This window comes from Cervus canadensis, chromosome 25, assembly GCF_019320065.1.
Source record: "Cervus canadensis isolate Bull #8, Minnesota chromosome 25, ASM1932006v1, whole genome shotgun sequence".
Classification (NCBI taxonomy): Eukaryota; Metazoa; Chordata; class Mammalia; order Artiodactyla; family Cervidae; genus Cervus; species Cervus canadensis.
In genome coordinates, this window is record NC_057410.1 from 119745 (window position 1) to 191833 (window position 72089).

At 37.5% G+C, this 72089-nt stretch overlaps 4 protein-coding genes and 2 pseudogenes across 4 annotated transcripts in view; 5 read left to right on the forward strand and 1 right to left on the reverse strand.

The window, feature by feature from the left end:
• Positions 1-91, forward strand: part of LOC122427490 (olfactory receptor 6C68-like) — a 962-nt gene extending 871 nt beyond the window's left edge. Inside the window, 1 exon segment of the mRNA XM_043447017.1 lies at positions 1-91. This exon segment is cut by the window's left edge and continues 581 nt beyond it. Coding sequence (XP_043302952.1) covers positions 1-91 — 91 coding nt within the window.
• Positions 92-10230: 10139 nt separating this feature from the next.
• On the reverse strand, positions 10231-11211 carry LOC122427789 (annotated as a pseudogene).
• Positions 11212-25123: 13912 nt separating this feature from the next.
• Positions 25124-26370, forward strand: LOC122427790 (olfactory receptor 6C2-like). Its single transcript, XM_043447496.1, has 2 exons — positions 25124-25177; positions 25627-26370. Exons 1-2 carry the CDS (start codon positions 25124-25126, stop codon positions 26368-26370), a joined length of 798 nt encoding a protein of 265 aa, XP_043303431.1.
• A 2826-nt stretch (positions 26371-29196) lies between these two features.
• On the forward strand, positions 29197-53161 carry LOC122427791 (annotated as a pseudogene).
• A 1235-nt stretch (positions 53162-54396) lies between these two features.
• Positions 54397-55335, forward strand: LOC122427510 (olfactory receptor 6C2-like). The gene has a single exon (XM_043447051.1). It carries the CDS (start codon positions 54397-54399, stop codon positions 55333-55335), a length of 939 nt encoding a protein of 312 aa, XP_043302986.1.
• Positions 55336-62064: 6729 nt separating this feature from the next.
• LOC122427488 (olfactory receptor 6C2-like) lies at positions 62065-63000 on the forward strand. Its single transcript, XM_043447016.1, has one exon. The coding sequence runs from the start codon at positions 62065-62067 to the stop codon at positions 62998-63000; it is 936 nt and encodes a 311-aa protein (XP_043302951.1).
• Positions 63001-72089: the final 9089 nt, after the last annotated feature.

The window sequence follows — 72089 nt, forward strand, 5'->3', positions numbered from 1 at the left end:
GAATCCTTTTATATATACTTTGAGGAATAAGCAAGTTAAACAAGCCTTTAATGACTCACTGAAAAAAACTGCATTTCTCTTAAGAAAGTAAAATAAACATGTTGATAAACCAACTGAAAGGATACACATTTACATAAAACCAAGAAACTATGTTGCAACTTCTTACCTTCTAACCAAGCAGACTGACTTCAGAACGATTTAGTCTTTAATTTTCCTTCCATTCATATACTAAACAACTAATTACTGAACATTGCTTTATGAGGAACAAAATATATCACTTTTAATTCTTTAAAGAGAACCTGCCAAGATCAAGTCATTCCTTTTACTTCTTTAAATGATTTTCCCAGATATTTCATACTATTGGTATAGGAAGCCATTTTTATTGAATTATAATTGATATACAATATTTATTACTTTCAAGTGTACAACAGGATGATTTGATATTTTTATACATAGTAAAATCATCACCACAATATGTCTAGCTATGACCCATCTGTTGATTCTCCAGATATCAACATATTAATAAGGGAAGATGATGAGGAATGTTAAACCAATATAGTCAACAACTTAGATGAAATAGAATAGTTAGTTGAAAGATAAAAATTGAGAACCTGACCCAAAACTAAACAGAAAATATGGGTACTTTTCAGTTTTAGAAATTGAATTAATATCTAAAAATCTTTTCCCACAGAAAAGGCCAAAATTATATTACCTCAAAATGATGTTGATGAATACTATCAAAGGGATAAATAATGCACTTTATGAATATTGTTTCAGAACACATGAAGAAATTATACATTTTTAGTCTTTAATGAAGTCAATATAAACCTGATACAAATACTAGGCAAAGAAATTATAAGAATAAAATTGTGGACCAACACCCCTCATGATCACACATGCAAACATCCTTAACAATTTACTATCAAAGCGCAAAGAAATAAAAATTTTCAAGAAAACTTAGCAAACACTTCCAAAGGAATTGCATGAATAGCAAATTAGCACATGGAAAGAAGCTCAATATCATTAACAGTAGAATACTCAAGTTGAAACATGTCAAACACTCACTAGAATGGTCACAATTAGAATGTAGGCTGACAATATAAGTCACAACAAGGACAGAGAGCAACTGGAACTATCATGCAGTACTGTTGGGCATACATGAAATGATACAACTACTCGGAAAAATATTTTGGCAGCTTCACATAAAGTTAAACACAGTTATCATAGGTCTTAGCAACTTGTGGTGTGGTGATTATTTAAATAGATGTATTTTTCAAAATTTCTCAAACTTTATATTTAGAATGGTTGCAATTTATTGTGTATAAATTATATTCTAATAACATTGATTTTAAAAGCAAAGAAAATATCTTCAGCAGGTACTCACATAAAGAAATATCTTGTGATTTTCCTGCTTGTCCAGTGGTTAAGACTGTACACTCCACTGTAGGAAGCACAGGTCCATTCTTGGTCAGGGAACTAAGATCTTTAACGCCACTGTGTTGTTCAGTCACTCAGTTGCGGCCGACTCTGTGATCCCATGGACTGCAGCACGCCAGGTTTCCCTGTCCTTCCTGGAGCTTGCTCAAATTCATATCCATTGAGTCAGTGATGCAATCCAACCATCTCATCCTCTGTCCTCCCCTTCTCCTCCTGCCTTCAATCCTTCCCTGCAACAGGGTCTTTTTTAATGAGTCAGTTCTTTGCATCAGGTGGCCAAAGTATTGGAGCTTCAGCATCATTCCTTCCAGTGAATATACAGAGTGGATTTCCTTTAGGATTGACTGGTTTTATCTCCTTGCAGTCCAAGGGACTCTAAAGAGTCTTCTCTAGCACCACAGTTAAAAGCAACAGTTCTTTAGCACTCAGCTTTCTTTATGGTCCAAACTTCACATCCATACATGACTACTGAAAAAACCATGACTTTGACTATCTGGACTTTTGTTACCAAAGTAACATCTCTGCTTTTTAATATGCTATCCAGTTTCATCATAGCTTTTCTTCCAAGGAGCGAGAGTCTTTTAATTTCATGGCTGCAGTCACCATCTGCAGTGATTTTGGAACCCAAGAAAATAAAGTCTGTCATGCAGAGCATGAAGCAAAAAAAAAAAAAAAAACTAAATGGCAATTAAGCATATGAAAATGAGATATGACTACAGACACACAGAGAGGCACCCATACAGATTCTTAATGAGATGTGAATTCTCCATGGGGATTCTCCAGACAAGATTATTGGAGTGGGTTGCCATGCCCTCCTCCAACAGATCTTCCCACCCAGGAATTGAACCCAGGTCTTCAGCATTGCAGGCAGGTTCTTTACCATCTGATCCACCAGGGAAGCCCCCAGGGAGATGTGGAGAAATGGGAATCTTTACACACTCCTCACAGGAGTGTAATTGGTACTCACACTTTGTAAAATATCCTGCATGACTAACAGTTGAATCTTAGGTATATTACCACCACAAATGTACACAATTGTATACAAGAATTATATACAAGATATTCTTATCAGATTATTGGAATTAACCAAGAGCTGGCATCTTCAGTGTACATTAGCCGCAGTGCCAATCAATTTGGGCATAATTGTACACTGAGATGTTACACAGCACTGAGAAAGAACTACTGCAATGTGCCTCAGTGTTTTTTTTTAATTGGAGGATAATAACTTTATATACTATTCATGGGGTTCTCCCAGCAATGATACTGGAGTCATTATCTCCTCCAGTGGACCACATTTGTCAGAACTCTTCACCGTGATCCATCCATCTTGGGTGGCCCTGAACAGCATGGCTCATAGCTTCATTGAGTTATGCAAACCCCTTTACCATGATGAGATGACTCTACACATGGACATCATCAGATAATCAACACGGAAATCAAATTGATTATATTATTTGCAGCCAAAGATAGAGAAACTCTACACAGTCAGCAAAAACAAGACCTGGAGCTGACTGTGACTCAGATCATGAGTTCCTTATTGCAAAATTCAGGCTTGAATGGAAGAAAGTAGGGAAAACCACTAGACCACGCAGGTATGAACTAAATCAAATCCCTTATGATTATACAGTGGAGGTGATGAACAGATTCAAGGGATTAGATCTGATAACTAGAGTGCCTGAAGAACTATGAATTGAGGTCTGTAACATTGTACAGGAAGCAGTGAACAAAATCATCCCCAAGAAAAAATGCAGGAAGGCAAAGTGGTTGTCTGAGGAGGCTTTACAATGAGCTGAGGGCTGCAAGGAGATCAAATTAGTCAATCCTAAAGGAAATCTGTCCTGAATACTCACTGGAAAGACTGGTGCTGAAGCTCCAATGCTTTGGCCACCTGATGCAAAGAACTGACTCATTGGAAAAGACACTGATGCTGGGAAACATTGAAGGCAGGAGGAGAAGGGGAGGACAGAGGATGAGATAGTTGGATGACATCACTGACTCGATGGACATGAGTTGAGCAAACTCCAGGAGTTGGTGATGGACAGGGAAGCCTGGTGTGGTGCAGTCCATGGGGTCACAAAGAATCGGACATGACCGAGCAACTGAACTGAACTGAGGAAAGAAGAGGATCAAAATGCAAGGGAGAAAGGAAAAGATATACTCAATGAATGCAGAGGTCCAAAAAAAAAAAAAAAAGGAGAGATTAAAAAGTTCTTCTTAGATGAACAATGCAAAGAAATGGATTAAAACAGTAGAATGGAAAAGACTAGAGATCTCTTCAAGAAAATTGGAGATATCAGGGGAATGCTTCCTGCAAGGATGGGCACAATTAAGGACAGAAATGGTAAGAACATAAGAGGCGCAGAAGAGATTAAGAGGGGGCAAGAATACACAGAACTATGCAAAAAGGGTCTTAATGATCTGGATAACCCTGATGGTGTCACTCATCCACAGTCAGACATCCTGGAGTGTGAAGTCAAGTGGGCACTAGGAAGCATTACTATGAACAAAGCTAGTGGAAGTGATTGAATTCCAGCTAAGCTATTTCAAATCCTAAAAGATTATGCTGTTAAAGTGCTGCACTCAATATGCCAGCAAATTTGGAAAATTCATCAGTGGCTAACAGCTGGTAAAAGTCAGTTTTCATTCCAATCCCAAACAAGGGCAATGCTAAAGAACATTCAAACTTCCATACAATTCCACGCATTTCACATGCCAGTAAGGTTATGCTCAAAATCCTTCAAACTAGGCTTCAGCAGTAAGTGAACTGAGAACTTCCAGATGTACAAGCTGGATTTAGAAAAGGCAGAGAAACCAGAAATCAAATGGCCCAATGGATCACAGAAAATGCAAGGAAATTCCAGAATAACATCTACTTCTGCTTCATTGACTTCAATAAAGACTTGGACTATGTGGATCATGAAAAATTCTGAAAAATTCTTAAAGAGAATTTTAAAAAACCAGACCACATTACTTGCCTCCTGAGAAACCTGTTTGTGGATCAAGAAGCAACAGTGTGTTCAAAAAAACCAGAGACATTACTCTGCCGACAAAGGTCCAAATAGTCAATACTATGGCCTTCCCAGTGGTCATATACAGTTCTAAGAACTGGACTATAAACAAAGCAGAATGCCAAAGAATTGATGCCTTCAAAATGTGGTGTTGGAGAAGACTCCTAAGAGTCCCGTGGACAGCAAGGAGATCAAACCTGTCAATCCTAAGGGAGAACAACCCTGAATACTCACTGAAAGGACTGATGCTGAGGCTGAAGCTCCAGTATTTCGGTCATCTGATGTGCACAGACAACTCATTGGAAAAGTCCCTGATGCTGGGAAATATCAAGGACAGAAGGAGAAGAGGGTGTCAGAGGATGAGATGCCTGGACAGCATCACCAATGCAATGAACATGAACTTGGGCAGACTCCGGGAGATGGTGAGGGACAGGGAGGCCTGGCGTGCTGCAGTCCATGGGGTCGCAAAGAGTCAGACACGACTGGGTGACTGAACAACAAGCACAACTCTTAATAAATCACTAAACATTAAAAGAAGAAGAAGCTAAGTGACTCTGTTTAATATTTTTGAACATGTTTTGAAAACTAAGGGATATAATGACTTTGGGTAGTTATTCTTAAAGCCACTAAAAAAAGTAGTAAAGGAAAGGATGAGTTAGGGTATTCAAATTCCCAGCTCAGATACTGAATTTATTATTTAAAGGTTCCATTTTGCTCTGAAGAAAATCCTCATCTCCTGTAGCTTCAGGGCAGAAACTGCTGAATGTTAACTGCAGAATACAGTCCAGCAAAAGTTGTCTCTTCACCCCCAGTGGCAGCAGCGTCTCTAGCCCCCAAGATAGTGGCCTCTCTACTCACTTCCATCGAAGGTCATATAACAAGTCTCAACAAATTTAATACATTGACATCATATAACGTATTTACTCTGACTACAACTAGATGAACCTAGATATTAACAATAAAATATGTGAATATTTTAAACAACACAAAATAAACAACCAATAAGCCACAGAAGAAATCACAAAGGAAATTAGAAAATACTTAGAGATGACTGTAAACCAAAGCATAACTTTCCAAACTGGCCCAAGTGACAAGAAAGGAAATTTAGGTATGTAAATACCCATCAATAAAGAAGAGAGATCTTAAATCAAGAGCATAATCTTACAATTTGAGGAACTAGGCAAAGGAAAAACTAAAGCTAAAACATGGAAAAGTAAGATAATATAGAAGTATCAGTTCAATTCAGTTCAGCCGCTCAGTCATGTCCAACTCTTTGCGACCCCATGAATCACAGCATGCCAGGCCTCCCTGTCCATCACCAACTCCCAGAGTTTACTCAAACTCATGTCCATCGAGTATAGGAAAATAATAAATATTAAAACAGAGAGAAGTGAAATAGAGAATAAAGTGTAAAGAAATGGCTTTATTTAATCTGTGCTTTGGTCCAAGTGGAGCGGAAAATGAAATAAACAAACAATAACAAAAACTTAAGAACCAGTTAAAAGACTATATGGCAAGTTAGCACAAACAGATACCACAAAGTTCTGCAATCATTAGAATCAGTCAGCCACAGCTGATATTTTAACTTATTCCCTCTCTAAGTATAGAATTTATAGGCGGTGCTTGGGGAAAACATAACCTTGAAATGCATGTACCTATTTCTTCAATCAATTTTTAATTCATTTCAGTTTGACACAAAACTTAAAGAGTGTCACTGAGCAAGATCTTATGAGACCTCCTAAAAAACACCAACCATGTGCTCTAACTTTTGTCTGTAGAAAAAAATAAGTCAAAGAACAAATTGAATCAGAGCAGTGAATAAATGTGGAGAAGGCACTGGCACCCCACTCCAGTACTCTTGCCTGGAAAATCCCTTGGACGGAGGAGCCTGGTATGCTGCAGTCCATGGGGTCGCTAAGAGTCCCACACAGCTGAGCGACTTCACTTTCACTTTTCCCTTTCATGTATTTGAGAAGGAAATGGGAACCCACTCCAGTGTTCTTGCCTGGAGAATCCCAGGGACGGGGGAGCCTGGTGGGCTGCTGTCTCTGGGGTCGCACAGAGTCGGACACCACTGAAGAGACTTAGCAGCAGCAGCAGCGGCAGCAATGAATAAATGCAGAATGAAAGTATAACAGCCAAGCAAGACAAAATAATGATACTTTACCCATTAAACAAAGTCAAAGACCTTTAGTTCTTCCTGAAGGACTATAGATAATAATCTTGAACCATGTCCTTTAACCTGTTGTTCAGATACTGAAAACCCCACCGTATGGAAGAATTTAACTGTGTGCTGCTTACAAGCACATTGACCTCACATGACCCCTTGGACCCAGAAGGCAGACAATGCTAACTCCCCATTACCACAAAACCGTCCAATCAGAAGAAGTTGACCATGCCTTGTTCTTTGAACCTTTACTATAAAACTCCTTACTACCCTCTTCAGGTGGGGACGCACACTTTTGAGGACATTAGTTCCCTTTATTTGAAAAACCAATGAGCTCTTTCTTTCTACTTCATCCAAAACTCTGTCTCTAAGATTTAACATGGCATCAGTGTACAGAGGCTGAGCTTTGAAGTCAAGAGAGTGGTGATACACAACTGCTTTCACTCTCTCCCCTCTCAATTTGAATTGCTTTCTTTCTATTATGAAGCATTCTTTCGTGTTTTAAAATTTCATAGCTCCAAAAGTTCGGAATGTATATTTTCCCACTGCAATTACTTATTGCTAAATAATACATTTGTGAGTGTGTGCATGTGTGCTCTGAGTCATGTCCGACTCTGTGACCCCATGGCCTATAGCCTGCCAGGCTCCTCTGTCCGTGGAATTTTCCAGGAAAGAATATTGGAGCAGGCTGCCATTTCCTACTCCAGGAGATCTCCCAGATCTACCAGATCCAGATTGAACCTGCATTTCTTACATCTCCTGCATTGGCAGGCAGATACTTTACCACTGTGCTACCTGGGAAGCCCAAATAATACATTTTACACTTTCCAATTAAAGCATCCTACTATATTTTTATAGTTATGTTGTCATTGTTAAAAATGATTTATCATTATTACTGAAGACTATTTTATGCATTAGTGTCTTAACTGATATTTTTAAAAAGTAATACACATAAACTTTTAAAGAGTTTCCTTGAAGTTACACTATTATATGGTAGAGGCTGTGCCATATACTGGAATGGACATATACCTTGGAGATGAATGCTCCTGGGTGCAAATAATATTTTCCAGCAATTACTAGCAATAGATGGCTATGCTAGATCTATTCAAACATGTTTTGCATAAAAACAAATGCAAATAAAAAATAAACTTTAAAAACAATAAAGAAGGTTGCCAGTGGAAGAATGAGAATGAGAAATGGAGATACAAGAGAAAATTTTTTAAAAATAAGGAAATGGGAATATCTAAAGATGATTATAATACAAAAAGGACCAAGAGACATGACTTTCAACTGTCTACACAGAAGAAGGAAATGGGTATCATTAAACTTCAATTTTGCCATTCCTCAAAAATTTACCCAGGAGACTTGTTTTGAGAATTAGCAAATTTACTAATTTATTTAATTATAAATTAGAAAAGTTTATTACTCTCATTGTATGATTAGCACTGCTATAAGTGAAAAAATGTGAAAAAAAAATTTTTTAAATTAAAAGATATGTGGAGCACTTTGTTATGAATAAATTTTCTTTCCATTTCACAAAAATTGCACTCATCTTATTTTCTCTATATGATTTTTAGTCAAAGTTAGAATTTTTAAAGATGTTCCCTCTCTCAAAGATTAGTCTTTCATGTTGTATATGGAATTGATTCAACTAACATTTCTTGAAAAAGCAATATTGATCATCTTTGTCTTCACAGGGATTCATATGCACACTAAACACATAATAGTAATACTTGAGACAAAATAGATGGCAAATTCATGACATTTAGGGGAAGCATAGTTTCTGTGGAAATTAGATAGCAAAGATGGCTTGCTCTCTCTGTATCCACACCCTCTGCAATGTGTGTCCCAGCTTCTTTCATGCACAAGTGATTCTGTTTTTCTCCCTTGAATGTTGGTTGGTCCTGTGACTTGCTTGCCTAGTAGAACTGTGTTCAGTTCAATTCAGCCACTCAGTCATGTCCAACTCTTTGCGACCCCATGAACTGCAGCAAGCCAGGCTTCCCTGTCCATCACCAACTCCCGGAGCCTACTCAAGCTCATGTCCATTGAGTCAGTGATGCCATCCAACCATCTCATCCTCTGTCATCCCCTTCTCCTCCTGCCTTCAACCTTTCCCAGCATCACAGTCTTTTCAAATGAGTCAGTTTTTCTCATCAGGTGGCCAAATTATTGGAGTTGGGGATATTGTGTATAGGTCTTCAGAGGCCTTGCCTGCTTCCATTCTCTCCCCTGGAGCCTCATGGTCTTACCATGTGAACAACTGTTAGCTGGAAGATAAAACACCATCTGGAAGAGGGTTCATTTCTCTTAGAGAGGAGTCACTCAATCTCTAAAGCTGTGAGTGAGGCCTGACCTGACAATAAGACATAGCTATCCTTAGTGACAGTCCTATAAACAAACCCAGCCAAGATCAGCTGGTATCTGCTCAAAGACAGAAACACTCCACTGACTCAGAAACTCAAGTTTGAAACCACTGATTTGAGGATAATTTGTTATTGCATAATAACAAACTGCAGAAAGTGACAGCTGCCCATACACAGGGTTCCACACAGAGCCCTAGGGAGGGATACAGGGAAGGAAATCTTTGTAAGAGGTGATGCCTTGAATGCCACCCTAGAAATGAAAGTCAAAAACATTCCAGTCTGGACCATTGCAATTTATGGTGAGAAATGTGAAAGGAATAAAATAACCAGATGTAGGACATCACTCCTTGAGAAATACTAGTAAAGGCCATACCTTGTTTTATCAATGTTAAAGATAATCTCTGCCTTTATATTGAATGCCTTGTCTGTATCACAAGGCTTCCTTGTATTTTGCTTGTTTAATTTTCTTGATATTTAAGGACATTAATTTGCTGCGATTTGCTGGCTCATGTTGACTCAAATTAGTGATATTTAGGACTTCCATTGTACTATGTGTTTCAGTACTAGTCTTGATTTATCATCCCAACGATGGTTTTATTTTCTCAGCATATTTTTATAAAATCACTGTCACCTCAGTGATGAATTAATGTACAGGATTCTTTGCTTGAATGAGAATCCCGTGAATCTAAATATTTGGGCTTTAAACTTTCTTTTACAAGGTACATGTGTATCTTCAGGTGTCTAAACTCTTATTTTCCTCTCTAGCAAAATAATCCTTTCCTTTTGCTCAAACTAAACCATTATTATCTTCTATTATTCCTGCTTGAAAAGAACAATTCTAATCATATGTGTGTGTGTGTGTGTGTGTGTGTATATATATATACTTTTTTTGACATTTACATGCAAAACAAGACAATAGATGCTGTCACTCCATTATTTTACTATCAGTTCAAGAATTCAATTTTTTTCCACATAAGATTTACTAGTTATTTTATTGGTCACAGTGAGATTAGAGTTTAGGTAAGGCCCTTTTCCTAGAAATTCACTTTCATATTCTTTTGATATGAGTTGTCATCTTGTAGAAAGTTTATTTTCAACAAGAGTTGAAATGAAACAACTTGTCTATTTCAACAGGCATTGAAAAGGTGGCTTTGGATCCAAGATTAAATAATAACAGTGGTATAAGAATGTTAGTATAAACAACAGTACACCAGGGCACATTAGTTAAGTGATGAAGCCTGTGACTTCAAGGTCAAATGCTCTTTTTAAATTTATATTTTATGCTGAGTTTCAGCATTCCTTTACTTCCTTGAAACCATGAAATTCTTTTGATTAAGTCTGTAAAAGCTTCTTTCACTTGCTTGTTCCTCGGGCTTTAAATTTATGGGTTTAAAATGGGGGCAACTGAATTAGTAAGCACCAACACTCTTATTAATTGTCACTTCATCTTTTGCTGAAGGTTTGACATAGATGAAGATACAATTACCATAGATGATAGAAACCACAATCATGTGAGAAAAACAGGTAGAAAAGGCCTTCATCTTTTGCTGGGCAGAAGGAAATTTTATGATGGTCTTAATGATGTATATATACGACAGAACTACACACAGAAATGTCCCGAAGTTAGTCAACACAGCAAGGGCAACAACCAACTGTTCTATGAACCTTGTGTCTGAACAAGAGATCTTCAGCATAGGAGAAGCATCACAGAGAAAATGGTCAATGACTATAGTCACAGAACTCCATGTTTAAGCCCAGGCAGAGTGATGGAAATATGACCAGCCAACCTGCTATCCAACAGCAAATAACAAGTCTTCCACAGACTCTGCTGTTCATGATGGTTGCATAAAGTAAAGGTTTGCAGATGGCCACATAATGGTCATAGGACATGATGGCCAGGAGAAAAAAAATCTGTTCTCCAAAAAGAATAACAAAAAATAGTTGGGCAGCACAGCATTGTAGGAAATAGTCTTGTCCCCAGTTGATAAGCTGTATAAGAATCTGGGAATGCACAGCGTGGTGAATAAGGTTTCTAAAAAGGAGAAGTGTTTCAGGAAAAAGTACGTGGCAGTTTTAAGGTGAGAGTCTACTAAAGTGAGTATAATGATGGTCAGATTCCCAGTTACACTCAATAAGTAGGAGACAAGCAGAAATATAAAAATCAGAACCTGCATTGGAGGGTCATCTGTCAGTCCAGGAGTATGAATGTAGGTAATGATGTATTGTTTCTCATTGCTGACTTGTACTTCTTTTCAAGCTCCTCACAAAGCCAAGTGAAACTGAACTGAGAAAACTTGTATGAAATTACAAGGCCATGGCCATTGGGTAAAAAATAAATCTAATCAATGCAATGAATAGTCATTTTCTTCTTTGACTTGACAATGACCGATCATAACTCTGGAATTCTCAGCTCCTTTAATGTGCATCATATTAATAAGTTGCTTCCCTTGTAGCTCAGTCGGTAAAGAATCTACCTGTGATGCAGGAGACTCAGGTTCGATTCCTGGGTAGGGAAGATCCCCTGGAGAAGGAAATGGCAACCCACTCCAATACTCTTGCCTGGAGAATCCCTTGGACAGAGGAGCCTGGTGGGCTACAGTCCGTGGGGTCGCAGAGTTGGACACGACTAAGTGACTGACATGTGTGCACACACAGACAGGTAGTGCTGGAAACCCAAAACACATCACGACGTGGGGCAGAGGCTTTTGCCAAATGACTGAGAGGAGTTTGAAAACTGTCAGAAACACACTATAAAAGAGGACAGTATATAAGATGTATCTAATACATCTTGTTCCAAATCCACAGATCAGGGGAAAGATAGATGGGAGAGAGTCAGGAGATTGTGCAAATATAAATAATTGGGAAAAAATGTTCAAATCTTAGAAATGAAGCAGGAGAGGGCCTGTCTTTACAATCTAATTGTAAATGTGTTTATCTAAAAATTTGAGTGGCGAGCAATTGTGAATAGCTCCAGAAAAAAATGAAGCAGTGGGACCAAACTGTAAACAATGCTTAGTTGTGGATATGTCTGGCAGTGAAAGTAAAGTCCAGCACTGCAAAGAACAGTATTGCATATGAACCTGGAGTGTTAGGTCCATGAATCAAGGTAAGTTGCACAAGGTCAAGCAGGAGATGGCAAATGTGAACATTAACATCTTAGGAATCAGTAAACTAAAATAGATGGGAACGGTAGGATTTAGTTTAGATGACCATTATATCTACTACTGTGGATAAGAATCCCTTAGAAGAAATGGAGTAGCCCTCATAGTCAACAAAAGAGTCTGAAATGCAGTGAAGTGAAGTTGCTCAGTCGTGTCGGACTCTGCAACCCTATGGGCTATCGCTCACCAGGCTTCTCCGTCCATGGGATTTTTCAGGCAAGAGTACTGGAGTGGGTTGCCATTTCATTCTCCAGGGATCTTCCCAATCCAGGGATTGAACCTGGGTCTCCTGCATTGCAGGCAGATGCTTTACCCTCTGACCCACCAGGGAAGCCAGTAGTAGGGTGCAATTTCAAAAATGACAGAATGATATCAGTTCGTTTCCAAGGCAAACCATTCAGTATAACAGTAATCCAAGTCTATGCCCCAACCACTAATGCCAAAGAAGCTGAAGTTGAACAGTTCTATGAAGACTTGCAAGACCTTCTAGAACTAAAACCAAAAAAGGAGGTCCTTTTAATCATATGGGATTGGAATGCAATCCAAGAGGTACCTGCAATAACATACAAATTTGCCTTGGAGTACAAAACGAAGCAGGGCAAAGGCTAATAGAGTTTTGCCAAGAGAATGCACAGTTAATAGCAAACACCTTATTCCAACAGCCTAAGAGATGACTCTACACATGTACATCACTTTAACGGTCAACACTGATTAATTATATTCTTTGCAGCCAAAGATGGAGAAGCTCTATAAAGTCATCAAAAACAAGACCTGGACCTGACTGTGGCTCAGATCATGAGCTCCTTACTGAAAAACTCAGGCTTAAATGGAATAAGGTCAGGAAAACCACTAAGCAATTCAGGTATGATCTAAATCAAATCCTTTATGATTATACAGTGTGGGTGGTGAATAGATTCAAGGGATTAGATCTGGTAGAAGAGTGCCTGTAAGACTATGGATGACGATTTGTAACATTGTTCAGGAGGCAGTGATCCAAACCATCCCAAAGGGAAAAAACTGCAGGAAAAAAAGTGGTTATCTGAGGAGGATTTACAAAGCTGAGGAAAGAAGAGAAATGAAAGGCAAAGGAGAAAGGAAAAGATATACCCAACTAAATGCAGGATTTCAGAGAATAGCAAGGAGAGATAAGAATGCCTTCTTAAGTGAAAAACACAAAGAAATAGAGGATGAACATAGAATGGGAAAGACTAGAAAACTCTTCAAGAAAACTGGAGATATCAAGGGAATGTTTCATGCAAAGATGAGCACAATAAAAGACCGAAACGGTAAGGATGTATCAGAAGTAAAAGAGATTAAAAAGAGGTGGAAAGAATACACAGAAGAACTATACAAAATGGTATTAATGACCCAGATAACTACAATAGTGTGGTCACTCACCTAGAGCCAGACATCCTGGAGTGTGAAGTCGAGTGGGCCTTAGGAAGTGTTCTTACAAACAAAGCTAATGGAGGTGATGAAATTCCAGCTAAGCTATTTCAAATCCTAAAAGATGATTCTATGAAAGTGCTGCATTCAATATATCAGCGAATTTGAAAAACCTCAGCAGTGGCCACAGAACTGAAAATGTCAGTTTTCTTTCCAGTCCCAAAGAAGGGCAATGGCAAAGAATGCTTCATACTACCCTACAACTGTGCTGATTTTACATGCTAGCGATGTCAAGCTCAAAGATTTTTCAAGCTAAGCTTCAATGTACGAGAACCAAGAACTTCCGGATGTACAAGCTGGGTTTAGGAAAAGCAGAAGAACCAGAGCTCCAATTGCTACCACCGTAGAAAAAGCAAGAGAATTCCAGAAAAGCATTTACCTCTTATTCATTGACTATGCTAAAGTCTTTGACTGTGTGGATCACAATAAACTGTGGGAAATTCTTCAAGAGTTGGGAGTACCAGCCCACCACACCTGCATCCTGAGGAACCTGTATGCATGTCAAGAAGCAATAGTTAGAAGCGGACATGGAACAATGGACTGGTTTAAAATTGGGAAAGGAATGCAACAGGCTGTATACTGTCATTCTGTTTATTTAACTTCTATGAATAGTACATCATGCTAAATGCTGGGCTTGATGAATCAAGCTGGAATCAAGATTGCTGGGAGAAATAATAACAACCTTAGATATGAAGGTGATACCACTCTAATGGCAGAAAGTGAAGAGTAACAAAAGAGCTTCTTGATGTGGGTGAAAGAGAAAGCTTAAAGCTCAGCTTTCAAAAAACTAAGATCTTAGCATCTGGTCCCATCTCTTCATGGCAAATAGATGGGGGGAAAGGGAAGCAAAGACAAGTTTTATTTTCTTGGTCTCCAAGAAAACTGTGGATGGTGACTGCAGCCATGAAATTAAAAGACACTTGCTACTGCCAAGGCAAGCTATGAAAAACCTAGACAGCGTATTAAAAAGCAGATATATCACTTTGCCAACAAAGGTCCATATAGTCAAAGCTATGGTTTTTCCAATAATCATGTACAGTTGTGAGAGTTGGACCATGAAGAAGGCTGAGCACCAAAGAACTGATGCTTTCCGATTGTGATGCTGGAGAAGACTCTTCAGAGTCCCCTAGCTTGCAAGAAGATCAAACCAGTCAATCCCAAAGGAAATCAACCTTGAATATTCTTTGGAAGGACTAATGCTGAAGCTGAAGCTCCAACATTTTGGCCACCTGATGCAAAGAACCAACTTATTGGAAAAGACCCTGATGCTGGAAAAGATTGAGGGCAGGAGAAAACGCGAAGACAGATGAGATGGTTGGCTAGCATCACTGAATCAATGGACGTGAATTTGAGCAAACTGTGGGAGATAGTGAAGGAAAGAGGAGCCTGGCATGCTGCAGTTCATGGGGTCAAAAACAGTAGGACATGACTTAGCAACTGAACAACAACAACAAAAGCTTTACAATGTTGTGTTTGTTTCTACCAAATACCATATGAATCAGCCATAAGTATACACGTACCCCTTCTCTCTTGAACCACCTTCTCACCCCTCTATGCCCTCGTAGAGCACAGGGCTTTGTTATGCAGCACCTTCCCGTTAGGTATCCATTTCACCCGTGGTGGTGTATATACGTCAATGTTGCTCTCTCAGTTGATCCCGACCTCTCCTTCCCCAGCTTTGCCCACAAGTCCTTTCTCTACATCTGTGTGGCTATCCTGCCCTGCAAATAGTTTCATCAGTACCATTTTTCTAGATTCCGTGTATATGGATTAAAATATGATTTTTCCTCTCTCTAACTTACTTCACTATTTATATTAGGCTCTTTGCTCATCCACCTCAGTTCAACTGACTCAAAGTTGGTCTTTTTCACGGCTGAGTATTCTACTATATATACGTATAGCAACTTCTTTATCCACTCATCTCTCGGTGAACATCTAGTTGGCTTCCATGTCCTGATTATTGTAAATAGTGCTACAATGAACATTGGGGTACATGTGTCTTTTTGAAGTATGGTTTTCTCAGGGTATGTGCCCAATAGTGGGATTGCTGGGTCATATGGTACTTTTACTCCTAGTTTTTTAAGGAATCGCCAAACTGTTCCCTATAGTGGCTGGATCAATTTACATTTCCACCAACGGTGCAAGAGGATACCCTTCTCTTCACATCCTCTCCAACATTTAATGTTTGTCAATTTTGGCTGATTGCCATTCTGATTGATGTGAGGTGATACCTCATTGCAGTTTTGATTTTTATTTCTCTCAGAATGAGCGATGTTGATCATCTTTTCATGTGTTTCTCAGCCATCTGTATGTTTTCTTTAGAGGAATGTCTGTTAGTGTCTTCCACCTTTTATATATATATACACATATGTATGCATACATGTATATATATATATATATATATATATATATATATATATATAATTTTACTTATTTATTTATTTTTGACTGTGCTGCCTCTCCCATGCTGTGCAAGCTTTTCTCTGGTTGTGGCAAACAGGGATTACTCTCCCACTGTGGCGTGCAGGCTCCCACTGCAGTGGGTTCTCCTGTTGCTGAGCACAGTGGTTGCAGCACGTTGGCTCAGTAGTTGAAGCTCCTGGACTGTAGAGCACAGGCTTGATAATTGTGGTGAATGGGCTTAGTTGCTCCACAGCATGTGGGATCTTCCAAGATCAGGGATCGAATCGCTGTCTCCTGCATTGGCAGGCAGACTCTACCACTGAGCCACCAGGGAAGTCCCTGACCATTTTCTAGTTGGGGTGCCTGTTTTTCTGATATTGAGCTACATGACCTGCTTGTATATTTTGGAGATCAATCCTTTGTCAGCTGCTCTGTTTACAAATATTTTTCTCTCATTCTGAGTGCTGTCTTGTCTTCTTGTTTATAGTTTCCTTGTTGTACAAAAGCTTTTAAGTTTAATTGGGTCCCACTTGCCTACTTTTGCTTTTGTTTCCATTAGTTTAGAGATGGATGTAAAAAGATCTTATTGCAATTTATGTCAAACTGTCCTGCCTATGTTTTCCTCTAAGAGTTTTATAGTTTCTGGTCTTATATTTAGGTCCTTAATCCATTTTGAGTTTATTTTTGTGTATGATGTTAGGAAGTGCTCTAATTTCATTTTTTACATATGGCTGTCCACTTTTCCCAGCACCGTTTATTGAAGAGGCAGTCTTTACTTCATTGTATATTTTCCCTCCTTTGTCAAAGATAAGGTGCCCATAAGTGGATGGATTTATCTCTGAACTTTCTATCTTGTTCTATTAATCTATATTTCTGGCTTCTTTGCCAGTATGATACTGTCTTGATTACTGTGGCTTTGTAATATAGTCTGAAGTAAAGAAGGTTGATTCTTCCAGCTTTTTTTTTTTTTTTTTCTTCTTTCTTTTTTTCTTTCTCAGTAATGCTTTGGCTAATCAGGGTCTTTTGTGTTTCCATACAACTTGTAACATTTTTTATTCTAGTTCTGTGAAAAACACCATTGGTAATTTGATAGAAATTTTGGATGTCACAAGCAAAAAATATTGCACAAAAGAAGATGAGTACAAATACATAGTGTATTAACTATTTCAGAGGAAGTTCAAAAGCAAGCCAATGTAATATATGGTAATAGAACTTAGAATAGCAGCTACTTTTGATTGAATCTTGACAGAGGTTAAAATAAAGTTATTTTGATTGTTGGTGGTTATATGGTTGTCTATATTTATAAGGAGTAGTTGACCAGTAAAGCTCAATTTTGTGCTCTGATAGTAATGTGCTATATACCAATATGTTGTTAAAAGTGAAACAGAAATTTCCAGAAAAACAAAAACTAGGTGAATTCATCACCAGTATACCAACACTAAAAGAAAAAAATAATAAAGTGTCCTTTATAACTAATAAAAATAATGAAATGTATTCTTGAAAGTGCTGTAATTAATAAAGCATAAAGGATAAAATAGATTAAAAATTAAATACACATTTTCTGTGATAATAATAAAACCTTACAGTGTTTAAATACATAAAGAATTTTTAAAACAAGAAAAATTTCTGGGGAAAAGTAATATTTCCTCACATAACAGTTAAAAAGATTGAGGGCTTTGTTTTAAGTAAATTTCCTTTATCTGAAAATAAAGAATAGAAGGAGTCCTATAATAATTCATTGCTTTATTATCACTTCAGACTCTGTAAGTGTGGGCAAGTTAGACTCACATCTTTTAAGTCCTTGAAGGAATTAATCCAGTTTAGAAGATACCAATCCAGGCTTTAACCTTTGACAAGGAAAAAAAAAAAATCCAAATTCTATCCAAACATCAACTACCCTCTCCTTACAAATGAGGCTGATGGATGTGTCATCTACCTTGACTGTGGCAATAGTTTCACAGATGTATGCATAAGTGCAAACTCATCAAATTGTGTATGTTAAATGTGCACACTTGTGTACATCAATTGTACCTCCCAATAAAGCTGTTGAAAAAACATAAGCAGAATTGAAACTTGGGGAGAATTTGTAATCTTCTTTACACTTTTAATGCACTAGTGCTAAAGAATTTTATTTCACAAATTAACATTCTAGAAATATTTTCTAAGAAATCTTTACCTATAAGTTGTAAGAACCTATATGCTGGAAGAATATTTAATCATCTAAACTTGGGACATCAACGTTATGGAGGTCTTTTTTTAACTAATTTATTTATGTTAATTGGAGGCTAATTTACAATATTGTAGTGGTTTTTTGCCATACATTGACATGAATCAACCATGGGTGTACATGTGTCCCCCATCCTGAACCCCCTCCCACATCCCTCCCCATCCCATCCCTCAGGGTCATTACTAGAGTATCTATACTGTCATTTGATCTTAGATGATGTGTATTAGATATAATATCTAAATACTTGGCATTGGAAAAATATTAGGACACAAATTTTAATTGATGAGTTTAGAGTGGCCTTGGCAATTTATTTAGTACCCTTATTGGGAGTAAATTTTAATATATATATATGGTAGACCCAGAAAAATATTCAAAGGCACTGATGATGGGAAAATAAAATGGTAAAGGTGGAAGTTGTTCAGTCTTAAAGAGAACTGATCTTCTCTCTTGAGGGGTATAATCATATGATTTGTTAACCATTGGCTTAATATGAAGCCAATTTGATTAAGAAAAATAGTTAATGGAAATGTGGTAATAATTAAGAAGAAATATATAGTCTCTACTCTCCATATTCTCTCTAAATGGAGGTTCTTCCTATTATATAATAATTTTCAGAAGTTAAAAAATACATGAGTCATACAATTATTCAATGAACACATGTGCAGCATTTTATTTAACTAATTTAAAATAATTTAAACAATCATACGGCTGCTGTTTCAGAGGAGAAATCAAGGAACAAGCATATAATCAAAAGAGTGCTATTCAGTATCTATTAGAAAGTGAGCAGAATTTAATTAATATTAAACAGTGCCATAACTATTTAATGTTATTTAAATAACTATTTAATTATTTAAATGTTAAATAGCTACATACATATTTGCTTGCAGGAGAGAGTAATTTCATTTTCCTGATAATTAAATGATTTTAGATGAATACATTTACAGTTAGATTGGAAAGAAAGGCAGACACTTTCTTATTTTATTGCTAAGATTTGGACATTTCTTCCAATCATTTATTTGTGCAATTTCTGGACTTCTACCTATTCTGCCCGAGATGGGTGGATTTTGAACAAGGATATGATATGCTTTATTGACTATGCCACGGCCTTTGACTGTGTGGATCACAATAAACTGTGGAAAATTCTGAAAGAGATGGGAATACCAGACCACCTGACCTGCCTCTTGAGAAACCTGTATGCAGGTCAAGAAGAAACAGAACTGTACATGGAACAACAGACTGGTTCCAAATAGGAAAAGGAGTATGTCAAGGCTGTATATTGTGACCCTGCTTATTTAACTTATATGCAGAGTACACCATGAGAAACACTGGGCTGGAAGAAGCACAAGCTGGAATCAAGATTGCCAGGAGAAATATCAATAACCTCAGATATGCAGATGACACCACCCTTATGGCAGAAAGGGAAGAGGAACTAAAAAGCCTCTTGATGAAAGTGAAAGAGGAGAGTGAAAAAGTTGGCTTAAAGCTCAACATTCAGAAAACTAAGATCATGACATCTGGTCCCATCACTTCATGGCAAATAGATAGGGAAACAGTGGAAACAGTGTCAGGCTTTATTTTAGGGGGCCCCAAAATCATTGTAGATGGTGATTGCAGCCATGAAATTAAAAGACGCTTACTCCTTGGAAGGAAAGTTATGACCAAGCTAGACAGCATATTAAAAAGCAGAGACATTACTTTGCCAACAAAGGTCTTTCTAGTGAAGGCTATGGTTTTTCCAGTGGTCACATATGGATGTGAGAGTTGGACTGTGAAGAAAGCTGAGCGTGGAAGAATTGATGCTTTTGAACTGTGCTGTTGGGGAAGACTCTTGAAAGTCCCTTGGACTGCAAGGAGATCCAACCAGTCCATCCTAAAGGAGATTAGTCCTGGGTGTTCACTGGAAGGACTGATGCTGAAGCTGAAACTCCAATACTTTGGCCACCTCATGTGAAGAGTTGACGAATTGGAAAAGATCCTGACGCTGGGAGGGATTGGGTGCAGGAGGAGAAGGGGACGACAGAGGATGAGATGGCTGGATGGCATCACCAACTCAATGGACACGGGTTTGAGTAAACTCCGGGAGTTGGTGATGGACAGCGAGGCCTGGTGTGCTGCGATTCATGGGGTCGCAAAGAGTCGGACCCGACTGAGCGACTGAACTGACTGAACACCGTCCCTGGAGGAGCACACAGCAACTCACTCCAGTATTATTGACTGGAGAATCCCCTTGGACAGAGGAGCCTGGCGGGCTACAGTCCATCAAGTAGCAAAGAGTCTGACATGACTGAGCAATTAAGTACAGCACATGATATACCCTGATGCTAGGAAAGATTGAAGGCGGGAGAAGGGGACAACAAAGGACGAGATGGCTGGATGCCATCACAGACTCAACAGACGTGAGTTTGAACAAACTTCAGGAGATAGTGAAGGACAGGGAAGCTTGGCCTGCTGCAGTCCATGGGGTCGCAAAATGTCAGACATGATTGAATGTCTGAACAACGTGATGTATTAGATCCATCCTATTCCATTTCCTCTTTACATTGTCTTTTCTACAGACATATTTCAGACTCTCCAAAGTCACTTAAATGGTCTGTCCCAAGTAGTAGGGTGGAATTAGATTTCTAGCACTGTCTATCTAGGGATATATAAAACTCACTAACTTGAGATTTTCTTACTGGGATATTCAAAGCCATCTTTTCAATACTTATAGAATAAAACTGATATTTTAATCTTCATTTACTTGCTTACTTTCTCTCTCTAGTTGACTCAGAACTCAAATAAGAAATAAGGGTGAAATTCATCAGATCCCATAATCCCAGCAGTACCAAAGAGAGACCCAAATGCTTTCATGATAAACAAGCTGTATTACACACTGGCAGCAAACTGTGACAATACCCTTCAGAATTCTAAAATGTAGGTGGGTTTGACTCAGGAATTCCTCTTCTGATAACATTAAGCTAAGGAAATAAGGATGCTTATATAAAATATTTAATATTATATTTATAGTAGTTAAATATGAGAATCTATATTAAATAATGGTTTATCCACTAAAAGAGTATGGTAACAAAAAATTGTGATGCAAATATATGTTTTACCATGGAAATAATTACAGATATTGACTTAGAAACTGACTTTATATATACAACTTATCATGTATATAAAATATACATATATAAATATTTTCCCATTGAAAACATAGACATAAAGCAACTTTGATGTGTTTTCTCAATGCTTTATTATATGAGTTGAAGAGTACCCAGAAATATCTTTTCATCAGAACGTTATTGTTTTACACTTAGAATGTATCTAACAAAATTGTTGCATCTTATTGTCTCCAAGGACCCAATTCCCACTGCTGCCTCTGTTACATATTTTGCCAAAATTCAGTGCATATTAGATTCATTAGTCATGTTTGAGCTTTAGTCACACTTTATTTATCCACACAGAGGAAACCTGAACATCCCTAAGAGTCTAAGATAATAAAACATTCATCCTACTTCACTGTGTAAAAAACTATCTTTGCCAAGAGATATCAGAAATTATATTTTCAAAATCTATGAATGTATTTCTCAGACATTAAAAATAATGACTTTTTATTTCAGCTTTGAGACATAAAAATTGTTTCTTAGATTTAAAGTGGAATAGAATCTTTAATGAGAGTCTGCTGACAACTCAGAGAGTACTATCCACTGCAAAATGCTGTGAATGTGTATGCCCTCATAAGAGGGGCATTTGTGCATGTATTTAAGACCACTTATAATTTCAGTTTCATCTTGGGGACAATGAAGATTACACAGTCAACTAGAGCCATGGTTACCTTCCACTAGAGTAAGTATGTTCTTCTTTGGCAGTATCAGTTTTTTTTTCTTCCTTCAACATGCTAGTTCCTTAGTTTCTGCAAAATATCAGACTTATCTATTTAAATAAACATCAGAGATGGCAATGAATTAATTTGGATATCTCCAAAAAGAAAATAGTTATTTCTAGTGTTTTTTAATTCATGGACATAAGTTTGAGTAAACTCTGGGAGTTGGCGATGGACAGGGAGACCTGGTGTGCTGCAGTCCATGGGGTCGCAAAGAGCCAGACTTGACTGAGTGACTGAACTGAACTGAACTGAGTGTTTTTTTGTACCAGAAGAATGAAATATGGAGGGATTAGACTCACTGGAAATATTTATTACATACATCATAGAGATGGGTTACTTATCTGTTCACTCTTTTTTGTCATTAGTATCTACAGCAGAACCGGCCAAATCACAAGTCTCAATAAGTATGTTTCAAATCAGTTCATGAGTGCTCATAAGAACAAGGGTGATAAACAGAAGTGACCTATCCTACTATGTCACTCTAATGAATCAATACATATTTATGCCCATAGGTAACTATAAGATACTTAAAGTGCCAAATTCCCAGCAATGTTGTCATTAGTGATCAAATTATAGTGAGCTAACTATAAAAGCAAATGATCCTTGAAATATATTAAAAAGAAAATCCACATGAATGAAAGTGATTTATCAGAGCATTCACTTAACACTTGGGATCACAGAAGATAAGAATCAGTGACTAGAAAGGCAGGAGAGTTTGGGAATCCTGGACTATGCTCTGAGTTAGGATGCCACAGCGAAAGACTGAGAGCTTTAGAATTTTCTCAGCTTAGTTCAGAGTGTCAATTCCTTTATGATATTATCTAAAAGTTTACCTGATTGCTAGCTAGTTATTTACCCTCTCAAGCCAAGAATAGTGCCTCTTTTCTATAGAGATGCTTATTAACTATTGGTAATTTCCTATCTATTGCAGTCTGATGATATTATTTGTTACTGTCTTGATAGAAATAACAAGCCTTCATTCACTAGGCCTTAACAGAACACATCTCTAGGTTCCTGTGGAATAGACTGCAAAAATAAGTGAAACGATTCATCTAACAAATGAATTAATCTTTCCATGGGAAGTCTTTTTATTCCTTAGAATGAAGGGGGGAAATGGCATAAACTCCACATTTACAAAAGAAAACTGCTGCCCAAATAATTACTCAATGATACCTGAGAAAGAAATGTGGAATATCTATTGCCTTGTGTTCAAAATTTTAGGTCTCTGGAATCTGCCCTTAGTACTTCTCCAAAGAGCACTGAACAGGTTGACAGAGGCATGGAAGTCCACCAACTTTATAACTTTATACAGAACATAGGAAGGGAACACAAGAGCTTTATGGATTAATGTCATCATGGTGGTTTAGTTGCTAAGTCATGTCCGACTTTTGCGACCCCATGGACTGTAGCCCACCAGGCTCCTCTGTCCATGGGATTTCCCAACAGGAATAATGGAGTGGGTTGCCATTTCCTTCTCCAGGGGATATTCCCAACTCAGGGATCAAACCCAGGTCTCCTGCATTGCAGGCACATTCTTTACCAACTTAGCTACCAGGGAAGCCCCTAATGTCATCATATGTCAATATAACTAACAGTTAGCATAAGTTATGGAGCAAAAAGAAAATGAGAAGGAGGAAGGAAATGAAGGAGAGAAACAGTAGGGGAAGTGGCTTTAACTTACCATCTACCAGGCACTCTGCGTGGATTATCTCAATCAATATGCACAATAACTCCATATACTTGGTAACATGGGGGAAACAGGCTAAAGAGAAAAGGGGAAGTAAAAACACTGCCTCTCTCCCCACAAGCCGTGTAAAAAGCACAGGAAGTAAATTTCCTCTCACTACACATCAGTCCACAGGAAAGCAACAGAGAGTCACTCATATCTGCTTAATATTAAAGGCAGTCTCAAAAGATCAGTTCAGTTTTACCAATTAGGCTCATATAAAAATTTTAAAATCTTCTTAAAGGTCACTCTAAAAACCCACTAAATCATTTTAAAGAAAAATACTTTATATTCGATGTTTAAGGCAAATATAATATTCATTTGTTTACTCAAATACCTATTACCTTAAAACAATTAACCTAAATGCTATGCACTTGAAATTCAATATCCAAGCATATGTTCTGTATCTTCCTCTTCAGAAACCTTAGCTAGAGCCTAAATGAATTAACTTCCATGAGCTTTAAAGAAATATCTAGTATGGGGTAACTTCAGATCATTATTTTCACAACACTTAGGAGAGAATTATCATATTCTGGGCTTTAGAAAAATGATTCTGATTGTGTTGTTTTTAAAATCTTGAACAGGAGAAGCAATGATATATGCTGAGCACATGTTAATATACTTTTACAATATTTCAGCTATGAGATAAAGATACCCATGGTATAATTCTCATGGGAGAAACAGGCTAAAAAGGAAAATGTGTGTAAGAAATGCAAGGAAAATTTTAAGAAATCACAAGACTTGGTAATAAACTGAAGATGAGAGTAAAGAAAGAGGAAGAATTGAGAATGTCCTTATATGACTTGGGATTTACAGGGAAGGAAACACTTCTCTGTAAAGTTTAAATGAGTGCCATATTTAAAATCTTGAAATGGACACTTCTAGAGGTCACTTAAAAGGAAATAATGAAGAAATGAAATAGAAATGCTTAATATAGCAAATAGTAATGTGTGTTCCCCATGTTCCAGTCACAGCTATAGATATTGTAGATATTGTATGTATTATCTACATTTATCGGTACAATCCTAAAATGTATACATTATTTTCATCTCAATTTGCACTTGAAAAAGCACAAGATACAGAAGTCAATTGTCCAAGGAAAATAAATTCAAACCCTCTGTGTGTGATCTATATGTCCAAGAATAAGTTTAATGTTGAAGTCAGAATACTGTAGGAAGCATTTTCCCTGCATATATAAATTTGGGAATTATCAATCTAGGGAAGTCAATTTATTTATGAGAATCTCTTCAAGAGAGAGCAGAGTGAAAGAACAGATTGCCTAGAAAAGAAATTGCAGGTCAACCCATTAACAGAATGGTTATCAAAAGAGAAGTCACCATCAAGGAGAATGGAAAACAGACCAGAATGGTAGGAAGAAACTGAGGAAAATATGAGATAGGGGAAATTATGCCATCATCACTTTTGCAAGTTGGCAGTTTATTCCCTTACATGTAGCTGAGAGTTTGAGTGAAATGAAGACTGAATGGTGTTTAATGAGTGAAATGAGATAGACTAGTGGTGACCTTGTGAGGAATAGTTTAATTAGTGCAAAAATCAGGTGAGTTCATATATAAACAGTTAAAAAGACAGAGGAAACAATTATCATACAGATGGAAGGTGAATGTAGAAGTATCATTAAGAACTGGCAAAGTTTTGTTAAACTGGATACTGCTAAATGTCATTCATAATAATGTGATTGAGTGTATTTCAAGCTGAAATAAGGTTGACCAAAAACATATTAAAAGTCATGGATATGGTTTTTCAGCTCTACGAACATACTTTAACATTCCCTCCTTTATCTGTAATAAATTTTGAAGCAACACAAGATTTCATTCACAACTGCTTGTGTTCCCAGATTCCTGTACAGCATATCATCTGGGGATAAGTCCATCACCTATGCTGCTTGTGCCAGTCAACTGTTGTTTACAGACCTATTTGCAGTGACGGAATTTTTCCTCCTGGCCACCATGTCCTACGATCGCTATGTGGCCATCTGCAAACCCCTGCATTACACAATCATCATGAGCAGTAGAGTCTGCAAGAACTTCATCCTTTTCTGTTGGGTGGCAGCACTGATCATCATACTCCCACCAATTAGTTTGGGCTTAGAACTGGAATTCTGTGACTCGAATATCATTGATCACTTTTGCTGTGATGCTTCTCCTATCCTGAAGATCTCTTGCTCAGACACATGGCTGATAGAGCAGATGGTTATTGTGTGTGCTGGGTTGACCCTCATCATCACCCTCATGTGTGTAGTTCTTTCCTACATTTATATCATTAGTACTATTCTAAGGTTTCCCTCTGCCCTGCAAAGGAAGAAGGCCTTCTCCACTTGTTCTTCCCATATGATTGTTGTTTCCATCACATATGGCAGCTGCATCTTCATTTATGTCAAACCTTCAGCCAAAGATGAAGTAGCTATTAACAAAGGAATTTCGCTCCTTATTACTTGTATTTCACCCATGTTGAATCCCTTTATTTACACACTGAGAAACAAGCAAGTGAAGCAAGTGTTTCTTAACTCAATTAAAAACATTGCATTCCACTCAAAGATATAGAGGGAAAATGAGTCAATGAATCCAGTTAAAAGGAAGGATGAACAGGCACAAAACCTGAAGCTACTGATACTGTTTGTCTCTATACAATTTATTCTCAGTCATATTGACATTCTCACTTCTCTTTAAACTTGCTTACTGTGAACCCTATCTATGCCATCACTTACTCTTCATTAAAACTAAACGCTGGGCCTTCCCTGGTGGCCCAGTGGTTAAGACTGTGCTTTCACTGCAGGATCACGGCTTCCATCACTGATCTGGGAACTAAGATCCTACATGCCACTGGGCATGGCCAAAAAAAAGAAAAGAAACAAGAATCAACAACAAAAGCTACACTCTGAGGATGTTTGCTCTATATGGCAGAAATTGCTATCTCCAAACAGGTTGGTTGTTATCCCTGGAAATGCAACAGACCACATTTTCTCCCATATTCATATACAGTCAGGTATGGCTATGTAGGCCACTTTATAGCTAACAGAGAGGGTGTGGAAATAGGTGATTCATTTTTAGAACTTGCCTGCGTGCTGTGTGTGCTCAGTCACTTAAGTCATGTCCTACTTTTTGTGACCCCATGGACTATAGCCCTCCAGGCTCCTCTGTCCATGGGATTCTCCAGGCAAGAATCCTCAAATGGGTTGCCAAGCCCTCCTCCAGAGAATCTTCCCAACCCAAGGACTGAACCCGCATCTCTTATGTCTCCTACATTGGCAGGCAGCTTCTTTACCACTGGCATCACCTGAGAAGCCCAGACCTGTCCTATAATTATGCCCAATATGTCATCCACCCCACCCTTTTTTCCTCTCCTATCTGCTAGATGCCCATGTTTAAAGTGACTTGTAAGCTTCACATGGATGATGAATGAGACTGGTTTTCTGTTTTAGCTATAGTCTTCACCCACAGGATGGGCAGTGACAGAAGCTTTGTGATGCTTCTCCTCTGGTCCATGTGCAAGGAGTTGTCATCACATTTGAAAGGTAAAGTGTCACAGAAATACTCCTGCCACTTAGCGTATGAATGCGTACTAAGTCACTTCGGTCATGTCTGACTCTTTGTGACCTCATGGATTGTAGCCACCAGCCTCCTCTGTCCATGAGATTCTCCAGGCAAGAATACTGGAGTGGGTTGCCATACCCTCCTCCTGGGGATCTTCCTGACCCAGGGATCAAACCCTGGTCTTCTGCATTGCAGGCAGAGTCTTTACCATCTGAGTCACCAGGGAAGCCCTTCATCACAAATACGTGAAGGTAAATTTAATGGTATGGATATTATAGTTTAACTATTGGGAGCCTCCTCCTCAGATTCAGATGCACATAGATTCAAATTTGGCCCAGCACAAACATATGAGGAAAAATCATACTAAAAGTACCATATGTTAAGTTGAAAAGCTGCAATACTACCCATCCTATTTTTTGCCTTCTGGTCCTATAAAACTTTCCACTGAAGTACTTATATTACCTCCTCTCACTTCACTGTAAGTAGGCAATTATTTAAATAAAATTCTAGTCTTTCAATATTCATCAACCACTTACTTTGAATAACCAGTATTTAAATTGTCCTTTCCAATTTTCAGTGAGTCCACTGTGATGAAGACATTATAGACTATAACATGTCTATGCAATATTTTGCTTTTCTTGGCACTTTATGTACATTGGTAATTATGGTACACTGAATTATGTTATTCTATCAGAGGAAATATATTCAAGAAACTCTCAAGGGTATGTGCAAGTAGATGTTGGTCCTCAGCCAATCTCTTTTTAGGTTCTATAAGCTTAACTGAGGGACTAAACTTATCCCTGTGCACAAAAATTTACAGTCACAATCTTCCAGGCTATAATAAACTCAGTAATTCTGAATGAGCTTTGTAAGATGTGTATGTGGAGCCAAAGTGACTTCTCACACCTTACAATAGATATTTTAGTATTAATTATTTACTGAATCCTAATAACATCATTTTTTCATGTTATTCTCCAAAAGCTGTTCGAACTGCTTACTGATTTATCCAATTACTACGTCCAACTCCATCTTTTCACTTCTTCCTTTTTACTTCTCTTTTGGATAACATAAATCTTTTTTCCCATCACAAGTATTTTTACCCTATGAGATAGCTGAGCTAGTCATTCAAGCACAGTCTCCTGAATATTCATTTAATTTTCTGAGACTAAATTGATAAAAGATATCCATGACTGGGAAGCTCATCTATTACAGAAACTGCCATGGTCTGAACAATACTTAGATCTTTCTTGTCATCATAAGTTCTACCTAAAGTTGTCTGCATTTCTAATAACCCACATCAAAAGAACTATTTTAATTGCTAGTCAAAGAGAGAATAGAGGAATTCTCCCTCTCAGGGTCTGAATAATCTCTGCTATTAACCACTTAATAACTCCATCAATATCACTTCAGACTGTTCTGCTCACAAATCTTTGAAGTAACTTGGATCATTAACCTCAACAATTCCTTCTATTTCAGCCGTACCTACAATTAATGAAGTAATCCCTTTTTATTCATTTCAAAAATTCTCATTAGTAAAGACTTATTAAGCTTTCACTGCTATTTCTTCATAAAGCATTTAAAATCATTAAAAGAACAGTTTTGGAGGGAATTCCCTGGAGGTCCAGTGGTTAGGGCTCCATGCTTCCACTGTAGAGGGCGCAGGTTCCAGTCCTGTTCCAGGAACTAACGTCCCACATGCCACTCACTGCAGCAAAACAAACAAGAGCTTTGGAGTCTTTAGTCCTCTGATCATTACCTCAGACTATTTGTTATCCAGGTTAATGAATGATCTTAATTGAGTTCATGTGAAAATATATGAATTTTTTTCAGGTGACCATGTCAGCGTGTGAAGGCTTTGCCAGAAACGGTAATCAGTCACTTCAGTCATGTCCAGCTCTTGCAACCCCATGGACTGTAGCCCGCCAGGCTTCTCTGTCAATGGGACTCTCCAGGCAAAAATACTGGAGTGGGTTGCCATTTCCTTCTCCTCGGGACCTTCCTAACCCAGGGATCAAACACGGGTCTCCTGTAATGCAGGCAAATTCTTTACAAACTGAGCCACCAGGGAATGGAAAGTCTTTATTTTTCTCACCTTTTACTCAGACTTCTTCCTTGAGATGAGGGAATAGAATATTTTGCCAATTTCAATTATGCTTTGTATTCTCTGTTTTGCCTAGTTTTTCTGGGCCTCTGTTAATTTGCTTTTGAGTTTTATTAATAAGATTTGAACCCTCATCTCCTAAAGATTTTCATCACTTCATGCCAAAGATGATTTGGCAGTCAGCCTGGTATCAAATCCTCTATATCTGTTCCCATCTTCTCTGTTCTCTCTTTCTCCCTCCTCCCGCCCCTTGTAGTTGTCAAAACTACATTAACCATTATGATTCCTGAATCAAAAAAAATCATTCTGGAGCTAAGATAGCAGGATAGGAAGACCCTGAGTTTGCTTCTAGTTATTTCTCTAGATAGATAGATAGAGATACAGATATAGAGCTTTAAGGAAGAAACAACAATGGTAGTAGGGGCAGAGATGAGGTATAGTTAAGACCCACAGCCCATGGTAGGTGACCAACAAATGCACATATCCTCCCAGGGAGTTAGGGGTCTGAGCCACAAAACAATGCCCCCAGTCTGGGGATCCTACACCCAGAAGATGAGCTCCCAGAATATCTGGTTTTGAAGGCCAGCAGGGCTTGTGTATTGGACAGCTGCAGGTGTTAAAGGACATGTTCTGACTCCCAAAGCAGAGATAGTAATTTGAAAGGAAACTGGGTGATCTCCACTTGCTCTGATCTTGGAGCGCCTCCAGAGGCAGAAGGCTACTAGACTGTCCCTGGGGACACACACAGACACACACAGACACACACACACACAGACACACACACACACACACACACACACACACAGACACACACACACACACACACACACACAGGCAGGCAGCAGATATTTTTGAAAACTTGTTCCTCCACGAGGATACATGTGCTGGCAAATGCCAAACTGAAATCCTCCCTTTAGCCCGTTAGTGCAGAGGGCTTGCCTACCGACCAGCAGGCCACCACCAGTTCTGGGGCTTGGCAAACTGAGTGGCCAGGAGAAAGAATACAAAGCTGTGTCCTTCAGGAGGCCAGTGCCAGCCCCAGGAACCCCTGAGGCTCACAGCCAGCCACCTGGGACTCAACCCAACCTCCACTGTGCTGCTAACAGCTTCAGACCTCCACAGCCCCTGCACCTAACTATCCTAAGACAAGACCCTGCCCACCTGCAAGCAAGCATCAGTCAGAGTATCCAAGAAGGGCCAAACAACCCACATAGGGGGCAACTCTAGAGCATATCTCTCTGGTGTCCAGAGAAGAGTGGATACCATAGTACAACTCCTATATAAGACCATTTCTCCAAGATCTGGAAGCATAACTGACCTACCAAATGCATAGAAATAATAGAAAGAATTAGGAAAAATAAGGGGACAGAGGAACACATTCCAGATTGAGGAACAAGACAAAACTGCAGAAAGAAGTTAAAAATGTGGAGGTAAGTAATCTACCAGATAAAGAATTCAAGGTAAAGATCACAAAGATGCTCAATAAACTCAGTAAAAGAATGGATGAACACAGTGAGAAGTTTAATAAAGAGAAAATATAAAGAAGAAACAGAGATGAAGAATGTTGTGCGCTGTGCTTAGTCATTCAGTCGTGTCCAATTCTTTGTGACCCCAGGACTGCAGCCCACAGCCTCCTCTGTCCACAGGATTCTCCAGGCAAGAATACTGGAGTGGGTTGCTATGCCCTTCTCCAGGGGATCTTCCCAACCCAAGGACCAAACCCAGGTCTTCCGTTTTGCAGGCAGATTCTTTACCAACTGAGCCACCAGGGAAGCCCGAGATGAAGAATACAATAACTGAAATTTTAAAATACACTAGAAGGAATCAACAGCACATTAGAAGTTACAAAGGAACTATAACTGACTTATAAGCAGAAACTTTACAGGCTACAGGGAGCGGCACAATATATTCAAAATAATGAAAGGAAAAGAAAACCTAAACAAGAATACTCTACCCAGAAAGAAGATGTGAAAGTAGGAGGACGTGTAACTCACCTCCCTCTCCACGAACACATCAAAAATACAGCCACATGAGAAACCGTTCTCACTGAGAGTTAACTAGAGACTGGCAGGAGTCATGTACGACCAAAGCTGCAAGAAAGATCCACATGGAATTGAGCAGAAAGGGGAAAGAAGCAAGTACAAACTTAAAGGGAACAGACCAGCTAAGACCCAACCATCACATCTTCTGCTCCAGCAACTTGGAAAACTGACCCAACCCCCAGTAGACAGTGATGGCTGCTGAGCAGAAGAGAAGCCCTATCTCACTCTGGCTCTGGCCCTAGCCCCCTATCTCTCCAGCCCTATCTCCTACCAAGTTAAGATGATGTCATTAGGATGGGCTCTGTTCCAATATCACAGATGCTCTTATTAAAAGGGTAAATTTGGATGCAGAGACAGACATGAATAATAATAAGATGATGTAAAGAAAGAGATGTGGAGGAAGAAGATGGCCAGGTGTCAATGGAGGCAGAAACTAGAGATCTGCAAGTGCAGTCATGAAACACTGCACGGATACTGACAACACCAGAAGCTCAGAGAGAGCATGGAAGAGATTCTTCCTCAGCTTCCTCTTCCTCAGAAGGAACCAATCTACCAGCATCTTGATTTGGGAACTGCAGCATCCATAACTGTTAGACAATGAATTTCTGTTGTCTTACTCCACCATATGTTACATTTTTATGGAAGCAAACTAACCAAGCAATGGAATCCCCAGCAACAGAACTTCAAGATATAGGTAGCAAAAAAATGAGATAACAAATGAGAAAAAAGAAAAATCTACAATCATAGCTGAACCCTTAAACACTCCTCACTCAGTAATAACATAGAAATATTAGACAGTAAGCCAGGAAGGATATAAAAGACCCCCATAACTCATCAGCCAACTGGAACTAATTGTCATTTATAGAACACTCAATAGAGTAACTGATTCGTGGTAAAGTATCTGGGCGGTCTGAGACAGATGCAGGAATTCCTGAGAGAATCACAGCAGATCAGACCTTAATTATGTGTATAAGCATGCATATTACTTAGAATGAACCCTGAACCAGATAGCTATGGTTCAAACAACAAAATAAGAAAAACAGTTTTAGCAAAGGCTTAACATGTTAACAGAGTTCAGTCAACATTACAAAAGACAAGACAGAGCTGCAGTGTGAATCTCTCAGGGTTCATTGCCTGACAGGTGAAGAAAATTTCATACCTCTCAGGTGAATAAAACAACCCAGAGTTTATTCAGTGAAATATTCACAGTGTGAGGACACAATCCAAAATCACTGGATATACAAACAATCAGTAAAATGTGACCCATTTCAAAAGACATTCATCTACCAAAATGACAATCTCTTGGTGCCAAGGCCAAGATGACTCAGATATTGGTAGCTTGCACAAAAGCTTTAAATCAATCTTACACAACCATGCTTTATGAAATAAAGGAAGATGATGAAAAGTTAAGATGTCCCAGAAGAGAAAGAGAAAACACATAGTATTAAAAGAAAAATGTTAGAAATGCAAAATATAATGTTTCTGAAGAAAGTCACACTTTGGGCTTAATTATTGGATAGATATTACAAAAGCAAAAACCAACAATTTTGAAAAGAGATCTGAATTGTGTAATCCTTAAAAAGAGAAAAAATAGATTATTTTTAATTTACAGAGATTCTGGGATCTACGGTACAATGTTAAAGTCTATCTAATATGTAGTTTGAATCGCAGAAGAAGCAAAAGAGGGAATGGGGAAGAAAAATATGAATAATTTATGGCTGGAAACTTGTCAAATATTGGGGTGAAAGTTCCCAATCAACTCATACACTTCTTACACTTAAAAAGTTCAATCAACTAATAAAGCAGTAGTCAGAGGTTACACATCAACATACTAAAGCGCAGCACAGAGACAGCGCTTCAAAACGCGCCGCTGCCGCTGCTCAGTCACGCCAGCCGTGTCCGACCCTGTGCGCCCCCATAGACGGCAGCCCGCCAGGCTCCCGTCCCCGGGATTCTCCAGGCAAGAACACTGCAGTGGGCTGCCATTTCCTTCTCCAGTGCGTGAAAGTGAAGTTGCTCAGTCGTTTCCGACTCTTTGCGACCCCATGGACTGTAGCCTCCAGGCTCCTCCGTCCATGGGCTTTCCCAGGCAAGAGTACTGGAGTGGGGTGCCATTGCTTTCTCGGAAACGTGCCTATAAAACTAACTAAAAATAAAAGTGTAAGGAACTGAATAGATATAAAGTATATGTAAACACAAATGTAAAAACATATAACTTTTAATGAAATAGAATAAGATCATAAGTAAAAATAGAAATAAAATGACCCATGAGAAAAAATCTAAATATCCACTGACAAATGAGTGGATAAACAAGAAATTGTATATATACACAATAGAATGTACTCAGCCATGAAAACGAATGAATGTACTCAGCCATTTGCAGCAACATGGATGTGACTAGAAATTATCATAGTAAGTAAATAAGAGAAAAACAAATACCATTTGATATTACTTATATGGGGAATCTAAAATATGACACAAATGAACTTATCTACAAAAGAGAAATAGACTCACAGATATGGAGAACAGACGTGTGATTGCCAAGAGGGGGCATGTTGGAGGATGGATGAGTGGGCATTTGTGGTTAGCAGAAGCAAACTAGTGTATATAGAATGGATAAACAACAAGGTCCTACTGTATGGCACAGGAAAATATATTCAATCTCCTGTGGATAAACCATAATGGAAAAAAAATATAGAAAAGAATGTATGTGTATTTATAACTGAATCACTTTGCTGTATAGCAGAAATTAACATAATGTTGTACATCAACTATACCTGGATTGTTTTAGAAAAGGCCCATGAAATGTGAAAGCCAAAGAATTATAAATATCTGGGAGGTATTTCTGAAAACTGTCAACAGTAAGTTATCAATTTGCCTTATCTTTTGATAAAAGATTTTTTCTCTACTATCTGAATGGTGATACTGACACCAGCCATTAATCACATTTTTGCAGAATTACTACATTGGAAAAATTGTCTTTATCATATTATAAATGCCTAACATAATGATGAAATAAAAAAACAGAAGGTTGCCTTTTGTCTTGTAATCTGGTACTAATTATTGCATACTTGGCCTCTTCTGATGTTAATGTTATTTACTGGTGCCTCTCTGAAGACATTTTCCCCAGGTCTGTGCTCCCCTCTCTATGCCCAAATCTGGTGCATTACACCAGAGGTTCATTAGTAATGCTTAAGATAGGGCCACCAAGGACATTCTTGTTTGTATTACTTAATTAAAAATTAGGTCAATTTTTTAAAGGGGAAATTCTGTCAGTATAGAAATATGCCCCTCTGCCAGAAATATCAGAATATCAACTTTCCCAACAACAGAGAGAGAGCCCTACCTAGCCATTTAAATTAGTTAGCTCTGTAGTTCCAGAGTAAAGACTTCCTGGACTCAGGGGAAGGCAGACTCTCTGTAGAGAAAATCTTCATCTTTTGTGGGTGGAGGATGACTTAGTGATACTCTCCAACTGCAGAGCCCTCTGTGAGTATGACTCTATGCTCCTAAGAATGGGCAGAGACACCCTCCTTTCTTTCCACTATAAGACCATTCTGATGATTTTTTTTCACCCTTTGCAACTTGGGGGTTTAGTGACCATCAGAGGTTACAACTATCAGAGAAGTTTTTGTTTGTTTGTCTTAATGTCATTTTCCTTACCTTTTCTGAACTCCAGAATGATGCTTTCCTCTGAGAAAAGTATCTCTATCAAAGTAACTGGTATGGTTTGTCATTTTAATATTTTATGGGGATCTCAACAACCACTTCTAAAGTGTGACTTCTCAACGTGAGTAGCAAGTACAGGGCTGTCATCGATAAGCAGTTTTCACATATAAATACAATGAAGTTTATGTAAATACAGTGGAATTTTAGACAGATGCTCTATATATTCTCTGCCATAACCTCACCTTTATTTTAAACAAAAATTACATATAAAATATGTGAATTCTAGGTCCACTGAGTGACTTATTTATTTACGTATTATCATTCGGTGACCCCATCCACTAACAGTATTTCACGTTTTAATGGACACTCACTTTTTAACATACATACCAAGGTCAATGTCAGTTAATTTTATGAGTGTGTTCTTAAGAAGGTGAAATATGAATGGCTGAAGAAAATGGTGGCATTTTTGGAAGGTTAGTCTCCTTAGGACACCCAGGCTGAATGAGGTGCTTGGGAGAGTTGGATACCTGGAATTGTGGTGACAGGACTGGGGGGAGGCACCTGGGCTGCAGAGACAATTCATTCCTGTCCCACCACTGGAAACTCAGTGCTATCTCTGTATGACCTTTAACCTGATGTTGAGGTAGGTAGGCTAACATTTAGGCAAAACATTCCATGTGCTTCCCTTACTCTGTTTTTCTTTAAACACTTTAGGCTAAACAGTGGGACTAGGCACCAAGTGGAAGCTAATATCTGTCTTAATGATTGTCATTATTGTTTAGTCACTAAGTCATATCTGACACTTTTTCGACCCCAGGGACTGTAGCCCACCAAGCTCCACTGTCCATGGGATTCTCCAGGCAAGAATACTATAATGGGTTGCCATTTCCTGCTCCAGGGGATCTTCGCAACCCAGGGATGGAACCCCTGTCTCCTGCATCTCCTGTATTGACAGGATGGATTCTTTACCACGAGCCACCAAGGAAGGCCCAGCCTTTCTTAATGATTAGGAAGAGAATTTTTAAAGCAACAAAATGAAACTTCAAGTAACTATTTAATTGAAACTTCTAAAGCAAATGCTTTTTGGTTCAGCAACATAGAAAAATGACAGGGTATCCAGACAATGCTGGAAGGATAAGCAATATTTGACTTAGCTGTGATATAAATAATCAGAGAGAAGACCAAATATATAACCTTTTTGATTGAAGCAAGAATTTTAAATGAATTTTTTTAGCCTAAGACTACATATGACATATAGTCATTATTTTGGTATTTCAAGGAAGCAAAGAATGATTTTTATAATTTAAAGACCTCATTTTTAAAATGGAGGAGAGTGAACAACAGAGATTATATATGGCATATATATATTAAGCACATGCATTTTTATATCATTTATACCTCACTAAATCTAAAACACAAGAGAATCTAATTGGCCCTTTGTAGAAGAAAATTGGGGATGTCCATGTGGGATTACATACTAATATTAAAGGATTCCAAGCACTTTGGGTCTTATTACCATAAAAGAGAAGGGAAATTTCACTAGTTGAGAAAGCAAACTGTTTGTTCTGAGTCACATGTACATATAAAATTTGTAAATTTTATAATAAACATATTTATTGCAATCCCTAAACTTTGAATAGGGCTAGCTGTTGTGGAATCTACACTTGATCTTAGCCAAAAGGCCGGGAAGCAATTGTTGTGGAATCTCATTGAACAAAACATAGCCCAATGCTAACAAAATTACACTCACATATTTAGAGGTAGCAAAGAGATAATCATAGTAGTATAGAAAGCTTTTCACAGGAGGTCAAACTAAGCCAAAACTTGAAAAACCTACATATATAGTATCACTTTAGTGAAGGCAAAAACAGCAGTGGGAAACTGGTAATGAATAGAGTTGTATCAGGAAACAGACTCCACTCAAACTTCTCAAGACATTATGTTGGTTGTGGAAAATGAACAAGCACTTTGGTGGAAACACTACTGAAGAGATCTTTCACAGGTAACTTTCCTTTCTAAACATAAACATTCTCATCACAGGAGTGTGCTATCAGTGGGTCAAAAAAGCACTTCAAGTCTTATTCAGTTCAGTCTAGTCATTCAGTCATGTTCGACTCTTTGCAACCCCATGGACTGCAGCACGCCAGGCCTCTGTCCATCACCAACTCCCGGAGTTTACTCAAACTCTTGTCCATTGAGTCACTGATGCCATCCAACGATCTCATCCTCTGTCGTCCCCTTCTCCTCCTGCCCTCAATCATTCCCAGCATCAGGGTCTCTTCAAATGAGTCAGTTCTTCACATCAGGTGGCCAAAGTATTGGAGTTTCAGCTTCAGCGCCAGTCCTTCCAATGAATATTCAGTGCTGATTTCCTTTAGGATGGACTGGTTGGATCTCCTTGCAGTCCAAGGGGCTCTCAAGAGTCTTCTCCAGGAAAGAGATCTTAAAAATTAGGGCAGAAATAAATGCAAAAGAAACTAAAGAGACCATAGCAAAAATCAACAAAGCTAAAAGTTGGTTTTTTTGAAAAAATAAACAAAATTGACAAACCGTTAGCAAGACTCATTAAGAAACAAAGGGAGAAGAACCAAATTAACAAAATTAGAAATGAAAATGGAGAGATCACAACAGACAACACTGAAATACAAAGGATCATAAAAGACTACTACAAGCAGCTCTATGCCAATAAAATGGACAACTTGGAAGAAATGGACAAATTCTTAGAAAAGTATAACTTTCCAAAACTGAACCAGGAAGAAATAGAAGATCTTAACAGACCCATCACAAGCAAGGAAATCGAAACTGTCATCACAAATCTTCCAGCAAACAAAAGCCCAGGACCAGATGGCTTCACAGCTGAGTTCTACCAAAAATTTAGAGAAGAGCTAACACCTATCTTACTCAAACTCTTCCAGAAATTTGCAGAAGAAGGTAAACTTCCAAACTCATTCTATGAGGCCACCATCACCCTAATTCTGAAACCAGACAAAGATGCCACAAAAAAAGAAAACTACAGGCCAATCTCACTGATGAACATAGATGCAAAAATCCTTAACAAAATTCTAGCAAACAGAATCCAACAACATATTATAAAGATCATACATCATGAACAAGTGGGCTTTATCCCAGGAATGCAAGGATTCTTTAATATCCGCAAATCAATCAATGTAATACACCACATTAACAAATTGAAAGATAAAAACCATATGATTATCTCAATAGATCCAGAGAAAGCCTTTGACAAAATTCAACATCCATTTATGATTAAAACTCTCCAGAAAGCAGGAATAGAAGGAACATACTTCAACATAATAAAAGCTATATACGACAAACCCACAGCAAGCATTACCCTCAATGGTGAACAATTGAAACATTTCCCCTGAAATCAGGAACAAGACAAGGGTGCCCACTCTCACCACTACTATTCAACATAGTGTTGGAAGTTTTGGCCACGGCAGTCAGAGCAGAAAAAGAAATAAAAGGAATCCAGATTGGAAAAGAAGAGGTAAAACTCTCACTGTTTGCAGATGACATGATCCTCTACCTAGAAAACCCTAAAGACTCTACCAGAAAATTACTAGAGCTAATCAATGAATATAGTAAAGTTGCAGGATATAAAATTAACACACAGAAATCCCTTGCATTCCTATACACTAACAATGAGAAAACAGAAAGAGAAATTAAGGAAACAATACCATTCACCATTGCAACAAAAAGAATAAAATACTTAGGAGTATATCCACCTAAAGAAACAAAAGACCTATACATAGAAAACTATAAAAACTGATGAAAGAAATCAAAGAGGACACAAACAGATGGAGAAATACACCATGTTCATGATTGGAAGAATCAATATTGTCAAAATGACTATACTACCCAAAGCAATCTATAGATTCAATGCAATCCCTATCAAGCTACCAACGGTATTCTTCACAGAACTAGAACAAATAATTTCACAATTTGTATGGAAATACAAAAAACCTCGAATAGCCAAAGTAATCTTGAGAAAGAAGAATGGAACTGGAGGAATCAACCTGCCTGACTTCAGACTCTACTACAAAGCCACAGTCATCAGGACAATATGGTCTTGATCTATATTTCTTTCAAGACAGAAATATAGATCAATGGAACAAAATAGAAAGCCCAGAGATAAATCCATGTACCTATGAACACCTTATCTTCGACAAAGGAGGCAAGAATATACAATGGAAAAAAGACAGCCTCTTTAACAAGTGGTGCTGGGAAAACTGGTCAACCACTTGTAAAAGAATGAAACTAGAACACTTTCTAATACCACACACAAAAATAAAGTCAAAATGGATTAAAGATTTAAATGTAAGACCAGAAACTATAAATCTCCTAGAGGAGAACATAGGCAAAACACTCTCCGACATAAATCACAGCAGGATCCTCTATGACCAACCTCCCAGAATATTGGAAATAAAAGCAAAAATACACAAATGGGACCTAATTAAACTTAAAAGCTTTTGCACAACAAAGAAACCTATAAGCAAGGTGAAAAGACAGCCCTCGGATTGGGAGAAAATAATAGCAAATGAAGCAACAGACAAAGGATTAATCTCAAAAATATACAAGCAACTCCTGAAGCTCAATTCCAGAAAAATAAATGACCCAATCAAAAAATGGAGAACTAAACAGACATTTCTCCAAAGAAGACATACAGATGGCTAACAAACACATGAAAAGATGCTCAACATCACTCATTATCAGAGAAATGCAAATCAAAACCACAATGAGGTACCATTACACGCCAGTCAGGATGGCTGCTATCCAAAAGTCTACAAGCAATAAATGCTGGAGAGGGTGTGGAGAAAAGGGAACCCTCTTACACTGTTGGTGGGAATGCAAACTAGTACAGCCGCTATGGAAAACAGTGTGGAGATTTCTTTAAAAACTGGAAATAGAACTAGCATATGACCCAGCAATCCCACTTCTGGGCATACACACTGAGGAAACCAGATCTGAAAGAGACACGTGCACCCCAATGTTCATCGCAGCACTGTTTATAATAGCCAGGACATGGAAGCAACCTAGATGCCCATCAGCAGACGAATGGATAAGGAAGCTGTGGTACATATACACCATGGAATATTACTCAGCCATTAAAAAGAATTCATTTGAATCAGTCCTAATGAGATGGATGAAACTGGAGCCCATTATACAGAGTGAAGTAAGCCAGAAAGATAAAGAACATTACAGCATACTAACACATATATATAGAATTTAGAAAGATAGTAATGATAACCCTATATGCAAAGCAGAAAAAGAGACACAGAAATACAGAACAGACTTTTGAACTCTGTGGGAGAATGTGAGGGTGGGATGTTTTCAAAAGAACAGCATATATTATCTATGGTGAAACAGATCACCAGCCCAGGTGGGATGCATGAGACAAGTGCTCGGGCCTGGTGCACTGGGAAGACCCAGAGGAATCGGGTGGAGAGGGAGGTGGGAGGGGGGATCAGGATGGGGAATAGGTGTAACTCCATGGCTGATTCATGTCAATGTATGACAAAACCCACTGAAATGTTGTGAAGTAATTAGCCTCCAACTAATAAAATAAAAAAAAAAAAAAAAGAATATATGCTTTAACTAAAAACTAGTGACCAATTATTTGCATCCCAAGTGGAAGTGGAGCTTGAGGAACAGAGATAAATGAAGAAATAGTATAACAGGAAAAACTATTCTGGATAGATAATCCATATAAAGTGATTAGTTCAATACCTGGCCAAACCTACTAGTTTAATTGCAAGAAACCAAGGAAAGAAACAGGAGGGAAATGTGGAAATTTTTGTTTAAGGTGCATTTGATTACATACCTGAAATTCTGAAAAGTAATTATTTTTGGGAAATTAAGTAATTAGAAGTTCAAAAATATACCCCCCAAGTGGACATGTTATGTTAAAGAAACGAAGAGAGGAGACTGAGAAATATAAACACAGTAGAGACGATCAAGAAGATAACAGATCACCAGCCCAGGTTGGATGCATGAGACAAGTGCTCGGGCCTGGTGCACTGGGAAGACCCAGAGGGATCGTGTAGAGAAGGAGGTGGGAGGGGGGATCAGGATGGGGAATACATGTAACTCCATGGCTGATTCATGTCAATGTATGACAAAACCCACTACAATATTGTAAAGTAATTAGCCTCCAACTAATAAAAATAAATGGAAAATAAATAAATAAATAAAATAAATTTTTAAAAAAGAAAAGAAAGACCCAGAAAACAGAAACAAAAAGGTAGGAAGAGAACAATGTGTGTAATAATAAGATAAGTTAGGAGAAATGCTATGAATAATGTGCAGTCAAAACTACACATTTCATATAGAAGTCTGCTGCTATTTTATATGCCCCCAAAAAAGAGTCTTTGATAGACTTTGTCAAACACTGTTTCATTAGAATGATGAGGGTAAAGGTGTGATTACAATATGGTGAGTGAATGGATGGTGAACCACTGAAATAGTGATAATATGTTTATTATGAGTTACTAACTATTATGAGCTAGTAGTTCTAAAAGTTTCAAAAGTACACAAATTTAACTCTTAGCATATAAAGGACACTGTTCTTATTTCCATAACAAACTGAATCTTGGTGAAAGCAAACAGTGGTTGGGGAATGTAACTAGGATGCCAAATCTGATATTCTTCTAATTAATGACATTTTCAGCAAGATGTTGAAATGTTTAAATCTTAATCTAATGGGTTAGAAGTTAAAAACAACTGTGATAATGTCATAAAATCCTGTGAATGCCACATCTAAAGTATTTCCACAATTTTCAGACCAAAATATTGCCTATATTCTACAAGTTTTAGGCAAAAAGTCATGAGAGGGACAGGGGAAGAAGTGAATGAGAAGAAAGTTATTTAGAGAATAAAATATTAGTTTCAAAAAATGGATTAATGCTAGTACTCAAATCTCAAGCAGTGAATAAGGAAAGCCTGTGTAATAAGCTTCAAACTATTTTGGGTTCTTACTTGTACTTTATCAATAACCAAGCTACAAAAAGAAATAGTAACGCATTGAGAAGCTTAAGATTTGTTTTGGTATTTGACTTCAGTTAGTAGTAAAATATAACTATATAAGCAATCCCAATCCCAGATGAAGATAAAAATAAAACATAACTTGGGAATAAAATGCATGAAAATGAAGACCTATAATATGTTGAAGTGTAATATGGATAAAGCCATCTAATATTTTTCAGAATATGACTTAAAATTATCAAGCGTACTGCTTCAGATGACCTATTAATAATAATACTTTAACCATGCCTTTGTAAATTGCATGTTAGATGGTTTTGTATAATTTGCTGAGTGATTATTGATATTTGATATTAACATCACTATCCATATCAAATATCTCTGAATCATAAATGCAGATTGAGTAGAAGTCAGGATTCAGTGATGAGAAACCGCAGTAACAACTTTTATCCTGCTGGGACTAACTGATGATCCACAACTGAAGACTGTGATTTTCATCTTTTTATTTCTCACCTACATGTTGAGTGTAACTGGGAACCTGACAATCATCTCCCTCACCTCATAGACTCTCACCTGAAAACTGCCATGTGCTTTTTCCTTCTTAGAAATTTCTCCTTAGAAATCTCATTTCCATCTTCTCATATCCCCAAATATTTGTATAATATATCAACAGGTGACAAGACAATCACATATGACAATTTTATCAGTCAAATATTTTTTACTGACTTCTTTTTTTTTTCTTTTTTTTCTTTTTTTTTTTATTAGTTGGAGGCTAATTACTTCACAACATTTCAGTGGGTTTTGTCATACATTGACATGAATCAGCCATGGAGTTACACCTATTCCCCATCCTGATCCCCCCTCCCACCTCCCTCTCCACCCGATTCCTCTGGGTCTTCCCAGTGCACCAGGCCCGAGCACTTGTCTCATGCATCCCACCTGGGCTGGTGATCTGTTTCACCATAGATAATATACATGCTGTTCTTTTGAAACATCCCACCCTCACCTTCTCCCACAGAGTCAAAAGTCTGTTCTGTATTTCTGTGTCTCTTTTTCTGTTTTGCATATAGGGTTATCGTTACCATCTTTCTAAATTCCATATATATGTGTTAGTATGCTGTAATGTTCTTTATCTTTCTGGCTTACTTCACTCTGTATAATGGGCTCCAGTTTCATCCATCTCATTAGAACTGATTCAAATGAATTCTTTTTAACGGCTGAGTAATATTCCATGGTATATATGTACCACAGCTTCCTTATCCATTTCTCCAAAGAAGACATACAGATGGCTAACAAACACATGAAAAGATGCTCAACATCACTCATTATTAGAGAAATGCAAATCAAAACCACAATGAGGTACCATTACACACCAGTCAGGATGGCTGCTATCCAAAAGTCTACAAGCAATAAATGCTGGAGAGGATGTGGAGAAAAGGGAACCCTCTTACACTGTTGGTGGGAATGCAAACTAGTACAGCCACTATGGAAAACAGTGTGGAGATTACTGACTTCTTAGCTGCTACAGAATTTTTTCTCCTGGCTATCATGTCCTATGATCAATATGCAGCCATCTGCAAGCCCTTGCATTATGTGACCATCATGAACAACATGGTCTGTAGAAGACTCATCCTTTGTTGCTAGATGGCTGGCATTGATCATAATCCCTCCACTTAGCCTGGGCCCTGCATATGGAATTCTGTGACTCCAATGTTAGTGACCATTTTGTCTGTGATGCAGCCCCCCTCTTAAAGATCTCATGCTCAAAAACGTGGCTCATAGAGCAAATGATCATAGTCTCTGCTGTGTTGACCTTTATCATGACCTTTGTGTGTGTCGTTCTATCATATATATACATCATCAAGACCATTTTACAATTCCTTTGTTTTCAACAAAAGCAAAAGGCATTTTCTACATGTTCTTCCCACTTCATTGTGATTTCCATCACCCCAGTTCAGTTCGGTTCAGTCACTCAGCCGTGTCTGACTCTTTGAGACCCCATGAATCGCAGCATGCCAGGCCTCCCTGTCCATCACCGACTCCCAGAGTTCACTCAAACTCATGCCCATCGAGTCAGTGATGCCATCCAGCCATCTCATCCTCTGTCGTCCCCTTCTCCTCCTGCACCCAACCCCTCCCAGCGTCAGGATCTTTTCCAATGAGTCAACTCTTCGAATGAGATGGCCAAAGTACTGGAGTTTCAGCTTCAGCATCAGTCCTTCCAATGAGCACCCAGGACTGATCTCTTTTAGGATGGACTGGTTGGATCTCCTTGCAGTCCAAGGGACTCTCAAGAGTCTTCTCCAACACCATAGTTCAAAAGCATCAATTTTTCAGCGCTCAGCTTTCTTCATAGTCCAACTCTCACATCCACACATGACCACTGGAAAAACCATAGCCTTGACTAGATGGACCTCTGTTGCCAAAGTAATGTCTCTGCCTTTTTATATGCTATCTAGCTTGGTCATAACTTTCCTTCCAAGGAGTACCTGTCTTTTCATTTCATGGCTGCAATGACCATCTACAATGATTTTGGAGCCCAAAAAAAGTCTGACACTGTTTCCACTGTTTCCCCATATATTTCACATGAGGTGATGGGACCAGATGCCGTGATCTTAGTTTTCTGAATGTTGAGCTTTAAACCAACTTTTTCACTCTCCTCTTTCACTTTCATCAAGAGGCTCTTTAGTTCTTCTTCACTTTCTGCCATAGGGGTGGTGTCATCTGCATATCTGAGGTTATTGGTATTTCTCCTGGCAATCTTGATTCCAGCTTGTGCTTCTTCCAGCCCAACATTTCTCATGGTGTACTCTGTATATAAGTTAAATAAGCAGGGTGACAATATACAGCCTTGACGTACTCCTTTTCCTATTTGGAACCAGTCTGTTGTTCCATGTCCAGTTCTAACTGTTGCTTCCTGACCTGCATACAGGTTTCTCAAGAGGCAGGTCAGGTGGTCTGGTATTCCCATCTCTTTCAGAATTTTCCACAGTGTATTGTGATCTATGGAAGCTGTATTTTCATCTATGTTAAACCTTCAGCAAAGGAATCAGTAGCTATTAATAAGAGAGTGGCAGTACTTACTGCTTCCATCGCTCCTATGCTGAACCCCTTCATTTATACCTTGAGAAACAAGCAAGTTAAACAGGCCTTTGATGATGCTATCAAAAGATTTGCACTGTTCTTAATAAAGTAAGAGAATTTGCTAAAGTGGAAGAATCAAGTTTTCATGAATAGACCAGACATCCTCAACCTTTAAACTTTAAGGCTTACCTACATAGTGAGGAAGCTTTATTGGGATTTCATGTGTCAGTAAGAAAACACAATACATTGCTGTGAAACAAAGGAATCATTTTACAATTTACCAAGTCTTAATAAAACCACAAACAGAAACAATGACTTCATCTTAATATTGTAGATTTACTAATTGTGCTTATTGCCCGTTCCCACCTCACCACTTGAGGCCTTTTTGATTTCAGGCCCCGTCTGTTGTTGTTGTTGTTGTTGTTACTCGATCGTGTCGGACACTTTGCAACCCCATAGACCGCAGCACGTCAGGCTGCCCTTGATCTTCACACTCTCCCAGAGTTTGCTCAAATTCATTTCCATTGAGCTGGTGATGCTATCTAACCATCGCAACCTCTGCCACCCTCTTCTTTTGCCTTCAATCTTTCCCATCATCAGGGTCTTTTCCAATCAGTTGGCTTTTCACATGGGGTGGCCAAAGTATTGGAGCTTCAGTTTTAGCATCAGTCCTTCCAAAGAAGCACCACTCCAGATTATTCTATTGTTGACTTTAAACAATAAACTCAAGAGAAGGCTGGTTTAGGGGAAATGAGTGTAATATTAAAATAAAATTTAAAACTTGAAGTAATAATACTGTTTCTTTATATATTCATCTTCATATCATGATGGCAATGATTATAACAGCTAACAATTAGAAAATCACTAGAGACCTATTACTTTTTAATATATGGAAAACAAATTTAAAAGGTATTTTGTCTTCCCAGGTAAGTAAATTAAAGCTCAGCAGAGTTACACTGCTAGTAAGAAGTAATTTCCTGATACAAATCCATTTATATCTGACTCTAACGCTAGTGTTTGTTACATGTGTGATGCCCCATGATGTTTATTTTAATGTTAAAAGTCCTCAATGGACACTTTAGGAAAATTACATATGCCAAATGAAGGTATTCATTTATGAAAACTGAACATTATTACATAATTTAAGAGAAAATTATTTAAATATAGCATTTCATCTTAATATAAGCATTCATAATTTATAAAGAATTGAAAGCATTAATTATATTAGAAAATAGTTTATATTTATATAACATTTACAAAAAGAAGACATACTTTAACATAAAACAATGAAGAGCAGGAAGTTCTGGACAAAAAGTAGGGTCAATAGCATATGAACACTCTCCCTAAGAAGGTAGATAAAAATGGAATTATCTATGAATTGGTATATAGAACTGAATTTATGAGTATAATCATTGTGAATGTTTCCAGAAAAGGTCCAATGAAACCAGGGCATGGTCTCAAAAATGCCACTAATATATGACCAACGACTGTGAACAAATGCAGAAATCCATATTAAAAATTGGCCACGTTGAGCCACAGATGTCCCTTCAATCAGGTCTTACTTATATACTCTGTCCTAATTAGGTTCCTTTGATAAATACTTAGGATATCAGTTATGAGGGCACAGGCTCATTCTAACCTTTTTCTTTGCACCAAATTATATGAGCTTGAATTTATTTAAGACCATTTTTTGGCTTTCACACAGCAAGGCTTTTATTCTAAGTGAATTTTTCAGCTTCTCACATAGCTCTTTGCAGAAGCCCCTGCATTATAACCTTTGTAATTATTATCCATCCCATGACTGTGGCACCTGTTCTATTTTAGAGATGTTAATTATTTAGAAATTAAATTATCAAATAACTGAATTTACATTGATCACTCTGGTTCGAGTTAGACAATGAAATAGCCGAAAGCTTTCTAAACATAGAGTGAATAGAGAAGCAGAAACACCGAAACACCACAAGCAAAGAAGAAAGTTAACACCATATAATAGAAAACTCAGTCAACCTAAGTGGGAAAAAATAAGGAAGTCTTTCTAAGGCTGCTTTTGGTATTTGGTTTCCGACAACTCCTATTCTCCCTCCTCTAAGTAGTCCATTAAACTGACCTGATGGATACAAAATACTACACATGAAATAGATAAGCTATGAGAATTTACTGTCAAGTACAGGGAATCTTACTTAATATACTGTGAAAGTGAAGTGAAGTCACTCAGTCGTGTCCGACTCTTTGCGACCCCATGGACTGCAGCCTCCCAGGCTTCTCCGTCCATGGGATTTTCCAGGCAACAATACTGGAGTGGGTTGCCACTTCCTTCTCCATAATATACTGTAATAACCTATAATGGAAAATACGTATATATACATAATCACTGAATCATTTTCTATATACCTGAAACTAAAACAACATTGTAAGTCAACTGTACTTTAATATGAAAAATCACCCTAAAGTAACCTGATGAATAAATCCCTACTTAATTTCACAAAATTCTTGTTTGTTTGAAACTACTACTGTAATAAGTATATGTAATAAATTAGCTTCTTTTAGTAACTCTAAAAAAATACACTGCACAATTAAGAAGTTCCGTTGAGTCCTTCTACTGAAAAATGAAAATTCCATTGGAAAAAATATTTCAAGACAGAATATTAGCAATTCCAGACTCTAAATTTTTCTTACCTGCTCAACCAGGACCTGGGCTAGAATAAACTCTACTCACTAATAACTGTAGATTTTGACCATGTTTTTCTTGGACAATTGTGCTCGTGTACAATATGCTGAATGATGATCCATCTAAAGATATTCTAACCCCTGAAACCTGTGAAGGTTACCTTACATGGCAAAATGAACTTGATAAATGTGATAAAGTTGTGGATCTTAAAATAAGTTTATCTTGGATTATGTGAATGGGCACCATTCAATCATAAGGGAAAAAAATTAAATTACTGGCTGGAGATGTGACAATGGAAACAAGAGGCTGTAATGATACAAGGAAAAGACCAGGAGTCAAAGAATGCATGCAGCTGCAAGATGCTGAAAGAAAGTAGTTTTCCTCCTAAAGGCTACAGAAAAAATAATGCACATGATCTGTACAGGGCATATTCAGCCACTGAAAAGAAAGAAATCCTGTCTTTTTAAGACAACATGGATTGAACTTGGGGGCATTATGCCAAATGAGAAAAGTCAGACAAAGTTAAATACTGCATGGTATCACTTTTACATGGAACCTAAAAAATAAAATAAACTCAGACATAATAGAAAAGTGATCACTAAAAATTAGGGGATGGGAGAAATAAGGAAAGTTTGGTTATTAAAAAAATACAAACTTTTAGGTATAAAGATGTCTGAGGATCTAATGTATAACATAATGACTATGTGCCGAAGAACGGATACTTTTGAACTATAGTGTTGGAGAAGACTCCTGAGAGTCCCTTGGACAGCAAGGAGATCAAATCAGTCAGTCCTAAAGGAAATCAGTCCTGAATATTCATTGAAAAAACTGAAGCTGAAGCTCCAATATTTTGGCCACCTGATGTGAAGAACTGACCCATTGGAAAAGACCCTGATGCTGGGAAAGGTTGAAGGCAGGAGGAGAAAGGGACAACAGGACCAGATGGTTGGATGGCATCATTGACTTGATGGACGTGAGTTTGAGTAAACTCCGGGAGATGGTGATGGACTGGGAGGCCTGGTGTGCTGTATTCCTTGGGGCCACAAAGAGTCGGACATGACTGAGTGACTGAACTAAACTAAACCAGTGTGCAGATGCTTTTTAGTTTGATGAGGCCCCACTTGTCTATTTTTGCTTTGTTGCCTTTGGTTTTGGTGTCAAATCCAAAAATATCATCACCAAGACCGAAGTCAAGGAACTTACTGCCAGTGTTTTCTTCTGAGAACTTTATAGTTTCAGGCTTTACATTCAAGTCTTTTATCCATTTGAGTTAATTTTGGTGCAATGTGTAAGGTAGTACTAATCCAGTTTTATGCTATTTTATTTACTTATTGCATTTGGCTGTCCAGTTTTCCCAGGCTTCACAGAGGCTCAGTGCTAAAGAATCCACCTGCCAATACAGGAAACAAGGGTTCAATCCCTGGGTGGGCAAGACTCCTTGAGGAGGAAATGGCAACCTACTCCAGTAATCTTGCATGAAAAACCCCATGAACAGAGGAACCTGGGCTATAGGTCATGGGGTCACAAAGAGTTGGCCATGATTAAGCACGCATGCCCAATGTCCAGTTTTCCCAGCTCCATTTATCAAAGACACTGTCTTGTCACACTGCATATTTTTGTCCCCTTTGTCATAAATTAGTTGACCATTGGCCCACGGAAAACTTTAAAGGACAAGAATTTATAGTACTTTGATTTTAATATCTGAAGGAACATTAAGATACTAAGATGTTGAACATGAATTAATAAGAATAAATAACTAATATATAATTATATGTATATTAATTTAGACTATGTATAGAAGGTTAAGAACATTGACTTATGTACCCAATTATACATAATCTGTTGTTAATGTTTATTTTTAGCCTTATAAATATGTTGATACATTTGAAGAAAAATGTCTATATGGGTTATATGATTTTACTTATTTTAAAATTTCTTATCTAATTAAAACTTCCTAAATATAGTTAATAATTTATGGTATAGACTAGTAAATAAGAAATGTGGTTTTTTTATGGTCTTCCCATACCATGTATATGGATAATCATGATGGTGTGAACACTAACCTAGAGCCAGACATCCTAGAATGCAAAGTCAAATGGGCCTTAGGAAGCATCACTACAAATAAAGCTAGTGAAGGTGATGGAATTCCACTTGAACTCTTTCAAATCCTAAAAGATGATGCTGTGAAAGTGCTGCACTCAATATGCCAGCAAATTTGGAAAACTCAGCAGTGGCCACAGGACTGGAAAAGGTCAGTTTTCATTCCAATCCCAAAGAAAGGCAATGCCAAAGAATGCTCAAACTATTGCACAATTGCATTCATCTCACAGGCTAGGAAAGTAGTGCTCAAAATTCTCCAAGCCAGGCTTCAAAGTACGTGAACCTGAATTTCCAGATGCTCAAGCTGGATTTAGAAAAGGCAGAGGAACCAGAGATCAAATTGCCAACATCTGCTGAATCATCAAAAAAAGCAAGAGAATTCCAGAAAAATCTATTTCTGCTTTATTGACTATACCAAAGCCCTTGACTGTGTGGATCACAACAAACTCTGGAAAATTCTGAAACAGATGAGAATACCGGACCACCTGATCTGCCTTTTAAGAAATCTGTATGCAGATTAGGAAGCAACAGTTAGAACTGGACATGGAACAACAGACTGGTTCCAAATAGGGAAAGGAGTACGTCAAGTCTGTATATTGTCACCCTGCTTATTTAACTTATATGCAGAGCACATCATGAGAAACGCTGGGCTGGAAGAAGCACAAGCTGGAATCAAGATTGCCAGGAGAAATATCAATAACCTCAGATATGCAGAGGACACCACCCTTATGGCAGAAAGTGAAGAGGAACTAAAAAGCCTCTTGATGAAAGTGAAAGAGGAGAGTGAAAAAGTTGGCTTAAAACTCAGCATTCAGAAAACTAAGATCATGGCATCTGGTCCCATCACCTCATGGGAAATAGATGGGGAAACAGTGGAAACAGTGACAGACTTTATGTTTTTGGGCTCCAAAATCACTGCAGATGGTGACTGCAGCCATGAAATTAAAAGACGCTTACTCCTTGGAAGAAAAGTTATGACCAACCCACACAGCATATTAAAAATCAGAAACATTACTTTGCCAACAAAGGTCCATCTGGTCAAAGCTATGGTTTTTCCAGTAGTCATGTATGGATGTGAGAGCTGAAGTATAAAGAAAGCTGAGCACAGAAGAATTGATGCTTTTGAACTGTGGTGTTGGAGAAGACTCTTAGGAATCCCTTGTACTGCAAGGAGATCCAACCAGTCCATCCGGAAGGAAATAAGTCCTGAATATTCATTGGAAGGACTGACGCTGAAGCTGAAACTCCAGTACTTTGGCCACCTGATGCGAAGCACTGACTCATTTGAAAAGACCCTGATGCTGGGAATGATTGCAGGCAGGAGGAGAAGGGGACAAGAGAGGTTGAGATGGTTGGATGGCATCACCAACTCAATGGACATGACTTTGAGTAAACTCCAGCAGTTGGTGACAGACAGGTAGGCTTGGCATACTGCAGTCCATAGGGTCACAAAGAGTCAGACACGACTGAGCAACTGAACTGAACTGAACTGATACCCTGTATATCAGTTTATTCTATGTGACAGTAAGAAGAAGCTAAAATTTCGTTTTACAACCAGACTCTTCTGTTGTCCTGAATGCCTGCATGCTGTCACTTCAGTCATGTTCAACTCTTTGTGACCTATGGACTGTGGCCCGCCAGGCTCCTCTGTCCATGGGATTCTCCAGGCAAGAATGCTAGAGTGGGTTGCCGTGCCCTCCTCCAGGGGATCCTCCTGACCCTGGGGTCACGCCCGTGTCTCCTGTGGCCCCTGCACTGCAGGCAGTCTTTGCCACTGAGCCGGGGGGCAGCCCCTTCTGTTTTCCTGCTGGCCTCTGTCTGCAGCATCCCCCTGTCTCCAAGGAAACTATATCCAGAGAGGCTATGGTTACCACGTTTGTTACCACAAATGTTATTACTCAGAAGATTCATTAGTGACTTTGTTCTTGGGTCACCAGGGACTCTTCGTTTATTCACTAGGTTGTATTTTTATCAAATAAAGCAAATGTCAAGCTAGATATAGTCAATGTGTTCATAGCCCTAAGAGGTCAGCACAGCAACTTTCCTCAAACTGGAGATTTCTGACATTCCATCACCCTCATATAGTATTATATTTCTTTCTTTTTTGAGAGAAGTTATAAGAATACAAGGAAATCCAGGTAATTGATTGAAGACGGATGCTTCAGAAAGATGTCTCTAGGAGACATCTTACATTTGTTGTGACCATGACAGTGGATTCATAAGCAAAAGTAACCAAAAGTTCATATGAAAATCTCCATTCTATCATTTTCAATTTAGGAGTTTTAAGTTTTCATGTATTTCAACAAACAACAGAAACTATGATTGACAGTCATAATAGTAAGTGAGATTTGTCATTTCAATTTTATTCAGTTTTGTGTGATTTAAGTCTTGCTATGCTTTGGAAAATATATTTTACCTATCTTTTAAAAATTGAAAATGTGAGTGATAAATTTCTATATTTAGTAAAATATACTTTTTTACATGTTTTTAGAATACAGTTCCTTTGGATATAAAAATATCCTTTTATTAGAGTTTTATGCACAAAAATATACTGGCATCTAATGGGATTAAAATTTGATGACCATCCAAAAATATATTAAATTCACATCAAAAAATAAGGGGTATATTCATCTAACTGTGTAAGTATACTCCTCAGTTTCCCCAAAGAATTATGTGACTGAAATTACATCCTCATCAGAGATTCTTGTCCTCATTTCAAGCATGTCTTTTGAAAAAGTAGGATAAACAAAAACCAGTTAGCCACATATCACTGAGTCTTCTTTTAAATCTTGTTTTACTATATTTTGTGTAACTTTAGAAGGAAAAAACAGACTTTTTAGAACTTTGAATGATATCCAATGGTAGTGATAGGGCTAAGTTCGTTCAGTGACATGATGGATATGTTGCCTGAGATTTAGGGAAAGAGTTGGAGGAAGATAGGAGATGAGCAGCAGAAATATTTCTCCTAGTTATCAACTTAATCTAATTTAGTTGCTGATATATTCCAATCCTCTTAGGCTGTTCTGTAAGACAAACGATGAGCTTCATTCATTTCTTCTTCGTGTCAGGTACTGTAACCCTGAGGCCTTAGCTGCATCTTCTATTGAGACAGTCAGAGCTGACCCTGCCCCGTATCAGTAAAGCAATACATTAGTTCACACAATAAAGTGAGTCCATATACACATGAATTGAAGGGTCTAGGAGAAGCTTAATACATTAATAAGTGTTCTTTCTTAAGTGTTAAAATGGTAGCAAGCATTGCGTTCTGTGGGAACACAGAGGCTGGGATAAGAGATAGCATAATGATCGGACTTCCAGGAAAGTTTCCAGAGGGCTTCAAGGTGAAACTGAAAATCAATAGAAGTTATTCCAGTTAGCTGAAGAGAGAATACATATGATGTGTGAGAAGTATTTACCAAAAAATCTATCACATAGTATATGCTCAATAGATGTGATCTATTATCTTTGTTGAAAAGAACATATTAAGAGGAGAAGGGAGAGAGATAAAGAGCATGAGTTTTATTTGTGACATAGTCCCTGTGAAAGTTCAAATAGATACGTCAAATTTCATCTGAGAATCAAGTATTACAAAAATAAAGATATCAATTTAGAAACGACCATCTGAAAGACACAGCAAAACCTAAGAATTAATGAAAATACAAAGGTAATATTAGTATGGTGAGACGTGAAAGAAGTGAAGAGAATGCTAACAGACAGACAAAAGCCAGAGAAATACATCATCTGTACTATCTTTGAAGTTTATTTACCAGGGCATTTAATGAAAATATAAATGTACATTGTGTTTAAGTACAACTATATTGCACATTAAGACATTCTATATTTTGCATCACTGTGGGTTACAAGTGATTCCTTAGGGACAGAGAAACCTTGACAGAAGCAGTGTCAGGTGGGGAGCTGAAGAAGTTGTGTGTGTGTGTGTGTGTGTGTGTGTGTTCGTGTGCGCACACATGATAGAGTTTAGAGGTGTTGAGGGGACTTATATGCAATGAACAAAAACAGAAAACAAAATTCTTTAATCATAGAGCTCAAACAGAGATTTCAAGTGACTACGGAGTGTGTGCACAGTGAACCCAAATGATCTTACACATCTTAATACGTTAATAAAGAACAAAATGTCAAGCAACAACATCAACCAGAGAACTCTTGAATATCACAAGACATCTTTGCTCCTATGAATGACATACCCACCACAGTCAAAAGTAGTCCTTTACAGAATGAATATTTAAATTGTAAATATTTTTAAATAATGATAAATAAGGAAAAACTTGAATATGACACCTTCCATGCTGTTAAAATAATCTTAAATGAAACATTTCAACATTAACAGGAGATTTAACAGAACTCAGCAGTCAGCAATGAGAAATAGTACCATAACAACATTCATTCTACTGGGACTGACAGATGACCCTCAACTGCAGATTTTGCTTCTTATCTTTCTCTTTCTCACCTACATGCTAAGCATAAGTGGGAATCTGACCATCATCTTCCTCATCTTACTGGATTCCCACCTTAAGACAGCCATGTACTATTTCCTACAAAATTTCTCTTTTTTGGAGATCTCATTCACATCAGCTTGTATTCCCAGATACCTGTATAACATCGTGACAGGTGACAAGGTCATTACCTACAATGCTTGTGCCAGCCAAGTATTTTTTACTGACCTCTTTGGTATAACTGAATTTTTTCTCCTAGCTGCTATGTCCTATGACCGCTATGTGGCCATCTGCAAACCCCTGCATTATGTGACCATCATGAGTATTATGGTCTGCAGAAGACTTGTCTTTTGTTGTTGGGTAGCCGGTCTGTTTATTATAATCCCCCCACTTAGCCTAGGCCTAGAATTGGAATTTTGTGATTCTAATACCATTGATCATTTTATCTGTGATGCATCTCCCCTCCTGAAGATCTCGTGTTCAAACACTTGGTACCTGGAACAGACAGTTATTATCTGTGCTGTGCTGACCTTCCTTACGACACTGATGTGTGTGGTTCTGTCCTACATTTGTATCATCAAGACAATTTTAGGATTCCCTTCTGCCCAGAAAAAGAAAAAGGCCTTTTCTACTTGCTCTTCCCACATGATTGTGATTTCAGTCACCTATGGTAGCTGCATCTTCATCTACATCAAACCTTCAGCAAAGGACTCAGTGGCCGTTAACAAAGGTGTGACCTTGCTCACTACTTCCATCGCTCCAGTGCTGAGCCCTTTCGTTTACACACTGAGGAACAAGCAAGTCAAACACGCCTTCAATAACTCAATCAAAAGAATTTTGATATTTTCCAAAAAAAAATAAGAGAATGTAAAGCCAAATAAACACATACTGAACTTACCAAGTTTTGCCATCAGGTTAATTTACTCAAAACACTCTCATTCATCTTGATCTAGCAACTTCTTCAGCAACATCATTTAAGATCCTCCATAACCCAGCACGCTAATAATTTTTTAAAATTTAAATCTTGACTTCACCTCCAAATTAAAAGTATCAAAAATGAAACACAACAGGTAAAACAGAAGCATATCTCCAAATTAGACCTACCAAGAGAGAACAATAAGTTGATAAATTCTTACATTTTGCAGAGAAAGAATAAGTAATGGTTGCCATTAGTTTTTTTAAATCCAAAGCTTTCAAATGATTTATTCACTGATTCACAGAACAAATATGTATTGGGTAATTTCTTTGGGGTAGGTACTGCTTCAGGCACTAGAAATAGAGAACAACCAGCAGAAATTTATTCCCACGTACCTTCGGGAGTGAACAGAAGCAACACTATGTTAAAGAAAGCAAAAGTTAACTTGCAGTAATAAACATTTTTTATGAAGGAGAATTATAAACCTTTACAATTATGGAGATAATAAATAAATAGTATTTTGCAATACTAAATACTAAAAACTAAACAAAACAGTTTGGTACAGGCACAAAAACAGACACACTGATCAAGGGAAGACAGTAGGGAACCCAGAAATAAACTCAGGCACCTATTTTCAATTAATCTATAGCAAAACTAAATACTAAATATCAAAACAAAAGTTATACATATTGCATATTAAATTTTTAATGACAAGACTTTTAAATGTTATATAGTAGTAGTAATGCATACATGCTCAGTCGTGTCCAACTCTTTGTGACCCCATGGACTGTAACCCATCTGGCTCCTCTGTCCGTGGGATTTTCCAGGCAAGAATACTGGAGTGGGTTGCCATTTCCTACTCCAGGGTATCTTCACAACCCAGGGATCATATTGGTGTCTCTTATGTATTCTGCATTGACAGGCAGAGTCTTTACCACTGTACCACTTGGGAAGCCTCTTAAATGTTATAAGATTTTCTCAAAAAAAAAAAAAAAAAGAAATGAAAGGGAAAATTGTGAGAATGGATAACAACTACTTTGAAGAATTTAAGTATTTTGGTATTACAAAAACCTGCCAGATGCAGACACATATATTGAAATGTCAGCACACAATATCTCTAAAATAGGCAAGCACACATCAAAAATTAAGTAAAATAAATAAAGTAAAAACAGCCAGATGTATGGAATCTTGGAAACTTACAAATGTTTTCAAAAGAAATACAAAGAGCTGTACATAAAGGTATTCCATTTTTTAATGATATAAATAGTTATACATTGGAAGAACACACACTATTTACCACATTTCCTAGAAAAAAAAACTTACACAGATCATCATCTGAAACTATTTCCTCCATTCTCTACAATTCATGCTATAGACTCTTGAACCTGTGTTCAAGAAGTTCACAGTTAGTCTTTTCCAACTGTCGTTTCCCTGTATTTTATATATATTCTCATTCTGTATTGAAGCACCCATTTTTTCCCTTCAGTTTTTTTATTTAAAAGTCACTCAGGTTCCTTAAAAAATTAAACATAACACACTACCCTATGGTCCAGCCATCCCATTTCTGGGTATATATCCAAAAGAGCTAAAAAGGATTTCAAAGAGATGTGTACACACTCATGTTCATTGTAGCAATATTCACAATAACTAATATGTAGAATCAAACTAAATGTCTACCTACTGATTAATGGATAAATAAATGCGGTATATACACACAGTGGAATACTACTCAGCCTTCAAAAAGAAGAAAATTCAGCAACATGTGACAATGTGGATGGACCTTGAAGACAGTATCCTAAGTGAAATAAACCAGATACAGAAAGACAAAAACTTCATGGTTTCATTTACATGAAATTTCTAAAATAGTCAAATTAATAAAATTAAAGACTAGAATAGTAATTACCAGGGAACAGGGCTGAAGGGGTCAGGGGAATGGGGAATTATTAATGAAAAGGCATAAAATTTTAGTTAAGTAAAATTAATAAACTCTAAAGACTTGCTTTACAACATTGTACCTATAATCAACAATAATGTAATCTACACTAAAAATCTGTTAAAAAGGTAGATCTCACAAAGTGTTCTTGCCACAATAAAATCTTCTCAGAAAATATACACACATATCATTTTTCAGACAAGAGACAAGCCATTATAAATATGATTTCAGTGAACACCTAGATCTAAACCTTGATGCTAGTTAATATTCCTGTACATGATAAACAACCCATCATTCAGCCATACCTACTGTTACTAAAAGGGCTATTCCTTTCAGATTTCACATTTTTACAACATGTCTATGCTTCACCCTTGAAATTTTATGAAAGGATCATCAGATTATCTATTGTATATTTGCCAAAAAACAAAATGGGCTCAGAAAACAACACAATAATCATAACACTGGTACTGTTATCTTACCATGAACAAGAAAGATCTCTGGGCTGTGTGATTTTGTGATTTATAGTAAAAAAAAAAAAAAAATCTATTTGTCATCATCCAGTTCCTGACAGGATGCTCCTACAACCCTTGGAATTTCTTAAGGGATGAGAGCAATAAATGTATCTTTTGTTATGTTAATGAGAAGATATGGGAAGCCGTGGGTCACCTAGGGATGAAGCCTGGTTGCCAGGGAAATCAATCACCTGATTAGAGGATTGGAATTTACAGTCCCCAAGTTGGAAAAGACCCTGATGCTGGGAAACATTGAAGGAAGGAGGAGAAGGCTACGACAGAGGATGAGATGGTTGGATGGCATCACTGACTCAATGGACATGGGTTTGGGGGGACTCCAGGAGTTGGTGATGGACAGGGAGGCCTGGAGTGCTGCATTTCATGGAGTTGCAAAGAGTTGGACACAACTGAGCAACTGAACTGAACTGAATAATTATTTAAAGGAAAAGCAGATGTGCATTGAGTGTACACAGAAAGATACTCTTATACACGTGACTTGAAAGAACATACTAATTATTAGTATTAGTAGATTATAGTTCTAAGTATGTATCTCAGTATCTCAAAGAAATTTTACTTTGATCCATTTTTCCAGACAATGTGCAGAAATATTTTCAAAAAATTTCTTGTAAATTTCTTATAATTGTAGAAAATATAAAAGAAGCTAAAATGATTAAAGGTAATTAGAAACAGCATAATTATCTATAAAGTGATATTTTTTAAAATGGTAAAACTGGAAACAGCATTTATTTACAACAATGATAAATTTGAATTTAAATGCTGCCGTACAGTAATACAGTGGACTGAAATTAAATAGATTTAAAATAATGCATGCAAATAATTATTGAGACATAAATAGGCTCACACACATCTAAGTGTTAATTGTTGTTGTTTAGTCACTCTGTTGTGGCCAACTCTTTGCAACCCCATGGACTGTAGCTCACCAGGTTCCTCAGTCCATGGGATTTCCCAGGCAATAGTACTGGCATAGGTTGCCATTTCCTTCTCCAGGGGATTTTTCCAACCCAGGGATTGAACCTATGACTCCGACATTGCAGGTTCATTCTTTACCACTGAGCCACCTGGGAAGCCCAAGGGTAAAACAGCTGTGACAATCTGAGTACCACAGTATGGAAGTATTTTTCAATAATGTCCATGCATTTGTAATTATTCCATGTGATACACATAGATAGATTGGCAGGAGGAAAAGTATTGAAGGCCATGCTCCAAAATGTTACCTCTCATTACCTCTATTTTAAGTCTTCCTTAATTCTTTTTCACTTTAATTTCTTATTGTCATATGTCTCATCAAATGTCTTAATATATAACATACATATTTTATAATAGAAAAAGTAAAGAGAGAGATCTATCATCTTTACCTCACACAAGAATTAGTTAAAAGAAACTAGACTACGTTTTGTTTTTAATTAAAGTCAGTTGTCCTCACAGTCCATAAAGTGATTCTGTTGCTTTCCCTGTCTCTAAAGATCATTTTCCCTCTGTTACTATATTAGTTTGCCTTGTTTCAATTACCCAAAGGTTAATTGATACAAGATGATTACTCAGATGCTAAATTAGTATTTTTTGATCCTGAGTCACCAAGGACTCTCTTATTTATTACTTCTGCTGCAGATTCAGTAAATGAAATAAATATTAAGAGAAAATCCTCTCGCTGAGCGTCATAGTTCAGAACATCAGCTTGTCCAAAACTACTAGGCTTTCCTTTGAGCCTGCTTTTCTTCTCAATTATTGAAACTTTTTCTTTTTTTTTTTTTTTTTTAAAGCTATTCCCTCGATTTGTCTTAGCACTACATCTACTGTGAGGAAGTTGACATATTTGAAGACAAAAAGTTTTAAGGGAATTATGCATTCCCAAGCTGCTGTTCCTGTAGGAGTGACCAGATTCGATCGGTGCTATTGGTGGTGGTGTTCAGTCACCAAGTCGTGTCCGACTCTTCTTGGCCCCACAGACTGCAGCATACCAGCCTTCCTTGTTCCTCACTATCTCCATGAGTTCGCCCAAGTTTATGTCCATTGAATCGGGGAAGCCATCCAACCATCTCATCCTCTGTCGCCCATACAATCAGTAGTAACCAGAAATTCTCATGCTTCTAATACTATTTGCATTATATTCATTTTCAAGTTGTAGCTATAAGAATGATTAACTGCAAGAATGTAAGTACTATAAATTCTGCATTTCAGTTACATTTTTGGGGACGTGGGTAATATTTGCCTCTCATAAGTTAATCTTTCTGGATTGTACAAAATTTATCAGTGGAAATTCTAATGTGGGTATCAATTAAACATCATTTTCAGAGCACTTTAATCTCGGACAGTAATAGTTATTCATAAGATTATTTTGAGCTACAAAAATAAATAAGAGATCACCTAAAAACAACATAATTTGTACACCATGACAAATTAATACAAGTGGAAACTAAAAACTGAAAACAAGTGGCTGAGTATGTGCTTCTCCCACAAAATTCAAGACTGGGGACAGAGATGGAAGTGGGAAACAGTGGTTTGGTTATTAAAAAATAGGAGGAGAGCATGAAAAATCAAGAGTTTCATTGTGGATGTTTTATATTTGCAGTGCATTTGGATATATCACTGAAGATAAATCATTTTGAGGATTAGAAATTCAAGAAAATACCCCAAAAGAGTACATACGTTAAGGAAAGCTTTGGGTAAAAAGTTGCAATGAGTAGTAAGTAAATCAAAGAGATCTAATGTATGTATCGATAGTAATATTATATTATAATTATGTAAGGTGATAAGTATCCACTACAAGAGCAATCATGTTGCAGTTATAAATGTATCAAAGTAACACCCTATATACTTTAAATTTACACACATGTCAAATTTTTCAAATTTAAAAAATTCAAGAAAATGGTAAAGAAATGCTAAGAACTATCAACATAGAGTTCAGGGGGAAAAAAGAAGTGTCTAGATATTAGAAAGCCAAAAGATGACAGGAAAATATGTGATATTAAAGTAAGTTATGAGACTTACTCATAACTTCTATGAGTCAAAATTCTATGACTATTTTATGGTTAAAACTAGACATTTCCTATGATGTTTCTTGAACTCTAATAGCCAAAAGAAGGTGTTTGATGAACTTTGGCATAAATTGTTTCATTAGATTTATGTTTCATTAGAAAATGATTGCAATGTATTGATGATTGAATGTATGGTCTGTCTCTAAAATGAAAATCATTGTGGACCAGGTCATTGAAATAGTTAAAATTTGTTTATTACTCATTATCAGCCAGGCACTTTTTATAAATACTCTAAATATTAACTTATTTAATTTTTCAACATTAATATATGTGAAGGATAATAATATTATTTCCATTTTGTAAATGGCATAACTTAGCCACAGTGAAAGCAAGCCAATCTTGAAGAATATGCTTAAGAATTTAACCTGAATTTTTTGTAGTTAGTAACATTAATAATAATATTTTGGAATGTGTCTCAACCTCACCTAAATGGATTGAAAACTAAGAAAAATTGTAATGATTTTTTACATCCCTATATATTTATACCCAACACATATTGTTATTCTACACCATGTATTTGTCATCAAAATATTGCTTGTCTTCTGTACCACAGTAGAAAATTAGTGTAATTTTAAACAGAAAATTATGAGATAGATTCAGGGGCATAGGTGAGTAAGAAAGAAGTTGTTTAAAGGCAACATAGACTTTTAAAATTGCAATCCTAGAGCTCAGCACCTTCAGTATTGGATGTGGAATGCATTTAGTGAGACAAACTATTTGTGATCAACTGTGTCAATAACAAAATTTTAAGGAAACACATGAAGGTAAAAATCAAAGTTTGGTACTCAGTTTCAGGATTCAGTCTGTGAGCAAGAAAGAACTCACTCTCACAAAACATTAGCAGCTAAATCCAAAATAAGGGAAAATCAAATCCAAGATATAGATAAAATATAAAGTGGAAACAAAACATAAAATGTAAAGAGAAAGAAGCACCAATAATATTTCATAGTATGATATAGATAAAGCAATTCTGATTTTTTAATCTCCCCTGAAATGATCAATAATACACAACTGTGGAACCTAGGGTACCAGTGTACTGAAAATATTTATGAACAAGATTTTTTAATGCCTGTGAGTTTGTTTGCATAGTTTTGCCTCCATTAATAACCACTCTATGCATATCAAATATTTCTGAATCATAAATGCAGATTGAGTAGAAGTCAGGATTCAGCGATGAGAAACCACACAGTAACCACTTTTATCCTGCTGGGATTGACTGATGATCCACAGCTGAAGACTGTGATTTTCATCTTTTTATTTCTCACCTACATGTTGAGTGTAACTGGGAACCTGACAATCATCTCCCTCACCTTCATAGACTCTCACCTGAAAACTGCCATGTACTTTTTCCTGCAAAATTTCTCCTTCTTAGAAATCTCATTTACATCTGCTTGTATTCCCAGATATTTGTATAACATATCAACAGGTGACAAGACAATAGCATATAATAACTGCATCAGTCAAATATTTTTTGCTGATCTTTTTGGTGTAACTGAGTTTTTTCTCCTGGCTACCATGTCCTATGATAGATACGTGGCCATCTGCAATCCCTTGCATTACGTGACTATCATGAACAACATGGTCTGTAGAAGACTCATCCTTTGTTGCTGGATGGCTGGCTTGTTGATCATAATCTCTCCACTTAGCCTGGGCCTGAATCTGGAATTCTGTGACTCCAATGTTATTGACCATTTTTTCTGTGATGCAGTCCCCATTCTAAAAATCTCATGCTCAGAAACATGGCTTATAGAGCAAATGATCATAGTCTGTGCAGTGTTGACCTTTATCATGACCCTCCTGTGTGTTGTTCTATCATATATATACATCATCAAGACCGTTTTACAATTCCCTTCTGCCCAGCAAAGGAAAAAGGCATTTTCCACGTGTTCTTCCCATTCGATTGTGGTCTCCATCACCTATGGAAGCTGTATTTTCATCTATGTTAAGCCTTCAGCAAAGGAATCAGCAGGTATTAATAAGGGTGTGGCAATGCTCACTACTTCAATTGCTCCTATGCTGAACCCCTTCATTTACACCTTGAGAAACAAGCAAGTTAAACAAGCCTTTGGTGATGCAATCAAAAGAATTGCATTATTCTCAAAGATCTAATGGAATTTGCTAATGTAAAGGAATCAATTTTTCATAAAAAGATCATTCATTCCTAAGTATGTATCTTTAAGCTTTCGAGTCGTTTCTTTCCTGGTATGGAAACTGTTTCAGGCAGCTCTCTTAAAAAGACAGTAAGAAAAATGACATTACACCCTAACAAGACTTTACCAAAGGGCTAACAATGAAATGAAAGAAGAAAAACCTACAAGTTCATTGTACATTTTGAACAGGGTAATTGTGTGATTGCTTTTTCCTTTCTTAGATTTCAAGAGTGTTTTTTGATGTCAGGCACCATTTCAAGTATTAGAAACAGAACAGAAAACCTAAAATGTATTGCCTTTACATTTTTATAGTTAAGAAGGGATACATGACCAGGGCATTTAAAAAAACATAACCATCACAAGGAGCAAAAATAAAAATATGATTTTTAAGTTAAAAAAAAGAAACTATTACAATTGATTGTGTCTTAAGGTAGAAACTGAATTATAAAAAAGTCTCTTACAATAATGAATACTCTAAAAATTCCAGACTTACAAATCAATTTAAACAGAAAACATGCGAAATTAAAGTGCTAAAAATTTTTCCATGTGAATTTTTGAGGAAAATGATTATTTATGTATTAGACTGGCCAAAAGTTCATTCAGGTTTTTCCATAACAGCTTACAGAAAACTCTGAATGAAATTTTGGGCCAATCCAATACATCAGCATTTGTTTCTACACATCAAACTTTAACAGTGTGCATTGGCTGGTAAGAAAATGATTAGAAGAGGGACTTCCCTGTACTTTCATCTTTATTAAACCCTCAGTAAAGGAATCAGTGGCTATTAAAAAGTTATGATGATGCTCACTGCCTCGTATGCTGAATCCCTTCGTTTTGCTTTCTTTAAAAGACTGCCAGTTACTTCTCCAGCAAAAAAAAAAAAAAAAAGTGTTTATTCAAGAACAAAAGGAACTGTGACTTGTAGTCTACAACTATGGTGAGCCATATAGAAGTCCTCACACAAGAATAGGGACTCTTTTAAAGAGGGGAAAGGAAGTTGGGAGGGCTGTAGTAAACAAAGAGCATATGACTTTGCATTGGCTGAGTTGTGACAGTCTCTCACAGGCTGAACTCTCACCAGGGAAAAAGAGGAAGTCTTTCTTCTTCCTGTTGGGCTCTGCTGCTGTCCTGGGACATAAGAGACCCCATTCAGGCCTCTTGACCCTGTATTAGTTGAAATTGCATTTCTTAACTTTCACAATTTATACCTTGAGAAACAAGCAGGTCAAATAAGACATCACTCACATTTCAAGGAACTTGATTGTGACATATCTCAAAAATAATTTTATATTGATATCAGGCTGAAATAATATTTTGATGCACTGGATTTAAGATTCCCAATTGGTTCAGTGGTATTGAATCCACCTGCCAATGAGTAGATGCAGGAGACAAACATTCGATCCCTGGGTTAGGAAAATCTCCTGGAGGAGGAAATGGCAATCCACCCCAGTATTCTTGCTTGGAAAATCCCATGGACACAGGAGCCTGATCGGCTACAGTCTGTGGGGTCACAAAGAGTCAGACACAACTGAGTACATCTGGATTTATTAATCATTTCATTTTTATTTTATAATATGGCTACTAGAAAATTCTAAATTGCACACGTGTCTCATGCAATATTTATGTTAAAAACTTCAGATCAACCAAACAGGTTAGTAGCAGATCCAGAATACAAATTCTGTGTTTGACCAAAAATTTTGTTTTTAACTTAAGGAAGCCTCACCAGAGAAACACTTTCAATAAGATATTTTCAAGTAACTCCTCAAGCAAACCGCGCACGTATTAAAATCAGGATAAGTAATACATAATAAAAAGGCTCACAGCAAGCTTAAACTACAAAATACATTTTTTTAATTTTTTAAAATCAACTATTTATGTTAATGAAGTCAGTTTATAGAATTGGAGCATTATAGACTTGATTTCTTCTTTCTCATCATTATTTCTTTTTTTTTTATTTTATTACTTGGAGGCTAATTACTTTACAATATTGTAGTGGTTTTTGCCATACATTGACATGAATCAGCCATGGACTTACATGTATTCCCCATCCCGATCCCCCCTCCTACCTCCTTCTCCATCCGATCACTCTGGGGCTTCCCAGTGCACCAGCCCCGAGCACTTGTCTCATGCATCCAACCTGGGCTGGTGATCTGTTTCACCCTAGATAATATACATGTTTCGATGCCGTTCTCTCGAAACATCCCACCCTCACCTTCTCCCACAGAGTCCAGAATTCTGTTCTGTACATCTGTGTCTCTTTCTGTTTTGCATATAGGGTTATCATTACCATCTTTCTAAATACCATATATATGTGTTAGTATACTGTAATGGTCTTTATCTTTCTGGCTTACTTCACTCTGTATAATGGGCTCCAGTTTCATACATCTCATTAGAACTGATTCAAATGAATTCTTCTTAATGGCTAAGTAATATTCCATGGTGTATATGTACCACAGCTTCTTTATCCATTTGTCTGCTGATGGGCATCTAGGTTGCTTCCATGTCCTGGCTATTATAAACAGTGCTGCGATGAACATTGGGGTGCACGTGTCTCTTTCAGATCTGGTTTCCTTGGTGTGTATGCCCAGGAGTGGTATTGCTGGGTCATATGGCAGTTCTATTTCCAGTTTTTTAAGGAATCTCCACACTGTTCTCCATAGTGGCTGCACTAGTTTGCATTCCCACCAACAGTGTGAGAGGGTTCCCTTTTCCCCACACCCTCTCCAGCATTTATTGCTTGTAGACTTTTGGATAGCAGCCATCCTGACTGGCGTGTAATGGTACCTCATTGTGGTTTTGATTTGCATTTCTCTGATAATGAGTGATGTTGAGCATCTTTTCATGTGTTTGTTAGCCATCTGTATGTCTTCTTTGGAGAAATGTCTGTTTAGTTCTTTGGCCCATTTTTTGATTGGGTCACTTATTTTTCTGGAATTGAGCTGCAGGAGTTGCTTGTATATTTTTGAGATTAATCCTTTGTCTGTTGCTTCATTTCCTATTATTTTCTCCCAGTCTGAGGGCTGTCTTTTCACCTTGCTTATAGTTTCCTTTCTTGTGCAAAAGCTTTTAAGTTTAATTAGGTCCCATTTGTGTATTTTTGCTTTTATTTTCAATATTCTGGGAGGTGGGTCATAGAGGATCCTGCTGTGATTTATGTCAGAGAGTGTTTTGTCTATGTTCTCCTCTAGGAGTTTTATAGTTTCTGGTCTTACATTTAGATCTTTAATCCATTTTGACTTTATTTTTGTGTATGGTGTTAGAAACTGTTCTAGTTTCATTCTTTTACAAGTGGTTGACCAGTTTTCCCAGCACCACTTGTTAAAGAGGTTGTCTTTTTTCCATTGTATATTCTTGCCTCCTTTGTCAAAGATAAGGTGTCCATAAGTTCGTGGACTTATCTCTGGGCTTTCTATTCTGTTCCATTGATCTATATTTCTGTCTTTGTGCCAGTACCATACTGTCCTGATGACTGTGGCTTTGTAGTAGAATCTGAAGTCAGGCAGGTTGATTCCTCCAGTTCCATTCTTCTTTCTCAAGAGTACTTTGGCTATTCGAGGTTTTTTGTATTTCCATACAAATTGTGAAATTATTTGTTCTAGTTCTGTGAAAAATACCGTTGGTAGCTTGATAGGGATTGCATTGAATCTATAGATTGCTTTGGGTAGTATAGTCATTTTTACAACATTGATTCTTCCAATCCATGAACACGGTATATTTCTCCATCTGTTTGTGTCCTCTTTGATTTCTTTCATTAGTGTTTTACAGTTTTCTATGTATAGGTCTTTTGTTTCTTTAGGTGGATATACTCCTAAGTATTTTATTCTTTTTGTTGCAATGGTAAATGGTATTATTTCCTTAATTTCTCTTTCTGTTTTCTCATTGTTAGTGTATAGGAATGCAAGGGATTTCTGTGTGTTAATTTTATATCCTGCAACTTTACTATATTTGTTGATTAGCTCTAGTAATTTTCTGGTAGAGTCTTTAGGGTTTTCTATGTAGAGGATCATGTCATCTGCAAACAGTGAGAGTTTCACTTCTTCTTTTCCTATCTGGATTCCTTTTATTTCTTTTTCTGCTCTGATTGCTGTGGCCAAAACTTCCAACACTATGTTGAATAGTAGTGGTGAGAGTGGGCACCCTTGTCTTGTTCCTGATTTCAGGGGAAATGCTTTCAATTGTTCACCATTGAGGGTAACGCTTGCTGTGGGTTTGTCGTATATAGCTTTTATTATGTTGAAGTATGTTCCTTCTATTCCTGCTTTCTGGAGAGTTTTAATCATAAATGGATGTTGAATTTTGTCAAAGGCTTTTTCTGCATCTATTGAGATAATCATATGGTTTTCATTTTTCAATTTGTTAATGTGGTGTATTACATTGATTGATTTGTGGATATTAAAGAATCCTTGCATTCCTGGGATAAAGCCCACTTGGTCATGATGTATGATCTTTATAATATGTTGTTGGATTCTGTTTGCTAGAATTTTGTTAAGGATTTTTGCATCTATGTTCATCAGTGAGATTGGCCTGTAGTTTTCTTTTTTTGTGGCATCTTTGTCTGGTTTTGGAATTAGGGTGATGGTGGCCTCATAGAATGAGTTTGGAAGTTTACCTTCTTCTGCAAATTTCTGGAAGAGTTTGAGTAAGATAGGTGTTAGCTCTTCTCTAAATTTTTGGTAGAACTCAGCTGTGAAGCCATCTGGTCCTGGGCTTTTGTTTGCTGGAAGATTTGTGATGACAGTTTCGATTTCCTTGCTTGTGATGGGTCTGTTAAGATCTTCTATTTCTTCCTGGTTCAGTTTTGGAAAGTTATACTTTTCTAAGAATTTGTCCATTTCTTCCAAGTTGTCCATTTTATTGGCATAGAGCTGCTTGTAGTAGTCGTTTATGATCCTTTGTATTTCAGTGTTGTCTGTCATGATCTCTTCATTTTCATTTCTAATTTTGTTAATTTGGTTCTTCTCTCTTTGTTTCTTAATGAGTCTTGCTAATGGTTTGTCAATTTTGTTTATTTTTTCAAAAAACCAGCTTTTAGCTTTGTTGATTTTTGCTATGGTCTCTTTAGTTTCTTTTGCATTTATTTCTGCCCTAATTTTTAAGATTTCTTTCCTTCTACTAACCCTGGGCTTCTTCATTTCTTCCTCCTCTAGTTGCTTTAGGTGTAGAGTTAGGTTATTTATTTGACTTTTTTCTTGTTTCTTGAGGTAAGTCTGTAATGCTATGAACCTTCCCCTTAGCACTGCTTTTACAGTGTCACATAGGTTTTGGGTTGTTGTGTTTTCATTTTCATTCATTTCTATGCATATTTTGATTTCTTTTTTTGATTTCTTCTATGGTTTTTGGTTATTCAGCAGCGTGTTATTTAGCCTCCATATGTTTGAATTTTTAATAGTTTTTTTTTCCTGTAATTGAGATCTAATCTTACTGCACTGTGGTCAGAAAAGATGACTGGAATGATTTCAATTTTTTTGAATTTCCCAAGGCTAGATTTATGGCCAAGGATGTGATCTATTCTGGAGAAAGTTCCGTGTGCACTTGAGAAAAAGGTGAAATTGATTGTTTTGGGGTGAAATGTCCTATAGATATCAATTAGGTCTAGCTGGTCCATTGTGTCATTTAAGGTTTGTGTTTCCTTGTTAATTTTCTGTATAGTTGATCTATCCATAGTTGTGAGTGGGGTATTAAAGTCTCCCACTATTATTGTGTTACTATTAATTTCCTCTTTCATACTCGTTAGTGTTTGCCGTACATATTGCGGTGCTCCTATGTTGGGTGCATATATATTTATTATTGTTATATCTTCTTCTTGGATTGATCCTTTGATCATTATGTAGTGTCCTTCTTTGTCTCTTTTCACAGCCTTTATTTTAAAGTCTATTTTATCTGATATGATTATTGCTACTCCTGCTTTCTTTTGGTCTCCATTTCCATGAAATATTTTTTTCCAGCCCTTCACTTTTAGTCTGTATGTGTCTCTTGTTTTGAGGTGGGTCTCTTGTAGACAGCACATATAGGGGTCTTGTTTTTGTATCCATTCAGCCAGTCTTTGTCTTTTGGTTAGGGCATTCAACCCATTTACATTTAGGGTAATTATTGATAGGTGTGGTCCCGTTGCCATTTACTTTGTTGTTTTGGGTTCATGTTTATACAGCCTTTCTGTGTTTCCTGTCTAGAGAAGATCCTTTAGCATTTGTTGAAGAGCTGGTTTGATGGTGCTGAATTCTCTCAGCTTTTGCTTGTCTGTAAAGCTTTTGAATTCTCCTTCATATCTGAATGAGATCCTTGCTGGATACAGTAATCTAGGTTGTAGGTTATTCTCTTTCATTACTTTAAGTATGTCCTGCCATTCCCTTCTGGCCTGGAGGGTTTCTATTGATAGATCAGCTGTTATCCTTATGGGGATCCCTTTGTGTGTTATTTGTTGTTTCTCCCTTGCTGCTTTTAATATTTGTTCTTTGTGTTTGATCTTTGTTAATTTGATTAATATGTGTCTTGGGGTGTTTCACCTTGGGTTTATCCTGTTTGGGACTCTCTGGGTTTCTTGGACTTGGGTGGCTATTTCCTTCTCCATTTTAGGGAAGCTTTCAGCTATTATCTCCTCAAGTATTTTCTCATGGCCTTTCTTTTTGTCTTCTTCTTCTGGGACTCCTATGTTCGAATGTTGGGGCGTTTTACATTGTCCCAGAGGTCCCTGAGGTTGTCCTCATTTCTTTTGATTCTTTTTTCTTTTTTCCTCTCTGCTTCATTTATTTCCACCATTTTATCTTCTACCTCACTTATCCTATCTTCTGTCTCTGTTATTCTACTGTTGGTTCCCTCCAGAGTGTTTTTTATCTCATTTGTTGCATTATTCATTTTTAATTGACACTTTTTTATTTCTTCTAGGTCTTTATTAAACAATTCTTGTATCTTTTCAATCTTTGTCTCCAGGCTATTTATCTGTGACTCCATTTTGTTTTCAAGATTTTGGATCATTCTTATTATTATTATTCTAAATTCTTTTTCAGGTAGATTCCCTGTCTCCTCCTCTTTTGTTTGACTTGGTGGGCATTTTTCATGTTCCTTTACCTGTTGGGTATTTCTCTGCCTTTTCATCTTGTTTAGATTGCTGTGTCTGGAGTGGGCTTTGTGTATTCTGGTGTTCTGTGGTTCCTTTTCATTGTGGAGGTTTCACCCAGTGGGTGGGGTTGGACAATTGGCTTGTCAAGCTTTCCTGGTTAGGGAAGGTTGCGTCGGTGTTCTGGTGCGTGGAACTGGATTTTTTTCTCTCTGGAGTGCAATGGAGTGTCAAGTAGTGAGTTTTGAGATGGATCTATGTGTTAGGTGTGACTTTGGGCAGCCTGTATGTTGACGCTCAGAGCTATGTTCCTGCGTTGCTGGAGAATTTGCGTGGTATGTCTTGCTCTGGAACTTATTGGCTCTTGGGTGGTGGTTGGTTTCAGTGTAGGTATGGAGGCTTTTGGATGGTCTCTTATTACTTAATGTTCCATGTAGTCAGGAGTTTTCTGGTGTTCTCAGGTTTTGGGCTGAAGTCTCCTGCCTCTGGATTTCGGTCTTATTCTTCCAGTAGTCTCAAGACTTCTTCAACTATACAGCACTGATAATAAAACTTCTAGGTTAATGGTGAAAAGATTCTCCACCGTGAGGGACACCCAGAGTGGTTCACAGAGTTACATGAAGAAGAGGAGAGGGAGGAAGGAGATAGAGATGAGCAGGAGGAGAGAAAGGGGGACTCAAGAGGAGAGAGACAGATCTACACAGTTCTTTGTTCCCAAAGTGCTCTCTGTAGCCCAGACACTCACAGAGATTCACAGAATTGGATTGGGAATAGAAGGGGGAGGGAGGAAAAAGAGGTGATCTGAGGGAGAAAACGGAGAGTCAAAAGTGGGAGAGAGTAATCAACACACTCCTGAGTAAAAATGGGTACTGAATATTGGATTCTTAAATGTCCAATATTGATATCAAATACTGAAAAACAAAGATTAAAAATCTAGAGTAGAGGTTAGACTCAAAAATATAGTATTAAAAACAAAGACAAAAACACAAAAAATTTTAGAAATATATATGAAGTTCAGTTTAAAAATAGGGCCTCTTCTTTTTTTTTTTTGTAAGGTTATAGTGAAATGAAAATGAAAATTAAGGAGTATTAGAGGAGTAACAGAGGACTTTAAAAGAAAATAAGAGAAAATAAGAAAAAAAAATTTTTTCTAATTAAAAAAATCGTAAAAATATATGAAAATGAAAGTTAAGGAGTAATGGAGGAGTAATAGGGAATTTTAAAAGAAAATAAAAGAGAAAAAATAAAAAAGAAAGAAAAGAAAAAAAAATCTTTAATTAAAAAAAAAAAGTAAAAATATATCTAGGAATTTCTCTGGAGCTGTTGCGGTCGGTGTGGGTTCAGTTCAGTTTCAGATAGCTCCTCGTTCCAGCTTACACTTCTCAATATCTATAGGCCTCTTCCAGTGTAGTTGGTGTTACCTACAGGGATTTTAATCTGTTGCACTGGTCACTTCTGAAGCTGTTCCCTTTGTTTATCTGGCTTCTGTTTGCCCGTCTCTTCAGTGTCTAATTTCCGCCCTGACACAGGCGGGCGCAGGTGGTCTCTCCTTTAGGTTCGCTTGTTCAGTCGTGCTGCGGGGAGGGAGGGGCGCTGCAGACAAATGTCATTGGCCTGTGTGGGGAGCACTTGCAGTGTTCCGGCCACACTGGGTTTGCCCCCGCTCCGGGCATGTGCTTTCCCCCTCTACACTGCTCAGGCTCCTGGCTACTCTATATGGAGTGGGCCCTGCGTTGCATGCAGTTCCAGTTTTTGGGTATTCCACAAAAGCGCGGACTCGGTTGGGCCTGCGTTTTGTGCCTTCCCTGCCCGAGCACCTCCGGCAGCCAAGAGCTTGACGGGCACACTCTCCCCAGGTGCAGTGCGCTTTATCCCCTCCATGGGCCCAGCCTCAGTTTCCCCACGCGCTGGTTTGGTGCGCCTTGTGTCTGTTCTCGGGAGCTGGCCTCTAGCCGCAACCTTCCCGGTGGATGTCAACCATCCAGAATCTCAGG

Coding starts and splice junctions, on each gene's coding strand:
- LOC122427790 (XM_043447496.1), top strand. CDS start 25,124: ATGGTTATCAAAAGAGAAGTCACCATCAAGGAGAATGGAAAACAGACC. Junction 25,178..25,626: donor ATGGAAAACAGACCAGAATG/GTAGGAAGAAAC, acceptor TAAATTTTGAAG/CAACACAAGATTTCATTCAC.
- LOC122427510 (XM_043447051.1), top strand. CDS start 54,397: ATGAGAAATAGTACCATAACAACATTCATTCTACTGGGACTGACAGAT.
- LOC122427488 (XM_043447016.1), top strand. CDS start 62,065: ATGAGAAACCACACAGTAACCACTTTTATCCTGCTGGGATTGACTGAT.